Source organism: Chanos chanos, chromosome 16, assembly GCF_902362185.1.
Source record: "Chanos chanos chromosome 16, fChaCha1.1, whole genome shotgun sequence".
Lineage (NCBI taxonomy): Eukaryota > Metazoa > Chordata > Actinopteri > Gonorynchiformes > Chanidae > Chanos > Chanos chanos.
The window spans coordinates 3428941-3489888 of record NC_044510.1 but is presented as its reverse complement, the minus strand read 5'-3'; the positions used below and the strand labels follow the sequence as shown (position 1 = coordinate 3489888).

At 40.9% G+C, this 60948-nt stretch overlaps 4 protein-coding genes across 5 annotated transcripts; 3 read left to right on the top strand and 1 right to left on the bottom strand.

Annotated features, from left to right (window-relative positions):
* The first annotated feature begins 1297 nt into the window (after positions 1-1297).
* Positions 1298-5490, top strand: LOC115829449 (V-type proton ATPase subunit e 1-like). The gene is made up of 3 exons (XM_030793561.1): positions 1298-1452; positions 2364-2411; positions 4102-5490. The coding sequence occupies exons 1-3, from the start codon at positions 1349-1351 to the stop codon at positions 4193-4195; spliced, it is 246 nt and encodes an 81-aa protein (XP_030649421.1). The 5' UTR covers positions 1298-1348; the 3' UTR covers positions 4196-5490.
* A 6730-nt stretch (positions 5491-12220) lies between these two features.
* crebrf (creb3 regulatory factor) lies at positions 12221-17315 on the top strand. Its single transcript, XM_030793511.1, has 8 exons — positions 12221-12322; positions 12621-12746; positions 13193-14390; positions 14832-15026; positions 15438-15627; positions 15776-15849; positions 16095-16217; positions 16949-17315. Exons 1-8 carry the CDS (start codon positions 12314-12316, stop codon positions 17065-17067), a joined length of 2034 nt encoding a protein of 677 aa, XP_030649371.1. The 5' UTR covers positions 12221-12313; the 3' UTR covers positions 17068-17315.
* A 9979-nt stretch (positions 17316-27294) lies between these two features.
* bnip1b (BCL2 interacting protein 1b) lies at positions 27295-31028 on the top strand. 2 transcript variants are annotated; one of them, XM_030793735.1, is made up of 6 exons: positions 27295-27387; positions 27611-27703; positions 28535-28626; positions 29284-29388; positions 30231-30349; positions 30695-31028. In XM_030793735.1, exons 1-6 carry the CDS (start codon positions 27304-27306, stop codon positions 30889-30891), a joined length of 690 nt encoding a protein of 229 aa, XP_030649595.1. In that variant the 5' UTR covers positions 27295-27303; the 3' UTR covers positions 30892-31028. The 2 variants fall into 2 exon arrangements, with proteins under 2 accessions (XP_030649595.1, XP_030649594.1); XM_030793734.1 differs by lacking the exon at positions 29284-29388 and having other exon boundaries at positions 27304-27387.
* Positions 31029-34400: 3372 nt separating this feature from the next.
* On the bottom strand, positions 34401-51276 carry stc2b (stanniocalcin 2b). The gene is made up of 7 exons (XM_030793869.1): positions 50882-51276; positions 50444-50568; positions 50089-50291; positions 37102-37245; positions 36082-36224; positions 35528-35739; positions 34401-34812 (listed from the first exon to the last, which is right to left on the bottom strand). Exons 1-7 carry the CDS (start codon positions 51020-51022, stop codon positions 34401-34403), a joined length of 1380 nt encoding a protein of 459 aa, XP_030649729.1. The 5' UTR covers positions 51023-51276.
* Between the last annotated feature and the right edge of the window lie 9672 nt (positions 51277-60948).

The following is a 60948-nucleotide window of genomic DNA, read 5'->3' as shown; positions in this document are numbered from 1 at the left end:
AGCTGACGGGGGAGTGGAGGCCTACAGGCATGACAGGCATTTGGAAGACTGCTGTTCTTGTCTTTTCATTTACGGAATCACAGTCATCTTTTAATGAGATGAAAAGAATGACATACTGCATTCCAACAAGGCTTCAGAACTCTGGCTTAAAGATGATGTAAGGTGAAAAACACATCTAAAAACAAACAAACAAACAAACAAACCAAAATTTAATGTAAAAATGCAGTTCTGCTCTATTCAATTTCAGAGTACTTACTAATGAGCTACATAACAGTGCCATACCAGAGCTATTCGGTAGATCTTGTTGAAAAGAATTACATTTGATAAAGGAAAAGGAAACACGGAGCATTTTCATTTTAAGAGAGACAGTCTGTTCTTGAGTGGGTGTCTTGAGTAACAACAGATGTTCAATAAAAGTGGATTCTGCAGTGCTACTACGAACAGCCCTTTTCTCTGCCATGTTTTTGTTGATCACGACAGACTGCAAATGGCTTTTGTTTCTCTGACGTTAAAATCCTGGCTGATTTAATAGTCTAAACGTTATTTATACACAGTGAACTAAGAGCAATGAGAATCTCTTCTGCGTGTCTTTTTCCCCTTGTCAACCTTCAGTCTTGTGCAGAAGCGGTGGGTTGTAGTGTGTAGGCTATATGTATGTAACCCGTAATGCCACCTGCTGACTATGACAGCGCACGCGACCGCGGTTTCTGTAAATGTAATAATGCCATCTGATTAAAGCAACTCTTTGTACCGGTTGTGTTGGGGTGACTTCAGAAAGTTATCCGTCAATGTCTTCGTTTTTGGAGGATTTTTTTTTCTTTTTAAGTTAAATATGTCAGAGTTCGTCGATTTAGCGGTAATTTATAGTAATTTATATTTGAATATGCAAACATTTTCTTAAGATCAGCATTAACTGGCTATGGCCAGTTTTCCTTTCGTTTTCATTCATGTTTAACTCTTCGGAGAAGGAGAATATCCATACAGAATATTTGGTGTAAACCTTAAAAAACAACTTGTAGTGCAAATACACCCGAATCTTAACCTTAATAATGCAAAAGCCTACTTTAATATAGCCACTGAACTGGATGGGTTATATTTCCCATGCAATAATACTCCTGCACTGTTGTGTGTTTTGACTGACGTGAAAGTCTCCGTCGTCTCTGTAAATACCCCATTCAGGAATTCTTTTTTTCCCCCCTAGACTCAACAATATTGCGTCACTTAGCTCGCCTGGTGTGCACCACGTGATTCCGCTTCCTGGTACGTCACCTGGGTGTTTCGAAAGATTTTCTCAACTTCTTGAAAGTAACTTTTTTACACTTAAAAATATAGCCTGTACAAATTAGTAATGGCAGAACATAGTTTTGCCATCCCAATGACAGTAATGACCCTGTTTTGGGGGTTTATTGGAGGAGTTGTGCCGTGGTTCGTTCGCAAAGGACCGAACAGAGGGTGGGTAGCGTTTTCCTGATTTAAACCAGTATGACACAAGATAAAAATGAAAAATTTAACACGTTAATAACAACGTGTCGAAATAAGAATATTAAGAATAAGTCAAAGACAACTTAACACGTCAGTAAGAACTTTTCAGACTGTTTTAAATATAGTGTTAAGTGTCCGTAGGTGCTAAACTACGTAGTAGCACTCGAAGACGTTATAGAAGTCTAAAACAAACGATAGTCTTGAAAATCTCTGCGTGTCTGTTAAGAAACAGACTATCTCTGACAAATAACTGTATGAAATCAGTTATGAAGTCACTTTGTTGCCTTTCCTAAAATGATTGGAAGTCTAGGTTTAGAGATCTGAAACTAACACTAATAGCTCAGTGGTATTTGTCACCAACAAATCACTCATAACGCATAGTCTTGATATAGAAATTGTCGGATGGTTTATGCTGGAAAAACAACTTGTATCTCTAAGAAAAAATATTAACCTACTCCAAGTATTTTACACATTGCCAGTATTCTTGGTAGCATCATCTGAAGTTAAAACACGTAGTGAGAAACACTTCTGATAAAAACCATATATATATATATATATCACTTCAGCTGCACACCAGAGACTGAGTAGTTGACCGTTTAGAATTTCAGCGCATTACTTACTTTTCCCCTCTGATTTAATCTGTACTCTGAACTGAATCCAATCACTTTTTCTCTCTTTTTTCCTTATTTCATGACTATTTACTGTGGTAAATATTTTTGTCTTTAGAGACGTCTCTCGCAATGAAGCTTTAATAGCAAGCACTCTGACTCACAAATACTATGACACATAAATAATGAACGTCTGTTATGATGTTGCCAAAAATGCGTGTAAAATAAGTCTAATAGTGATCCACTTAACATGCATTATGTGTATCCCCACAGAGTCATAGTAACCATGTTGGTGTTAACCGCTGTTTGCTGCTACTTGTTGTAAGTATGATCAATAATAATAATAATAATAACAATTACAATAATACTCAGTACTATTTGTAAACTTCAGAAATGCATTTTATGTGCTCTCAGTCTATTTTGTGCAATTATTAATTTGAGACAGGTTATGGCAAGATAAGTCCAAGAGGAAAGGGTGGACTTCATTTTCTATAGTGCTGTTCCACTCTTTGGTTTTAATGTTTACATTGTTCCATCTTATGTTTTGTTATGACAACATCCCTATATCATTATGCATCATTATGTGCAGTACATATTAGAATATGAATGAGTATATAGTTTCATTGTGTTGTCTCGTTTTCCCATATTGACTATATATTGAGAGATGAAATAAGGCAAACTTTTATTTTAAATCCCTACTGATAACAGTGTTTGAAAACCAGACAAACCGTCCTCTGCAGTATGTCTTGGATGCACTGGGAGGGAGGGGAGAAGGATTATATGCAGATGTAGGGGGGGGGTTTATTCTCCCTCATTGCTCTGTCCTCTGCCAAGACTGCAAAGAAACATAAAGAGCTTTTTGTGCGGCAGTTTTGTGAGAAAAACAGCGTGATTCACAAGAGGATCAAGCCTGAGACCTTAGCCCCTGAGTCATAGTGCCTTTCAGATGTGCCTCTCCTGCCCTCAAAAAATAAATAAATAAAAGAAGAAGGAGAAGTGCCTATTCAGGCTCTGTGGAGATGTTTTCATCTACTCCTTTACACGTAATTGATGGTTCTCCTCTTTTAGCCATTATGTTGTAGCCGGTGATGCTTTTTTTTTTTTTATCTACTTCAGGTACTTTTTATGTTGCTACTCTTTATGACTGTTCTGTCCTAAGATTTGCTACCAGGACCTGCTACTACTCTCTTCTGTTTTGCAGCGTGGCGTTTTGTGCAACGTGATTCTGTTCCGTCACGTCCTTGTTTCATTTTGGTTAAAAAAAGCTGCCGGTTTGTACGTCTGATCTGTTATCAGCGCGTTCGTAATTTCCCTCCAAACTGGGGCGGATGCAGTGACCAGATTACATCCCGGTCCAAAGATATCGGATCCAAAAAACTCCAGAAGCAAACACCGTTGCCTCTCACCCCAGATTGTTTGCAGACTGTGTTTACATAGCAACACACTTGAAGATATTAAGATCTTTTTTTTTTTCCCCTTTGCGGGTGTATGTCTTTTGGCTGGAAAGTCACTGCGTGTGAACAGGACCAGCTGCAAACAACTGCATGCATGCAATACTTCCTCAGCCAACGAAAGGACTGATTGAAGTGATGAATGATCTATTTTCCAAAACTGTACAGATCAGACTGCTAATTAATCAGGTCTTCATGCATTATAAATAGGAACAATATTAGTCTGTGGTGGAATAGCCTCTCTGAAGTTTTGGCCAGTAACCATATAATGCTCCTGACTGTACAATCTGAAAGTCTCTAACAGTTGCCTCCCATGTCACTCTTTGCCCTGTTTCCTACCCCCCCCCCCCCCCCCCCCCCATCTTTCAGTCTCTGCACCCACCCATCACCAACATTTGTGTTGAGCCAAAGAGAAATGCTGAATACGTCAGCACTTCCATCATAGCGCATGTAGAAAGTTTATAACCAAAACAGAAAGTGGATAATGTGACCTTTTTGTGCACATGTTGTCCTTTTGACATTTATTGGGTTTTTTCTTTGTTGTTGTTCTTCCCTGACAGTTGGTTGATAGCCATCCTTTCCCAGCTGAATCCTCTGTTTGGACCGGCGCTAAGCAACGATACCATTTGGTATCTCCTCCAGCATGGGTCATAGCCTACGATACATCACAGGAAACAAGAACCAACTCACCGAGAACTACACAAGCGTGGAGAGGCGAACAGTGTTTTTAATCAGCCGTGATTACCAACGGGAACGTTAAAGCATTTCTGTTTTTCCTTTCTTTTCATGGGGTTCAGTGCCTCTATGTACTTTGTACTGTGGGTGGCTATGCTTGAAAGTTTGAATTCAGGAAATCTAAAGATGCCATTGTATAGTTTTAATTTATGTGTCTTAACCATAGTTAATATATCTGTCTCTCAAGCAGAGATGTTTGTTCATAACAAGGAGGACAAAGCCTCATTCAGCCATGTTTCATTTTTTTTTCTGCTGAGTAATAGATGCTATTATTTAGAAGGGGGGTTGGCACGGAGCCCAGTGCCACAAACTGGTCCGAACAGTCAGTGCAATGCAGAGTGGGCTACTGTAGACTGCCCAAGGCCTTGCACACGGCCCTGATTCCTTTTCCAGAACCTTCCCACCAGGGTAATCCTGAGCTTGTCTTCTACTTTTGGTCTGTCTTTTTTTTCTTTCTTTTTTTCTTTTTTTTAATTTCAATATGCTAGAATTTTCTTCATTATCTGGGACACTTAGACTGCATTTGCGGAATTTTCTAGAACATTAGAAGACCTCTGGTGTTTTCTTGAGTACTGTGAACATGTTATGACTTTTCTGAGCTATTTTTAGTACATCTCGGCTTTTTAGGGTATTTTTCAGGGTATTTTGAAACATCCCGGGTTTTTCTTAAAGAGGCTGAATGCATCTTACGCAAATGCAATGAAGTGTTACTTCATCAGAAAAAAAAAGAAAAAGAAATTGTACATTGATGTTGATGCTTTTAACTGCCTTTACAGTACATCTTAAGGTCTACTGTCTACTAATCTTTAAATTAATGTTTGGCCATTTAAAGCAGGGTGGATTTTAGTCTTTTTGATTGTGAGATGTTGTTATGATTGCATTGAACATACATGACAAAATTTCTCACTTTTTCAGAGGTGTGCCGACTTTGTTCTGTAAATACACTAAATGATATGAAAGGAAATTATATGTAACTTGTCACATGTTCGTGTAATATCTGACACATTCTCAACTCAGGGCAGTCAATGAAGAAGAACTGCTTTAGATGGTTGTTGAGCTAGTTCATAATTTTGTTGGCAAGATCCCGTTTCCCGTGAAGTTCAGACTTTTGTAATTTACTTTAAGCATTATGTTAAGATGTGAAGAACTAATTTTGGTCTCATCTTGAAATCTGTTTAGAATGTAGAGGGGTGTATTACAGTTACTAAACATAACGAAACAGTCTGTTTTAAAATGTGTACTTAAACTGGTGATATCATACATTTTAATTCATCATTTAATAAAATACCTTCGCACATCGTGGCTGACCAACATCTCAAAAAAACAAGATTAGCTTTTCATGACGCTGCGTAAATATTTAAGTCGTCAAATGCTTATCTCTTCACCCAAACTCCTGTTTCACTTTGATAATAGACAACGGTGATGGGGTATACTGCAGGTTGAATAGAGATGTCTTGTTTTGGGTCAGTCTCGTTAACGCACTCTGATTGGTCGCTCGAAAAGCACGTGAAAAGGGAGTCACGCGCTTTCCAGGAACCCGTCAGGAAGAAGATAAACAAAACAAACCAGGGAGGAAGACAGCGTGGAGTAAAGGAATACGATATAAAGTTACAATCAGTGCGGATAAAACGGATGTAATTCTTTATTTTTGCAACTAAATAGGATATTTAAAGGTGAGTCATCCGATGTTATACTACTTTGCAACAAACTCTATCGAAATACTTGTTCTTGTCAAATAAAAACATTGCCATCTCTACTTAGCTTGCAAGCTAAATTGTAGCTAGCAGCTGTTTAGAGAGGGGAGGGACGGAGGCCATAGTTATCAAGAAACAAGAATCAGTTCCTCATGAAAACACTGATCTGTTTTAACAGTGACAGGGCCTGCGATCACCATGGATATTTCCAAAACTAATTAATTCGGTAGCAGTTTAGCTTGTCACAAAGGAACTTTTTTCACTTTAGATAGATACATAACTTAGGTAGCGTAGCTATGACTTGGAGTTGCACTAGCTAACGCAGCTATACTGCAGACGGCATATTTATCGCTAGCTAGCAATTTCCTTATGCCATCGCCTGTATTTACCACCTGTTAGAAGAGGAGTGATATGACAACCGCAACCAGGACTACCTAACGACATTTGACTGAGTTCGTTACAGATGATGACAGCGGGATAGTCAGTAGTCAAGTATGTTAAATCAATCACACTGTGTTGGGTTAGTAAAGAATCGATTCATGTTTAACCTCAGCAGGCTCATATTATCTTGTTGAAGATTTAGTAGTGTTCGATCAGTTGTTGTGAAGTATTATATGGTGCAAGAGAATTATTTACAAGGTTGTGTAGTTGTTTAGGTTTGAGGTGTCGTTTTTAGTTTGACGGTAAAGGACCATATTTATGATTTAATTTTATTTCATTTAAGTAACATTAGAGGAAATTATCTGTTATCCTGCGCGTATTGTACAGCCTGCATGGGTGTCATTGGTATCAATTTATCAGGTTAACGGATGGTTTAAGGTCAGTTAAAACCGTTCTAGTTAAAAGCCCTGTTAGGGTACACGCCCCCTTCATCACAAGAACGGGAGACACGATAGATGGGGTTGTTTTGTTTACCATTCGTACGGTACATGGAATCAAAAGGATCATTTTCGGCTATTTTTATCACGATACATTGTGTGGTGACACAATCTACTGATAACGAGAATTACTGGATGTTTGGAGCGAACTGAGTAAGTTACAGAGGGGATTTGTGCTTTGTATTTTCATTCCACTAACGTAATGCGGGCCGAGCATATTCGTTGTGCTACAATTAATACGGCTGAAGGCAGGAATAAATCATTTGCTTAAGTTTAAGAGATCGCTAATGCATGCGTGTCAGCTCTTTTACGTAACGTGAATAGGCCATTTAATGTTGTTTGTTGGGTGTTGCCTCAACCAAGCTTGTAGCGGGAGGGACGTTTAAGTAAAATCTCTGTTGACGGGCATTAAGATGATCCAATCACACGTTTCCGAAGGCGGGCTCGGATAGTGCGTTCAACCAATGGATAGCCGTAAAAGCGTGGGCGTTGGCACTGCACATTAGTGCGTTTAGTTGACGCCATTTGTTTTCAAAAGGGGCCATGTTGAGTTCATGGTGTTATGGAGTGTTAGTGGGTCAGACTCAAAAGTGTTCTAAACCCGGGCCATAAGCGTGTTTAAACACTCTCAGTACCATCCAGTTATTGCAACCTAACAACTGATATTTATTTGACGGACGGCCTCTGGATTATAGAGGTGATTGTAACATTTACAGTGACGGTACGGTTTTACTGGTCACACTATCGTCATGTAAACCCTGCATGTCAGTCAGCGAATAATGAATACAGAAACTACGTTAGGTGGCATATATGACATAGCTTATCCTTTTTGAGCTAAAAAAAACAAAAAAACAACAACAACTAACGAGTCAAGTTGAGATATTTGACCGCAACTTCCCCCTAATAAAATGATGACACGTTTTCCCTTAGGGATATTAAGAGTACTGATTCCTACACGTGTACAACATATTTTCCGTGAGGCCACGTATTGATTTCTGTGCAGATCTTTGGAAGGAAAAAGAGGAAGGTGAAGAGGTAAAAATGACTCCATTGTTGGCCTGCCCACACACCTCTGTACACAATGGGTTGAATTATTACCCAGTTCCGCGTGTCATAAGACACATTAGAAAGGTAGTAGCCCTCAGCTGCAGGTTATGAACAGAACTTCATACTGTTACACCCTAGTTACTAACGACCACAGGTGAGAAACCACGGGTCTACGAGATGATGAAAGATCTCCCCTGCTTTAGTGGTAGCTTTTGGATACGCCGATGCAATTCAGAATCTTTGTCAGAACAGTCGCATTGTATAATGACCATAGAGTTTGTATATTGTGTATCAGAGTTGACTGTGATGTAAACATAAACATGTTAAACATTTACCATATCCATTCATGGAAAATACATGTTTTTCTGTCATGTCGTTCACTAACCTTATGTTCTATTAAATGAAAGTAGCTCCGAGCTACATTTTTTTTGACCCACCCATTCATTATGGTAATGAAATTTGAAGTCGTCCAAAGGGTAAACTCATCATCGAGAGCTGAGCACCAAGAGTTCATCTGTTTGAACCAGACAGGCTCTGGGAGCTGCTGTTTCAAGCACAGTGCACAAACATGTGCAGGACTAAAGCTTAGGTGAAGTCTTTCAGAGTTCATAATCTAGACAAAAATGAACAAAGTGAAATGTTTTCACCTTACTGGGTGCGGTTGGTTTTTTGTTTGTTTGTTTGTTTGTTTGTTTTTTTCTTTAAAAACTTTCAGCTTTTCTGTTTTTGAGGCAAATGTGAAGAAGCGCAAAGGACAGATCAGTATCGGTGTCAGCAGGAAGTTATCGAAGAGCAGGGTGTTTGCTGTTTGCTGTTTGCTGTGTGTGTGTGTGTGTGTGTGTTTGAAGCATGGACCTTACATTACAAGAGTTATCTTTTGGCAGAGCCGCAGTTTGGAGCACAAGGCTATGGTGACGGTGTATTGTGAGGGAATGCTTGGCTTGGAGGTGTTGAAATACTGCCCTGGATAAGACAGCTATTATAGGCCTAAACCTTAATTTCCGGAGGCTAGCCTCAGTTTGCTGTGACTAATCACGCTGGAAGCTTTGAGGGACAACAGAAAGTGCTCCTGTATTCTAATTTTAACGACGTTGAAGCCTGTGGTTCTAATATATGTATGAAAACGACATAAGCTGAATGTGGGAGACTAAAACTGTCACTGTATGCTTGATAGCCTTTGTAAAAGAAAAACTGTCTCCATATAGATCATGTTATGACCTAGAATCAAGGTTTAGCACCAGGGGTATTCCGTTCACTGATCAGTGATCGGTTTGGGAGCTTGTACATTCTACCCTTTAATCTTTTAATCGAAATGCTGTGCTTCCTTGGCGTTCGGAGTGGTGCTGGATATTTCCTGTGCTGTATCTCGGGCTAAGTCTCGGTACCACTGTCGCACTAGCGCGCTGAGGTCACCTGATCACAATACGCCCACGTCTCAGACTCCTCACTACGTGCACAGCCAAGTGGCGTCCTGCAAGCTTAGCGCTCTTTTCTGCAGAAAAACTGCAAAGCATAGCTGAGGCCTAGAGTTTGGCTCATGAATGCGCACAATTACCAGTATTTCTTTTAATATGTATGTTCAGATGGCTCGCTATTGCAGACAGTCATAGATTTGAGAACCAACCTTTATTTTGGTTCTTTTGTAATATCAGGAATACTTGTGTAAATGAGCGTGTATGGAGAACATCATATAATCAGTTGTGTCTGGACTTGGACTGCAAATAAAGTGCTTGGTGATGCTTGATTAGTACTCCTGCAGCAGTGTTGCTACCTTAGCACTGTCGTCGGTTAGTATGCTAGCGTATTGAGTGCCTAGACCTGAAGACATGACTGCCATAACCAGGTTTTACCTTGTGTCAGTGATCTGAGGCGCTCTTAACGCAGTATGCATTTTTGGACTTTATTTTTTTTTAGTAGAAAAAGCGTGGTGTGTGATTACGTAATGATTGGCAGACAGGATGATCACGGTGTAGGCCTATGCATTTCTTCGCAAGGTTTTATTTTTCCAGCGTTAGCACAGTCACTAACAACATCAATTTATGAAACAGAGCGGCTTTTTGTATCAAGGCGTAATTAAAAACAGACGAATTTTGTTTTAGTTCTTTAGCTAAGACCTTTTTTATGAGGTAACATTACAGGAATGGATGGGGGGGGTGGCCTCACTTGTTTCCTCGGCAAATTGATTGATTAGCGTTGACCTTAAAAGTGACACTGATGCTAAGTGCTGTTTGCTAAAACTCAACCATTAATCAACTCAGCATGCTCAAGAGGCTCAACTCCAAGCCTCCTAACTTTCAGACCTTCTGTTTTGTAACTTCTACTCATGAAAAAAGCGTGCATGTGAGCGTACTTTGGCATTATTGTTTGTTTTTGTTTTTTAAACCTTTGTTTCCTTTACAACATAATTTCCAATGCTGGTTTCAGATTACATCCAGTCCCTAGTAAGATGACTCCCAGTTTGTGAGGGCCGCAGTTTATGACAGGGCACCAGTATTTGTGTTAAGACTTTCCTGGACCACCGCGATGGTCACGTAGTACATTGCTTTTGTACCCAGGATGTTACATTGTGGTTACATCAAGGCTGAAACTCGTTTTGTTTTTAAATATTCAAATCACGTCAAGGCTAAGGAACTTAGTGTCACGGTCTTGGGTTGGAGAGCCAGCCTCAAGCTGCTTGTCTGGCAAAAGAATCTCTTGTTGACTGAGTGATGACCTAACCAGAAAAACCTGACCATCCAATCACAGAACACAGAGGTATCCAGTTTTAAAAAAAATAATTGGACATTTTTAGAAACGCGTGAACAAGAAATTGGGGAAAGATGTGTTAAGTTAGTTACCAGGGTCATGACGTTTCATGTGTATTTCATAGATATTGTGTTAGACTTGTGTTAGACTATTATGTTAGTAATGTTGTCTTAAGAGAATCCCGTTTCTGTGGCTAGTTCCATGGCAGTGTGTTTTGGTGAACTCTGTTGGCTGTCTAAGGCTTTTCCTCAGCGTTGCTTTAAGTTCAAGTCCAGTTTGAACTCTCACAACAGGTGGACTTTCTTTGGCATGACCGTACTCATCACATTTCCCCACTGCTTCAGTGGCATCTGTAAGCACCATAAGTCGCAAGTGAAAGCCAAAAAGGAAGAAGAAGAAGAAAAAAAAAAAAAACCCAAAGAAATGTTTGCGCATCCGAGACAAGGAAGAGAAAGAAAAGCAATAGCCTGGTTACCGTAAAAGTTATGCAGCTGTGGTGCTATGGATAGGTTTATATGCAAATGACCCCCCTAGCATGTTTAAACTGTTAGTGTGTCAGCAGCAGAGGTGTTGTGTACAAAATGTAAGTGTTGTTTGTGTGTGTGTGTGTGTGTTTTTTCACCTCTATGTGGTCTGTATGCAAACCCTGCTGCTTGCATGAGCCGAGGAGTGGTGTTAAGCCTCTTGTTTTAGTCTGTTGGCGGCGCAAGGAGGAAGTGATGTCATTTACCACAAGTGGAACTGGATTGTTTCTGCTCTGTGCGGCAGCTGGCTCGCTTCGGCCGGCCATCGGCTTCTCCCCAGCATATTTCTGCTGATTTGTTATGCAAAGGCCGTTCAGCGATTTTTGGGTCCCCTCTGCCAGTAACTCCACGAAGGAGGGGAGAGAAAGGTGCTGAAGGCATTTTAAAAACAGCAGCAGTGTCCGCTCTGTCGGAAAGTGTCTCCCTCCTCGCGGATTTTCAAAGTTCTCACATTGACAGTGTCCATAACCTTTGTGGGTCTTTTTTTTTTCTTTTTTTTTTTTGGCTTTGTTTTTTTGACCACATCTAGACCGCATGCATTGCCAAAAAAGGGAGAAAGCTCCTGTTTTTTTTTTGTTTTTTTTTCTTGCCCAGTGTTTTTGCAGCGTTGATGTTCCTGCGTTCCGAAAAGGGATGGCTCTCGGTTTGTGTCGAGAGAGAATGTTCTAATTTCAGCAAACAGCCGTTCTTGACAGGCCCTTTAGCTGCAGTGCGAGCTTTCTGAGCTGAATAGCAGTTTGTATGTGACATTTTGTTTACTGAAGTGTTCGCTGACTCACTGTGCTGGCTTGTTGTACTTTGTTGAGACACGTTTGTTGCACTCAGACATTTGCACAAATTGTGTTATCGTGTGTGTGTGTATGTGTGTTTTGTAAGTCACTTCTGATTCGCTATTGTTAATCTTCTCTTGTCTCACTTCTTGATTTCAGAAAACAGTCAGCAGAGAGGAACGACAAATCTAAGCTTTGATGAGCTGCTAGGGCGTCCTGATAAGAGGACTTCTTTCACATCACACAATATTATTTTCTTCTTGGAGACTGACCCCCCCCCCCCCCCCCCCCAAAAAAGTTAAAGACGACCTGAACGTGAGAGGAGGCCAAAACGAAAAGAAAAAAGTTTCCGTTAAGGAAGCGAGATCTGTGCTCGGCGATGCCTCAGGTAGGCGGGAGAAAAAACGTCCCCTGAAATGGAGACAAAATATGGCCCAAAATGCCCCAAATTTGACGTAGCTCTCCCAGTTGTTTATTGACCACTGCATTAAAAGCCAATCATATTCCCTAAATATCCACATACCCCCTGCTTATCAGATATGCCTACACTTCAGTCCACCGTTATCATCCAGAGATAAAGAGGATTTAAACGGATGTTATATGAGTTAATGTTAGTTGTTAGCCTATATATGTTGCATGAATGATAATGATTAAAAAAAAAAACCCTCTCAATTCATTCTGTTCAGCCCAGCATCAGTGGGATGGATCCTCCCTCTGGGGATGCCTTTCAGAACTACACTTTTGCTGACCAGGCTCTGACCAGCACCGACCTGTTGGCCAACAACTCTGACCCCGACTTCATGTATGAATTGGTAGGTGATCTCCGCCGTCTGGTGTCCTTAGGTTCTTTCTGACCGCAAACTGTCTTGTCAATGGTATCATCTGAGACAGCATCACGCGGACTCGACTTTAACCCCCTAAGGGATCTGTCGGTATTTCTTACAAACTTTCGTTGCCTGTGTTCCTGAAACATGGAAAAACTTGATCTTATTTTTGTACCGATATTTTAGAAATGTATTGTAACAGAAGTCGTGACCTCCCTTAAAAAAAAGATTTGCTCCACAACAGTGTTGTGATGGTTTTCTCTCTCACATAGATATATTTCTTTAGTTTAGACTCAACCTTTTAACTGTTGCCATGCCTCAAACTTCCTGGTAGCACAGTGATGAAGTTAAACTGAAAACTGACCAACCAACCAGAGCCCAAATCCGATTGTTCTTCGGCATTCTGGTGCTAAATTCATTTTCTGTTCCTCCAGGACAGGGACATGACTTGCCACCAGAGTCCCAGAGGAGACGTGTTCATGTCGGGAGACGGCAAGGAGCTTGAGGGGATGGATAATCTTCCGGAGCTGTTGGACAACGACCTGACCTACAGTTCCAATTTTGAGCAGTGGGACTCGTACTGGGAGGATTTAACCAAGTACACGCGGCTCACCAGCTGCGACATCTGGGGAACCAAGGAGGTGGACTTCCTGGGCCTGGATGACTTCTCCAGCCCGTACCAGGACGAGGAGGTCATAGGCCGCACTCCTACGCTGGCTCAGCTCAACAGTGAGGACTCGCAGCCCGTCTGCGACACACTGTACCACCCCGACCTGCTGCTGAGTCAGAAGCAGCCCGTTCCCATGCCTTCTTCAATGAGCAAGAAGACCGGTCGGTCCACGACCTCGTCAGCCGCTTGCGCTTCGTCCAGCCAGAACCCCCTGCCGGACTTTGCAGAGGGTACTCAGAAGGCCACTTGGCCTGTTGCCTCCAGCACTGAGACTATGTCCAAGGCTCAGTCGCATGTATTTGGCAAAACCACTTCCCAAAACCTTGATAACATGGATTATGTCCGCAAGGCCAAAGTTCGTATCAGTGCGTCGCACAGGCCCGTGATGGAGAGCACTGCCCAACAGCCCAGTGCCAGTTCTCCGCTGAGTGAGGGCCATGACTCAGCAGTTTCGTCCATCGGTGACGCCTCGGTGGTTGCTTCTGGCACCGCGGCGGCCTCCGTCAGTCCCTTAGCCAATGATAAAAGAGTGGATCCTCCAAGACACGAGGTCCCCGTCGGCCCTAGCCCAGAAGTGGGTACGTCCAGAGCAGTGCCTCATATACTTCACTTCTCCAGTGAAACTTCGCTCTCAAAGGGCGCCCTCGGGGCCGAGGTGGCGGCCGCAGAGAAGAAGAAAGAGGAAGAGCACAACTATTCGCTGTTCCTGACCCGGGCCAGGCTTGCGGGCAAAACCTTGGCCGACATGGACGAAGCGGAAGACGAGGACGAAGACGAGGAAGAGGAGGAGGCAGAGGAGGAAGAGGAAGAGGTGGAGGGAGTGGACATCGACGACGAAGACCACGACGAAGGGTTCGGCAGTGAGCACGAGCTCTCGGAGAACGAAGAAGAGGAGGAGGAAGAGGACGAGGACTACGAGGGGGATAAGGACGACGACATCAGCGACGCGTTCTCTGAACCAGGTGAGCAGACAGCGTTAACACTCAGATTTAACACGAACTTCGCGCGTGTTTGAAAAGCAAAACTTGTTTCCCGTGTTGAAAACCCACTTGTTCGGAAGGTTATCCGGATAGAACGTGTGTGGTTACTTGCTGTCTGTAGTTCTTTGGTTCATGTGTCCTGCGGTTTTCTCTCTCCACCTGGTGGCTCAGTGACGTTCATGTGTCGGTGAGTAGGTGTGCCCGGAGTCAAGGCGTGTTTGTACTGTTGGATGTCTGGGTTTCCAAGCGCTTTATTGAGACAACCTGGTATCCTTGACATTTATGCGTATGTGTCTACCAAGGATTGATCTTTGTGATCTACTGTGTATGCCTCTTGCTTCTCCTCCTGGTACCTGTCTTTTATTGATTCATCACTCTGTCTTCTCTTTTTTTCGTTCCTTTTTCTCCTCGTTCCCCGCACAGGTTGCGAGAATGACATGACAGAGAACGTGAAGGGACTGACGGCCGGGATTTCACGAAAGAGGGGCAAGCGCCGATACTTCTGGGAGTACAGCGAACAGCTGACGCCCTCCAAGCAAGAGCGAATGCTGAAGCCCTCCGAATGGGACAGAGACACTCTGCCCAGCAACATGTACCAGAAGAACGGCTTGCATCACGGTGAGACACAGTGGACAAGCAGCACTTGCAGGCCGTTCTTAGTTTCACACTGATCCTGGATCAGTGCTCACAGTGACACACACACACACACACACACACACAAACATAAATACGTAAACTGTTATTGCCTTCATGCTAACCCTAGATCAGTGCCCTGTAATTCACAGTGGGCAATGCTTACACAACTCCCATTAGCCTCCCGGTCAGTGTCCTGCAGCTGTATCTGTGCTGAATGTTGGTTTGTAGTGCTACCATAAACAAGGTGTTGTACTGGATTTTCAGATTAAAACGTCAAACACAGTGTTGTAATTCGGTGGCTGATAGAACTTGGAGACGTGGTATCGCCGTTGATCTTAGGGTTGACCCGTGTCTTTTTTTTTTTTTTTTCTTTTTTTTTTTTTATGGACGCAGGAAAATACACCTTGAAAAAGTCGCGAAGGACAGACGTCGAAGACCTGACGCCCAATCCCCGAAAGCTTCTGCAGATCGGGAACGAGCTACGCAAGCTCAACAAGGTGATCAGCGACCTGACGCCCGTCAGCGAGCTTCCGCTGACCGCTCGCCCTCGCTCCCGCAAAGAGAAAAACAAACTGGCGTCCAGGTGAGACTGTCCGCAGAGTTCCGTCACCGCGTACTCTTTAATCGGTAGAGAACTGGGGTCGAAGACTTTAGCGAAGACATTTTTTTTTGTTGTTGTTTTTTTTTTGGACAGGCTTTTGCGTTCTCACAGTTTCTGTTTTTCTCTCCAGGGCGTGCAGGCTGAAGAAGAAGGCCCAGTACGAGGCCAACAAGGTCAAGCTTTGGGGTCTTGGCACAGAATATGGTACATTTGTTTTTCATTTGGACACGAAACCACAAACACCCAATTCCTTATCGTTTTTTTTTCGTGTTCGGCGATGCAGTATGATTTGGCTCTAAACACTGAGCTAATTGTTTCGGTCATTTTTGGAGTAACAGTCTCTGACAAATAGAATTCATTTTACGATCCAGGCAAAATAATCTTGCGTAATCTTGTGGGGTTTTTTTGGGGTTTTTTTTTTTTTTTTTTTTTCTCCCTTCCACCTGCAGATCGTCTGCTGTTTGTGATCAATGCAATCAAGGAAGACATAATGAACAGAGTGCAGGACGTCTCCGATGACAAAGGAACGAGCATGGCTGACAAACTCAACAGGCTCATAGAGGAAACCCTTGGTAAATATTTCTTTATTCGTTTGTTTGTTCGTTTTTTACGAATGCATGTTATTATTCGCGTGGGGCGTTCAAAGCATGAGGCTATGTCAGTGGGGTGTTGCATTAGCTACATCGAAGGTTGTGACCTAGGTTTGATCGACCGAAAGAGGAAGACATCTGCTACGTTCAGCACACACGGACACAACTCTTAACTCAAATGTAACTGTCATGCCTACCCATAAAACTCCATTTACGTTAATGAAATACTGTGTGTGTGTGTGTGTGTGTGTGTGTGTGTGTGTGTGTGTGTGTGTGTGTGAAAGTCTGCCCTTCAGCTGAATGAAAAGCAACACCATGACAGATAATAATTAGTTATTCAGTTTGTTACATAATTTACAATTTACAGGCTGTCTACATGACCCAGCAGTTTATGATTTGTACTTAGAAAGGCTGTTGGTTTTGAACCTAGGAACCCTGTTGTAACGACAGCTTGTGCGAAACAAAACCAGGTCGTGAGCGCTCACCTTTCAAATGTGAATTCATTAAGCAAACTCCTGCAGTAATGGATGTTAGTTGTAGTTTTCTTGGTAAACAGTTTCATATCTGTAAAGTGAAGTCCTTGGTAATTTACTGAGTTATACTAGAGAGAGCAACAGTTAATTCTAAACTCCAGCGATGAATCAGTGGTAATGGATAAGCTTGAAAGAACAAAGAGGACTCAGACAACTCGTTTCGTTTTGATCCCCTTGCAGTGAAGTCACCCGTGGCTGGACAAACGTCAGACTTTGTGAACCAGATCCTGGAGAACACCAGCAAAGGGGACCCCACAGGAGGTCTGGTGGGACTTCGCGTCCCCACGTCGAAAGTGTAGAGGAAGACTTTGCCTGCCGAAGGCAAAAAAACAAAACAAAAAAAACAACAACAACAACAACCTGGAAGCACACACTCCAAGCCATCCAAATGTTATTCTCGTCCCACACTGTATAAGCCCACCTCCTGCATGCTCATGTGTTCTCACCTGGAAACTCATCTTCACCTTTAAGTGAATATACATGCATACGGGGCAAGCCCATCCGCTCCAGCATATGTATATCTTCACCCAATGTAAACCTTATTGGAAGTGAGTCTTGTATTGAGACCCCCCCTATGTGTTCTGGCAAGTTTTTTTGTTTTTTTTTTGTTTTTTTTTTTTTTAAAGTTTTTTTCTTATTTTTTTTATTTTTATCGTGCGTGCATGAGGCTGGCACAGAACTTCCTCCACAGATTCGCCAGATCGCGAATCGAAAAAGCCAATACACAAGAGATACCTCCTGGAATGTTTCGTTCTGTAGAGAGGAGAAAAAAAAAAAAAAAACGACAAAAAAAGAAAACAAAGAGCGTACGTTTTTTTTTTGTTTGTTTTTTTGCTGTAGCCATTTCCTCTTGCGTCCAGCAAAACCAGTGGCCCTTGACTAGTTCCAGAAAAGCGATACGTACCTTTTGCGTGTTAAAGGATGTCGAACGGAAAAGGGCAAAGTGACGTTGGATTCATCACGGGCAGTTGTCGTTTTCCTCGTGGAAGTTGGCGTATCTGGTTTCACTCCAGCTAGCTTCTTAGTCCTGTCATTTTCCAACCATTCATGTGAAGTTGTCAGAAAAATAACCATCTTGAGTGGCCTGCTCGGGCACTCGTTCTTAGCTGATCCTGTATGCTCAACGTTTTCCATCCAAATGTTATGGAATTGGCGTGAGTTTAAAAAAAAAAAAAAAAGCAAATATACCAGGGGCAACACAAAGAGCAAAAGCACTTGAAATAATGTGTTTGTATCATAGGAGAAGATAAATGGTATTGGTAACCAGGGGAAAAAAAATATTATATATATATATATAGTCCAAGGATGCAAAAACTGACGTTTTTGAAGAAATTTGGCTTTTCTGTAGGTTTTTTTTCCCTTTGTCGTGTAGTACGATTGAGTCTTTTTTTTTTTTCTTTTGTTTTTTCTCGTTTTTCATTTTCCAATTGACCTGAGCAGGTGTGTAATAAATGAATAGGTGCTCCATCAGGTTGGCAGAAACGTGACTAACTGAAAAACTGGATGATACCATGAGAAACCATTTCACATAAGCTTGACGCTTGATACTTTTGGTCAAAGTGGCCTCTTGTGAAAGCAACCCCTTTTTCTTTCTCTTTTTTTTCTTTCTTTTCTTTCTTTTCGTCTTTGGTGGAACATATAACTGAAACGGGGAGGAGGAGGAGGGGGAGGGGGGTGTCGGGGTGTTTTGGGGACTTGGTATGTTCATATTTATATTTAATGAAAGCCAGATTGATTGTGCCTTTCAGTGAGAAGAAAACAAAAGCCCCCAGAGGTTAAAGGACCATTTTTACACAGATACGAGAGAGAGCAGCAGGGTGTGTGCTGATGAGGTCATGTTTGTGTGTTTGCAATGTAGTCCAGCTCTCTAAGGATACTCTGAATGTACATAGGAACTTATAAATTATATAAAATCATAATATATGCCACAGAGTCTGTGCGTTGTATCATAAGATGGTTCTGACAAAAAAACAAAAAACAAAAAAAACAAAAAAAAAAAACAAAAACAAAAAAAGAGAAAAAAAGAAAACCGATAAAAAACACACCTTTGGTTTCGCGGTACCTGCTTAAGTAGGTGTGGGATGGGGTAGTTTATGTGGGTTGTGTTTGTTGTTTTAAGAAAACTGTTCATATGTTCATATATGGAAAAAAAACAAGCAAACAAACAAACAACAAAAAAAAATTTGCACACTATATTTTGATTGTTTTTTTTGTACCAAAGACACATGCAACGAAAACGGCGACTAGCCAGTTAAAGTAAGGGTTTTGCACAGCTTAACTGATACCGTGTTGAATGTAGGAAAAGTGATGGGGTCAGGGATTTTTTTTTTTTTCTCGACGAACTGTGAAATTCGCTTGGGTCCAATTATCTACAGAAAGAAGCATTCATTCGCATCCTTGTAGAAACTCTCTTTTTACCGTCAGATTCATTCTCAAGCAGTCGTGTTGCTATGGAAACGTTTGTGCTGAGTTGATTCATGCAACCACCCCCCCTCTGCCCCCCCGCCCCCCCAGCCCCCATTTACTTTTTGTTGTCTCGATGTCAGCCGAAAAGAGGTAGATATTAAATATGCTTTTTTTTTGTTTGTTTTAATTTTCACATTATGACATAATCGAAAGGTTTTATATAGTTTAGAGTTGTACAGTACAACACGCATATGAACATACATACTCTATACTTTCTTTTTTTGTTTATAGTATGTATATACATGAATTCATACAAACACACACATATACATGCACACACACACACCCCTAAATATCTATTACTAAAATGCCACCTTTGAATTGACATATTAGTAAGCATGATACATTTCTATTGTGTAGCTTAATATTCAGAAAATACTAGGAAAAGCAAGAGACAATATGTTATATATTTTTGTACTGACTGCCTTTATCTTTTCTGTTGTTGTTAAGCAATTACTTATAATAGAGTTATTTGAAAACAAATTCTATATATCTATATATATATATATATTTCATGCTAATGCTAGATGGGAACGTTTTGGCACTCCCTCACCAAACGACTTTAAAAGTGAAGCTGCCTTCTACAGAAGCGTCTCAGTCTTTCTGAAATGTCTCGGACAAAAATGACATTTAAAAAAACGACAACAACAACAACAACAAAATCCCAATCTGCCCAGTCTATACCCATAACTGTACTCACACTCAAAACAGGAAACCTATTCGCGAGGGATAGCTGTAGTTTGACCATGACACATTGCTGCTGTAACTTCTGTGTTTTGTCAGAAAGAAAGAAAGAAAGAAAGAAAAAAGCTACTGCTGTTCTTTGGACACACTTCGTCTCTTTAAAGCTTGTGGACAATGAACCCCTATAGATATTTCAAAGCTATTTTTTGATTAAATATTAAAAGGGAGAATTTTTTGTTTTCTCTAAGAAATACCAGAATGATATTTAAACGTACGTGTTTTGTAAACCATGAATTTTTTTTTTTTTTTCCTTTGACTTGTTTTAGTAGCAGAATCATGACTCTCTGTACACCCTCCATTTCCTTTACTCCCTCACTGTTATTTCACTTTTGTGGTTGTACATAGAAATGAAATGCAATTTACGATTTACCTTCTCAGTGTTGAGTATATATGTATATAGGATGTCCATAAAACATATATATTCAACATTTTACATACATACATACATACATATACATATATATATATATATGTGTGTGTGTGTGTGTTTGTATTTATATGAAATAGTAAGCTCTATTTGACATGTAAGAAAAGAAAGCACTTTGTCTATAAAAGGAAAAAAAGAGAAGTGTTTTTTTTTTTTTTTCTCTCCCTTCCATTTGCTGCTAAACCAGCCTGGTTGGAATGCTGCAGTAAGTTACTTGACCTTAATAATATGACCAGGATAGTGTGACGTAGAGGTCTTGAGTTGGAGAAAAGACTTTAAATCACAAGGCCCCAATGTTTCCAATGACTCTTAGCGTCATAACTTCATTTGCCTTCAGTAGACGTTTCCTATGGAAAAAAAAAACAAAACAAAACAAAAAAATTCTCCTTTTTTTTTTTCTCTTCAGGACGATGTACAGTGTAGACACACTTTCTCTGAGCGTTGTCAGAGAGGAATATTATTGTCTTTTTTTTTTTTTTTGTATAGAAAAGAGTAATTTGTACTTGTACTTAATGGGGGAAAACTGAGGTATTCGAGAAACCTTTGTCTTTTCCTGAGTGGCTCGGAAGAAAAAGAAATATCTCTGTACTGTAAGGCAAAGCTACTTTTGCCATGGGAATCAATCTGAATCCGTTTTTTGCCTTTCCAAACACCCATCCATACTCAGAAAACAGCTGAGCTTTGGCTAGAGAAAGCCATGTTTATTGGCCTTTATTCTGCTGTCCACAGTTACTACTTTTGTCTGACAATAGGCTCCATACGATTAGACGTGACATGGAAACCAGTGCTGGCAAGTGACAGCAAGTGCAGGGATGTAAAACTGTTTTTAGCGCATGCGCGTCACCTGTGCGTTTTGTCGGCAGCCTGTTGGATGAGATCAGGTGTTAAGACTTTTGAGTCTTACGTCGAATGTGGTATCGTGGCTGTTTTTTTTTTCTTTTCTTTTCTTTTCTTTTCTTTTCTTTTCTTTTCGTTTCAATTTTACTATATTGGACACTGTTTCTTTAACTACACATTTTTAAGCAGGCGACTCTGTGGCACTCAAACAGCTGTCTGTTGTAATTGAAAACCGTTTCGTTTGATTGTTTTTCTTTTTATACTATTGATTTTTGCGGTGAAAAATTACACACGGATATAACTGAGCTTAGGCAACTACATTGTTAGAATATGAAACTATTATTTTGATTAAAAGATGATGGACAGTGAGCATCTGCTGCAAATCAGGGTAATTTATCTAAAATTAGATTAAATGATGAAACTGAAATCTGAGTGTTCATGCTTTAGGTAAACCTTTTGGTCCTCTCAAATTTGTGCAATCATTAAATCTTGTCTTAATCTTTGTCCTTGTACAAAAATACAAATTGACATGCTTTTGATAGAATGCTTCACGTATTAAGAGTATATTCTTTATAGATTTTTTTTTTCATATTCAAATATTGAAACGGATATACTACTTTTTTCATAAGGGAAATGGCCTTGCTTTCTGGTTCACCCTGCAATTTTTTTTTTTTTTTTCAAATTTGCTTGTAATAATCTCTGTTATAATTCTGCCAAGCCATGACTTAGTCATCTTTACGGATATATACATGAAAAGATTAAGCTAGCTATTTTAATCCAAAATTGAATTTCTGCTTTATGCTGTTACCTGCACTATAATGATAAAAAAAAAAAATCAATGAATGTTGTGGTTTGGAGCTGCTCAATCATGAGTCTTTGTATATATGAAGCATTCCTTATGTTACATTCAGTTTATGTAGATAAATACTCCCACTTCTTAAGGGTTTAGCTACTACTTTTTTTTCTTCTTCTTTTTTTTTTTAAATAGTGAACGACGACTTCACCAAATGCAGTTGAATCTTGATGGGGTTTAAAAAAAAAAAAAAAGAGTTACTGAAAGTTTGAATTTTTAATTCCAAAATTTCCAAAACGGCTACCGCACGCAGTCAAGGCGATACAAAAGTTGTGTTTTATCCCGATTTCCTTTCCTTTTCTTTTTCTTTGTATTCTTTTTACCTTTCTGATTTAAGCATGCCTGTTTTGTTGTAGATATGTGTGATGTTTGTGTGAAAAACATTGCTCTTGAAGGTGCACTATGCAGGTCTTACTCACTGGAGTAAGACAGATGTTGCTTTAGTTTTAAGTTTTCTAAATAAAAAAAAAAGGCGCTTTTTTTTTCTTTTTCTTTTTGCTCATTTTGTACAAAAAATGACAATGAAAAAAAAAAGGCATAATGGATGTGTAACTGTGGTCCACTCTTAAATGACCAAGTGAAGTGTTTTTTCTTTGAAAGTGGTCATAAACCAGGTATGACCAAAGACAAAAAAAGATATAGATGATGGTCAGAAGCTAGGACGAAGTCCAAGATGTGGTGTCTCAGAAATGTTCACAAAGCATTTCATGGAATGTGGCTTGTTTTATCGTTGCTTAATAAACATGCTCTTTCCAGTGTATTTTACCTGTTGAATGCTGTAGTTTTATTTTATTTTTATTTTGTTTTACTATGGAGATGTCCTTTTGTACAGACCTCTAGTAACTGTTGAACTTTGTAGATTTCTCACAGTATATACACTTGTCCTTCAACTGTCCTGCTTCCAAATCACTGGTTCATAGCACTGTAGGAGAATTATGGACTGTAATTCCTACATATCGTCACGATTTCCCCCCTTCTCTGCTTGCGAAATGTCCACATACTTCAAGGTTCTATGCCGTATTTATGTAATGTTTTGATGAAGTTATCATCTTACAGAGACTATATATTGAGAATGATATACCATGCATGCAAATCCAACTCAGCTGATGTGTTCAAGTTACTGACCATGAACATGTTAAGTCTGAGTTAAGGACCATATGTGTGGAGGAAAATTGAAATTAATTTAACTTAAAAAAAAAAAGAAAAAAGAAAAAATATCGAGCACGATGAAAAAAGAAAAAAAGAATAGATTTATATTTTGGTGAGATATACTTTGTTCCTAGCACTCCGGGTGTTTTCATGAAAACAAATATTGAGACCAAGAAAATTACCCATATATTGCACTTGGTTTTTCCAAAATGTCCCATATTCTTTTCTTTTCTTTTCTTTTTTTTTTTTTTTTTTTTGAAATGAAGCCTGCTATATCAGGTGCCTTATTCAAACAGATGAGAATCCAAACTTAATGCGTCGACTCTTCAAGGTTGTTACGTAATTTCATTCTTTTTTTTCTTCTTTTTTTTTTTTTTCAATGAACACAAAATTTCTGCCCAGTATGCCAAGAATTTGATAACAATTCTGTTTGTTTGTTTGTTTTTTTTTTCCTTTTTTTCACCCCCTCCCCATAACTTTTGGGTGTCAATCTCTTGCAGATGAAACCCGTTTGCTGCTTTGCCTCCTAAAGTTTCCATTTAAAGATGAATGGCGTCTTCCTTCCGAGATATCAGTTCAATATGAAATTAAACTTATCGTTTCCTCAAAGATTATGTCCAGTGTAAATTTTGGAGAGACTATCCAAAGAGTGTTGCAATCAGATGAAGACTCGCTTTTTAGTGTGTTGTTTCTATGGTTTGTAAATCTGATTTCAAATTTCATTTTGTTTTTCTTTTCTATTTATGGTCAAATTAATACGTTGTTGCACATTTGTCAAAGATTATTGCCTTTTTATCTAATCCTCATTCTGTTCTTGCCAGGGCGTGTCTTCTGATTCTGTACACTCTGATTCTGTCATCCCAAGCTTACCTGCTAAGGGGACTTTAAACGATACGCGTCTGATTCCTCAGTAAGAGATGTTTTTTGCTAATCAGGAGACTCATAGTCCACAGAAGGTTCTGCTTCTGTAAGAACCCTCCAACAGTTGTGCTAATTGTCAAACCTTGAGAAATGGTCTGCTCTGTCCCCTCGTTGATACTGAAGATAACCGTGCCTCTTGGTTCCTCTGGTCTTTGGCGGTTTCTCAGATCGCTGGCTATCGCTATTCCTGGAGCAGTGTCTTTCACTCAGAAACTAAACAGAGATGGCCTTCAGTAGTCGTTCGTCTACAAGCAAACAAGGTTTTCCAAAAAAAGAAAAAGAAAAAAAAAAAAAAGACAACAAAAAGAAAATGCAAACAACACAGAGGGGTGCATATGGTTCTACCATGATTTTATCAACGACAGAAACCATGCATGGAGTGTAGAAGATGGAAGGGTGCCACGTTTTGCCCTTCCCTCCTGCAAATCGACCAGTTGGCAAACGATCCTCTGCTTTGGGAACCCTAATTTGGATACCATCAGCTCCTCCAAGCCTGAGACTGCTTTCATAGGTGATGTCACCTCTGGGGCACCTGAAAGAGAAAGCTCTTGTTTCAGTGGGTTGGATAAAAAAAAAAAAAATTAAAAAGAAAAAAAAAAGGAAAAAACAAAAAAAAAAAACATAACACACACACACACACACACACAAAAAAGACTTGGACTTTGGGTAGGAGTTTTGTCTCTCTGCCCATGGTGCTGAAAATCAAAAGAAGTACTTGAACATCCTCAGTGATTTGAAAGCCAAGACATCATCTGTTGTCTGGCTCATGGACTCTCCCTGTCCTCTCGAGAACTGTCTCAGACTGTGGTTTATCGTGGGACACCCGTTTGAAGCCACTATGACATCACCCGGCCCCCACCCCCCCACCCTACCCCGTGCCAAGGTGTGTACCTCAGCAACGCTCGACCGTGTAGGAATTGGGACTAAACCATTGATCAAGAGGGAATGGGTGTTCAAATGTAGCGGAGATAGTTCCCCCCCCCTCCTCTTTTTTTTTCCTTTTCCCTCTCTTTTCTTTTTTTATTCTTTTTTTTTTTTTTTTACTTTGAAAAAGACGTGTAGACGTAGTTGGGTCACCAGGACTGATCAGACCCAGATGGCTCCTAATCCTGCGCTAAAGTGCTGGGTTACCTTCTCCTGCACTGGACCCGTACCGGTTCACAGAACTACCAATGTTAACTGACAGTTTTGCCCCCTCTTCTCAACCCTGCAGCCCTGACATGTGCTCTTCCAAGCACCACATATATATACACCCCATCGCATTGCAATGATCTACATATCCTTCCAAAACGAAACCCAAATTTCATGGAGTGAGAGAGACCAATTGGCCCTTGGTATTTTGCTGTGGTTTGAGGAACAAAAAGAAAAAAAAAAAAATAGCAAAGAACCACAAAGAAAAGCATTTTCTTTTTTTGAAAATCCATACAACATTCAATTCAATTCAAGACCAATCAAAGAAAATTCTCACCCATTTGAAAAAAAAAAGACAAAAAAAAAGAGAGAAAAGCTACACAATTCATGACCTTGTCGTAACGCTTCTGATGTTGTATGGTAATTCTAGGTTATTTAGCATGAGATCTGTAAGTAGCTAGTACTGTGCGTGTACTCCCAAAGTGTAAGATCTTTTTTTGTCACGGTAGGAAGGCTGTATTTCATTGCTAAGTGCTCTGTCATAGACCTCTTGGTGATATTCTTAAGCAAAATCTGCAGAGTGTATCCTACTGAAACTAACAGTAACTTGATCCTATTAGCAGTGTCTATACTTGTAGTTCACATATATGCCTGTTCTATTTATGTTTTAAATGTTGTGCTGGGTTTATACTTTGACGTTCTTTCTCTCTATCTCTCTCTTTATCTCTCCCTTTTTTCCTCTTTCTGTTCTTTTTTTTTTGTTTGTTTTTTTTTTTGGAGGCACGGTTTATAGGAGAACAGCTTGCAATTTGGTGATGTAAAAGTTGTAAAGAAGGTGAAATCAGTTTTCGATTTTTCATAAACGACGAAAAAGCCTCTGCTTGTGCACTTGTGCCTCTCTGTTTTCCTTTTTTTTTTTTTTTTTTTTTTTTTATTATCCTTTATTCTGTCAAAACTTGTATCAGCCCGGAGTTGGTAACAGAGTTTTGCTTGTAACCATGATAGTCTAATTCTGTTATTGATTTTAATATTTAAAATAAACATTAGAAACTCCAAGCCTTCCTGTTTTTGGCATATCTCTCTCATCAAATCCACGTGCTGTTCGTCTGGTCTCTGAAACAGTTCTTACAGCAGCAGTCTCAGGCCATAGCAAATTTACTCACACCACTATCAAAGTCCATAGGCCTGTCACACAGAGATAAGAAATACTAGACAATCATTGGCATGGGATATTTATGTCAGAATGATTAAGAAGGAACCATGTAAGGGGGAAAAAAAAATATAAACTTTGAGACAGGCTTCAAAACAATACGGGAAACTGTTGGCTGTACTTCTGGAATTTTTCTTCTCTCTTTCCGTGTTCCTCCCATTCTCTTGACACCCCCCCCCCCCCACCTCCATTCATTTCCTCGTTTTTTTTTTTGTTTTTTGTTTTTTTCCCCTGGAAAGGATTACAGTGCTGCTCCCTCAGAAAGCATTTCAAGGTCGGCGTGACACGGCACATTTTGGCCAAGATTCCCCCCCTTGATGTGCTAACTTGCAAGGAATACTTGCAGACAAACTGTCGTAAAACACTCTAAAAATGTGTACTTCGAAACTGTGCTCTGTATTACTGAGTTCACAAATCTACTCAGATAGCCTCAGAATTTTTTTTTTTTGGGGGGGTATGGTTATGATGAAGCAGCACCAGAACTGCCTTGAACATATTTCAAATGTATTTTCTGTCGTTTATGACAGACAGTACACATAGCCTATATTTTTAGAGATATGTCTTAGAGGTTCGCAAATATGATATAATGTTAATAAATATGACAAATATTATATCACGCTATAATATAGAATATTATGGATAAATGCTGATTTATTACACAAGTTGATTTCCTGTGCTCCGCATAGAACAATTCTATATCAGTCCATCGTCACGTATATGTGTACATAACCTCAGCATTTCAGCGATAACCGAAGACAGCACAATTTGAACCAATCGCTCGCCGTACCAAAACAAAGATGGCGTCGTTTTCTGACGTCGACATCCGAATTTGTGGTCAAGAAATCATCAAATATGACTTAGAGATAAAAGCTCTTATTCAGGTAAGTGTTGGATTTATTTAGAATGTTTCTTACAGATCTGTATGAAGTTGCATCATTCTTTTTCAAATTAAATGTAAACACATGGCACTGTTTGCAAGACTCTTCAAACTTAGTTAACTTGTGCCAATTGGCACCTGTTCTGCCGGCCAAGTAACAGTATGTTTGTCTATAGGTTTTACCCCTGTATTCCGTTTAATATAATCAAGTTTGCTTTTCCAACCAGGACATTCGAGAATGCTCAGGACCACAAAGTGTGCTCATGGATTTGAATGCAAGTGTCAAGGAGAAGTTCGCTCAGCTTAGGCAACGTATTCAGGTTGTATATGTTTTTATTTATTTATTTAGCCAACGCTTTTCTCAGAAGGCTCTTCCAAGTGAGGCAAAATACAATCGAAGCGTGTAGTGTTAAGGAGCTGGCTGAGGTACCAGTGCCGCTCATTTCATTGACAGACCAGGTACAAGTGCAAGAAAAGTTTAGGAAAGTGAAGAGAACTACAGACATGCAAGTGTTAACAGTGCTAACGGGCAGGTAGCTCCTGTTTCGCTACACGAAAATCCATGAATTGTTCCTTCTGGATGAAAATCAAGTGAGCGCCCAACAGTAATTTCTCTTTTGAAAATCAAAACTGTACTTACAACATCCCTTAAGGTTTGTGGACCTTCACTGTGGCTCTGAAAGATGTGTCGCTTATAATAAAGGAGTGGGGGAGAGCTTTCTCCTGTCACAAAAGTGGACGCTGGCGGTGTTTTTCCTCTTTTCGATCACAGTTTTGAAGTCAGTACGTCAAAATTACGAATTAATGTCAACAATTACGAGTGAGTAACAAAACATTTTAGCAGTTTGGCGTCTTAAATCGTGATTTAACATAATAGGCTAATTCACACTCACAAATAACAAAAAAATGAATCGCACTGTACTTCTTAATACTAAACGTGTACATATTAGAGTATATGTTCAGCGACCCATTTATTAAATACGCAAGCCCACTAGGGGAGTGGGCTTGTGTATTTAATAAAAAATTGAGTGGAGTTACTGTTTCGATTCTGGGCTGATTGGGAACTAGAAGTGATGTAAACAACTCTGTCACGTGATCAGTGGTAAACGCTCTGTTAGCATTTCTTTCTGTTTGACTGTCTCCCATTGTAGAACATGGAACAAATGGGCAAGGAGCAAGACAGAGAGACAGACAAGCGGGAAATCTTAAACGACGTCGAGGGACATCGCAAACAGATGCTCAGGTGGGAAGTGTTTGTGTGTGTAAAAGAGAACGAAAAAGAGAGAGAGAGAGAGAATGAATATCATGTGCTCTGAGCGCATAGAACTGTATATTCCGACTCCACACATAAACACACGGCGCTTGTTTCATTCCAGCCTGGCACTGACATGACTGATGACACTGTTCAATGGCACGGTTGATGTAATGGGGATATTTAACGTGGTTGACCAGGTGCTCCGCTGATGCACCAGAGTGAAAATGTCTTATCGTCAAATATGAGTGAGAGAACTGATTCAGACAGCCAGTTATTGTTATGAATTATTATTATTTTTAATACTGCTCCTTATTCAAAGGCCGCTTCCCTCACAGGTCACATGGTCTAGAAGTGTCACTGTGTCTTGTGTCTTGTTAGTCGGGTTTTTTGTTTTCTTCATTTTTAATAGAGTTTCAAATACAATACATGTGATTAAACAATTAACGATGACAATGCCATGCATAATAGCTCACATGCATGTCTAGAGTGCAATATTTAAGTACGGGCTATGTGATATAGTCTATGTAGTATGGTACATTACCTCTGTGCAGGAAAACATTGAGTCAATTCACAAGACAAAGTTTTTACATCTACCATGACACTCATGTTCTGAATCGTTGTTATTTTTCGCCTGCTCTGCGACAGTAACCAGACAGCGTGGCGAAGGGCCAACCTGGCGTGTAAACAGTCCATCGACAACCTGGAGAAAGATGAGCTGCTTCAGGGAGGAGACTCGACCGTAAAGCTCAGGTCTGTCTGATCTCTCCAGCTTATCCTTCCATGACAAATAAAACCCTTATTCCTTAATTTGGCATCATGTAAGACAAGTTACAGGGAGCTGTCAAGGTTCCGAGGCGTTTGTATATATTTTGTTAAATTAGTTGTGTTTTTCCATTGTAAATAAACAAGACAATGGAGGGAAAGTCAGGATGAGTGGATGTTCAAACATGGGACTACACAGTGGTTTGTGAAGTGTGGCATATAACGCCATGTGAAAAGAACATCTTATTTGACGAACCCAGGTGTGAGTAACATCAGTTCCACAGGGCTGGTCCTGCTAGTTTTCGCCCTCCTCATTATTAGAGGTAAATTTTTTTTACCTGGGAAATAGGTGTGTACACTTTACAGCCAATCAGAGACCACGGTGTTAGGTTGATATGGTAACCAGCAGGGCTTTGGCCATCCAGGACTGGACTATAGATACATAATGGGTGTGTAGCAGCTATAGAATCACTACTAGAAAGTCACCAGACTTCAGCGGTCAGGCTCTCATGGACACAACAGCACTGATTTTACAAAACCCTCATATGTACATCATAAACTCTGATTCCACAGTGCATAATATTCAGGCAGTTTACTGATGTAAGTATGGAGTAAATCATCCTTTAATAAATAATACATGGTAATGTCATAACCGGTTAAAGTTGAGGTAGCAGTTAATGAGGACTTATAGCAGCATAATAGTGAACACATGCAGTATTCGTAAGACTGTATTTTGGTAGTGTTTATCACAGTTTCCTGGTCATGAAGTCAGACACTGCTAAAGAGTTCCTCTTTGTTTTTAGTCACGTTTTGATTTCTCTCTCTCTCAGGAAGTCGACTAAAGAGAACCTGGTCCAGACGTCCAGTGACATCACAGAGAGTCTGATGAGCATCAGCCGCATGATGGCCCAGCAGGTCAAACAGAGCGAGGAAACCATCGGAACTCTGGGTACCGTAGTCTTATCTGTGTTTCGCTGATTTTTCACCTAAAAGTCTAAAATGCGTGAAACTGAACATTTTTTAGCACCGTTAAAAAGAACAACATTACTGTTTATGAATTTTAAAAATACTTTGCATCGTTCAAAATTCAAACTGATTACACATTATTAATTTTGTTGACCAAAAGAAAAAAACACACCGCAAATATCTCACAGCATCGTGCTGAAACATTAACATTAACTGTAGGTGGACTGTAGTATCATATCTGAGGGGATTACAGATTAACTCGTCTTACCTCAGATTCCACACGTTTTGTCTTGAGATTAAATCATTTACACGTGATCTGGTTTTATAGCTGCGTCGTCACGGACGGTTCTGGAAACGAACGAAGAGTTTAAGTCAATGAACGGGACCATTCACTTAGGACGCAAGCTCATCCTGAAATACAACCGACGCGAGCTAACAGACAAACTGCTCATCTTCCTGGCTCTCGCTCTCTTCCTGGCCACTGTTCTGTACATCCTAAAGAAACGACTCCTCCCCTCCATTTAAAGGAGAATCGATATATATCGATTTTTTTCCACCTACCAGATGAAAGAAACCCCCAAACAATCGCACACTCTCCGAAGGTTTCAGACGAACCGTATCGTTTGTGAAGTACAAAATGAGACGTGTTTGTATGTCTATAATGAGTGGGGGGGGGGGGGATTTTTTTGTTCTGCGTGAAGTACATTTCAGTCGTGAAAGGATTCAGAGAAAGGCTGGAGAGTGGAAACACATCTCTTACCTTGTTCGTATGTCTCCAGGGGCAACTCAAGCTCTACGCAGTGTTAACGTTTGATTCTGTGAGTAGAAAGCTCTGATCAGCTCTAGAATTCTACCTCTTATTAACTCAACAGACTGATTAGCTGAGCCATCCTACATTTGCAAACTGATGTACTGTAATCTTTCTAGGGGTTCTTTTGTGATTCAGTCGCACTTGCAAAGCACATTGTTAATTTGGCACAGTGGAGCTTAGTTCCTGTTATCACACACTATCAGTTCATTAAAAATCTGTTTCAGGGGATAAACCCTTTTGATTATTTTTTTTTTCCCTCCATGAATGGTCTTAACAACAATGTTTGTGTGGAGTTACAGTTAATCTTATCAGTATGACGCCCCATTAAATACTGTTAGTGTCATTTTAAATAGAATTCCATGTCCTTTTGAGAAAGTCTCATTAGTGTCAGACGTCGTAAAAAGGGTGAGGATTCCCGGTTTTAAAACACGTGTCTTAGTAACATTGTTCTTCAACACTTGCATATGTGCCAGAGTTTTGTAACTGACTGAACAGACATTGTTTTGTCCTCAGCTGATGCTGGGCACTAAGCAGATCTGAGGGGGGCTCTTTGTGTGTGTCTGAAGGTAAACAATGTGTGTTAATTACATTTGAGAAATTTATGATTTTGAATAAAACGCTCACTGTCCTTCAGGTCTCGTTCACAGCCCAGGCACACCTCGCCATGGTATTCTATGAAAAAAAGCTGCGTTTTTCGAGTTGTATATTAAATATTCAACAAATCGTGTGTGCCGTGTTTTATTATTTTTTTTTATCTGTTCAGTAAAATGAAAGTCAGATTGAAAGAAGTGAAAGATCTAATTACTGTTACAAAGCTTTGTTTCCGTCTCACTGTAACCACCTCTCCCCCTCTGAAACACTCAGAGTGAACGACAGAGGACGCCCTAGACCCTAGCAGTGTCGTGCTGGTCCTGATGTGCTTCACACAAAGGTTAGGTCCCCGTTGTGGTCACTCAATCTGGTGAAATGGACTAGAAGAGTATAGGGATATTTCAAAGACAAGCCACATGGGTTGATACGGATATATCTGTACATTAACTCTGGAGGGGAGATTAGAAAGAATCACTTCTTATCCCCATCCTTGCTTTTCACATTCAGGCCACTGGAGGGCGCTGGTTCATATATATATATCATATATATATATATATATATGTGTATGTGTGTGTGTGTGTGTGTATATCTATATCTATATCTATCTATATATATATATATATATATATATATATATATATATATATATATATGTATGTATGTATGTATGTATGTATGTATATACACACACACACACATATGTATATATATGTGTGTGTGCATTACACGTTATGGCATTATTGGATATAGTTTGAATTTGTGTAATGCGCTGTATATTGTTTTTAAGTGCAAGGAGTGATTTGAGTTGACAGAGTGAAGCTCCTCTCTTATGACTGAGAACTGGTTCTTTGCTAATGAAGTCATTATCTCTAATCATGGTTTGTCTGTACAGTCTTGCTCAGGGCTGTTTATACCGCTGACATGCCATATGTGTCACCTCTGTGCAGAACTTCTTGTTTTGTTTTTGAATTTGTGGCATTTATCATCGGAGCAGTCACTGTCTTACATTCACAAACAAATCGCTGGGGCCTGATATTTATTTTGTCTTTGGAATAAAAAAAAAAAAAGGTAAGTTTAGTGGACTATGCTATTCAGATTTAAAAAAAAAAAACCAAATTGCAATATATTTATTTATTTATTTGAATTGTGTGTTTCACGCGAATGCCCACTGAGAACCAGGAACAATGACAGGAACAAAGAAGCATTTGTATAAAAACATTTTAATGCCAGCGCTTTACAGAGGCTGTTTTTGATAACCTGACTGTTACAAATGGTGGAATAGAAAGACAACAACAAAATAAATGTCATGCATAGCTTCAAAGGAACTGAAACAAAATAAATAAAAAAAAAAGAAGAGAGAACAGAATAACAACAACAACAACAACAACAAAAAAGATAAAATGTGAAAAATACACGCACTGCATTCGACAGGTTCAAACTTTTGAGCGAATAAAACACTCTTGTGAAAATAGGGGACTAAACAGTTTTTTTTGGTTGTTTTTTTTTTCTGCACAAAAATAATACACTGTACGTTATAGCGTGTGCATATTATGGGAAAATGAGGTAGGTCCGATAAGTAACACTGCATTGAGGAGTTTTTTGTTTGTTTGTTTGTTTTTTAACACAAGGAATAAGAGTTAAGCATAAAGCTTATAGAAAGTCCTGAAAACCCTGATAAGAGACAAAAACAAAAAAAAACCCAAAAAAGACGCTTACTCATCTCTACACTTCTGTCAGTTACTGCCGATGCTAAGCGTCGCGTTAAGTATGTTAGTCGTCTTGTGTTAAGTGAACAAAATACAATGAGGAGAGCTGCCGTTAGTGAAGGAAACTGCTCACAGTGTTGAGAACAGCAGAGACTGAACACAAGCACAGTTGTACACTGGTATTTCTATGGTTCTGTTTAGACGTTCCAGAGTTCTGTTACCGCGTCATTAGTTATTGTGACGTAACGATGTGCTCACCTTTCGGGGCACCGTGTGACCTTGCAAAGATATAGTGCTCTTTTTGGATGGGGAGATCCCTGCTCAACTGAGAATGCAAAGATTTGCATGAACAGACATTTTCTCGTAATTACAATGAGGGCAACAGTAAGCGCGTTCAAAGAAAGTACATTACATGTTCTACTCAGTTCTCCTTCTGCTGAATTCTCATTATGTTTCCTTTAGTCGTCCGAAGGTTGTAACCTGTGGATGTTGTGTGATGTTGTGTCAAATGGAATTACTAATATCAGTGTATCAAAGCTTAGTTTTCCTGCACCACTGGTGATCAAAGTTAAAAAAAAAAAAAATCAAAGAAAAACAGTATTTCAGAATGATGAGAGGTGATGGACAGAGAAAAAGACATAAGTGTAAAGCTACTTATTGAATACCCTGTGAGTGAGGATAAAGTGGAATTGACAGAACCAGCATGTCCCTGCTTTTTGAATTTTCTCCTGTCTGTTTTTGTGTGTCAATGTGCATTTTCCAGAGAGGACGAGAAGAAATAATGATTGTTTCACGTAGGAATTATAGACTAGTCTATTGTGAATGTGTACGTATGTGTATATGGGTGTGTGTGTGTATGTGTGTGTGTGTGTGTGTGTGTTTGTGTGTGCACGAGCACACGAGTGTGTGTGTGTGCGCGAGTGCATTTATAACCTGTTGGGCTGAATGTCTCCCTCTGTGTTATTGAGTGGTGCATTTGACTCTGTCATCTCTGCATTGGTTGCGTTCCTGTCCTGAGATGGAGAACTCAAATGGAACTGCCTCTCGTCTTTGCCGATCCAGGTCTCTTCTCCAATTGCCTCCCTGTCTAGCTTGGGTTGGGCCAGTGCCAAGTGGCCACCGGGAGGCAGGGCATTGCCTGCGTGGGAGGTTGGGTGGGCGGGGCCAATGGTGGCTCGGGGCGGGGCCGAGCTCTCCAGTTGGCTTATGGAGCACAGGCTGAGACTGGCACAAAGCGCGCCCCAGTTCTGCTCGCATTGCATGCGCACTCTCTGGGCAATGGCCACCCTCACCTCCTCCCCGCAGCCCAAGAGGATGTTCACCAGCTCCACATGAGGCCTAACCGGGGGAGTGCAGGTTAAACGCAAAGTGTTAATAATAAAATAAACTTTTCTGGGATCAGCAGCAACATCATGTTGCACTCTGAAATCTTCAATATTAAGATTACGTAATAACTTTATGGCATAACATTCCAGACCCTGTATTATTTTATATACCTTCCTAGAGGAGCTAACTGCTGTCCTTAAAGATCTGTACACAGTCTGTTATTCAAAATACTTTATAGCTGACTTTCACAACGTTACAAGAACGCAATACACAGCAGTAACTTTTTAAGATGATTAAGGAAGCTTCAATTAGTTGTTTAACTGAATGAGTGAGAAATGAATGATCATTTACTTATGCAATCTGCTCGCGGACCAATTTATAGGCTAAGCCTGCTGTTGTAACATTACAATACAGCCACTGAGGCTTTCATAAGCATTCATAAACAGTCATCAAAAACACCAAAAGTCATCAAAATTCAGAACAACTGAGGAAATGTATTAAATATCAGTTTAACCTCGGTTAATTTTGCTATCCTGGTTTGTGGTAAAATTATGAATAACCCAATTTTTAGTTAGCTATCATAAAAGTTTTTTTAGACGTCCAATAAGCAGCGATGCAAGAGGATCCAATAAGAGTGCTCTCAGGTTCGTTCTGTAACTGTTTTCATTATAAAACATCGCGGCGGTACAATGCGTTGTGTAAAATTGTAACTAATACGGTGCCTCACCCTTTGGGAAATAGGTCTTGAAAGTGGATCATTTCCACCATGACGTTGACGTTCTCTCTGACAGCGGCGCACAGATTGTGTTTCACGTAGCACTCGCGTTGCAGCTGAAACACCATCTCCTTTACTGCCCAGCATTTGCGGCTGACACAGCTGAACTTGTGACGCAGTCCGTGCGCCATGCACTTGAGCGCGTCTTTGATGAACGATTTTCCCTGTTATAACCGTAGAAGTCATGAGCGAACCCGCAATTAAAAAAGAATGTTGCATTCAATGTAACGGGCTGCTCAAAGCACAGTGATTCAATATACTGGAACCCTTGAAAATACTGTTCTCAGCTTTCGGACCAGCTTAACATTATATCCAAAGTGCATTTACTGTGTTTCTGAAACAAGTAGCAATGACCAAAGATGGATCAAACCAAACAACACGATTAAACGAATCCTCTTATTTGAAATGATTAGATCATTTTTTTTAAAAACCCTAGTTGTTTGAGCTCCTCCATTGGAGACGTTGGCAACTTCTAAGGCCTTTGTGTGAGCGCACGCACAGCTTACCTGAGAGTCAAATTTACCGGCGTTGTGAAGGAATGTCATACAGATCTCGTGCAGACCCCGAATCTCGCACGAATTGTTGTTGAAGCACTCGAACATACCACAGCCTACATCTCCCGCAGTCACCAGGCAATGCTGTATCTCGGCTGCAGTAAGTTAGAGAAAGAAGGAGTAATTTCGGCGACTGAAAATGATAACCGAGCAAGCTTTTGAGATATGCGTTTTTAGTCTGGAGTTGCTGAACTGAAGCTAAAGGAATTGTATTGATATTGCTGTCAAGGTCGTCGTAAATTCATAAATCATCATTACTGGGGAAAAAATGCCTCGACTAAAACATACAGGCATGTTAACTATCGATAAAGTTAGATTTCGGCTTTATAAAGCTCGATACTGAGCAGGTAACATTACGTAGCTTTGCGCTATGTCGTATAGCCTGCGTTCTTGTGGTACACCTTGAGTGCATCGATCAACATGAAAACCCAAAATAGATCAAATGTAGATCTAAGCAGTTTGTTTAGTCCACGACAGTTTACCCCATCTTTTTTGTATTTTTCGTAATGGCCATTGGCTATAATGAACCATGGATAACTCTTGATTGCTCGCACTGATATAACCAACTAATCATTCGTTGTCCAAAGGTTATGTTGTGAACCACAAAAAGGGATTATATCGTCCATGCAGTCTATAGACTATGCAATTTCTTAGTTCTCGAAAGATTTGTTCATTTATTTTACGTACTCCAAAAGAAATCGCGCATTTTCTTTAGACATGAGGAATGGGAGAAGCTGGTAGGAAACCGATCAACGCACAGTTCTTTTAAATTCTATTTCCCGAACGAACGCGTTACAGCAACGGTTCTCAAGTATGCAGGAACCGAGTGTTTAATCTCACCAGCAAAGTCTCTCTGCTTCATTTCAGTTAAGTCGTCCAAACATCCAAACAAGAAAAACTAAGCACATTTTATTCTTTGCAGTCCATCGAGGGTGATCATGAGAGAACCCAGCCCCAAAAAATTGCATTTACCTGTGTTCTGCAGAGACAGCCGTCTTTTCTGGATGGTAAGAAGTCTCTCTTGCGAGGTCTCTGGAACATCGCTTGTTTCCGTCGAGTCCACCTGCTTTACTGTCAATAATAAAAATACCCCTATCGAAAATTTGACGTACATGTCTAGTTGATACACCACCTAACGTACTGTAATAAAAACTCTAAGGATATAAATGTATTTGATAAGGATCCTTCAGATTCGTCTAGCATTACCCTAGAACGCATAGGTTGTGAGAACCGCATTAGATAAAGGCGTTGTGAGAATTTGACCGGAATGGATGCCGCCTATATTTCCGAAAACTCATATGTCAGTGTTGATGAAGGAGGTAAGCAGGTGCTGTCATTCGTGGCTTCCGACCAATCACAGGCACCGAGCCACACGTCCAAGTTTAAAGGACGTAGCCTGCGCGCATTCAAAGTTGATTACGGAGGTATACCGTAGGCAAACTGAGGTGCAACTACAGTGTAAACTTCAACGTCCGTGTTATATTTATTTTCTTGTCCATGAGCCGTGGTATCTTACTGTCCTCTATGTAAACCAGAGACTAGTGGAGAGGAATGCAAGGCACTTGGAAGCTTGTTTCATTGCGAACTCGACAGCAGATGTTAATGGTCATACGATCCTATAGCAGCGTTGCCTCTGGCTATCAGGTGGCGTAAAAATGTCCCGTACGCTCGTCGAGAGTACACATGGTAATTCTATTAGACGGAACCGACGGGATTATCACGTCTAGGCTCAATTAAAAGGAGACCCAAGGGAACCCAAGGAGAATGTCATACGAGCGGTTTAGACATTGCGTGTGACGTTACGCAGCTGCCGGTCCACAGAGTAACTTTGGTCCTTAACAGAAACCTCTTGGGTGAAAGATTTGGCCAGATTCTAAGATAAATAAATTACATTTCCGAATAAGAAAAAAATAGTTCCCCAACACATTTCAGTCTATAACGGGTCCATTTTCCTCTCAAGGAAACCGACACGACATAGACGTCACTTCAGATGTTTTGCCTGAGCGGGGGCTAGACTTTAACTGCTGATCTGTTTACCCGTTTTTTTCAGTCTACTGGGGACAGTGGATGAATATAAAGTGAGACGCGATCTAATGCTTTCACTACAAGTCCATGCCAAACCAAACACAACCCCTGGTATTCTTTTATCAGCGTCATCCATGGCCTACATCCATAAGAGTGAGGCGGCTTTAGGAATGCGGTCGAGACATAGCGAAGGTGATTGGCAGGTTCGCTACGGCAGAGAGTAGAGATCATCTTCATGACTTGGAAGAACCTCTGACAGCCATGTGACGATGTAGTACTAAAATGCCTCTTTGAGTCACACCGAAGGACCTGTGGTTGCAGTAAACAAACATAGCATGCCTTGAAAGGCCAAAAAGGCTTATAGTTTCCTGGAAATTATGTAACCAAAAGAACGTGCAAGTCATCAGATAAGTGTTTAATTATGTGCGTACAGTTATATTGGGAATGTACTGCAGATGTTATTAAAACAGTTGTTGGTTGTAACTTAAATATTTAATAAGGGGCTCAAGTGCAGAACTTTTCCTGCAGTAATTTTTAGACCGTTTTATCATAGTATGATTCTCTCAAATGCTGAATCTGAACCCCCATAACTAAAGCACCTTTTCATAGAAAAATGTCTTAACATAAACAGAGTTAAAGATGGTTCTCTCTCTCTCTCTCTCTCTCTCTCTCTGACACGCGCGCGTGCACACACACGCACACACAAATGTTTTTCTCTGACCGACCCTACTGTGACCTAACTGTTCCACCTCACAGCTCGCAAATGAGAACCCAGGCATGCCTTTTACATTCTCCTTTGAGGGTTTAATAATTGATTTGTGCTTTTAATGACTGTATATTCAGTACACATTTGTACATGTTTCTTGATTGTTGTCGGTGGTGGTGTTGGGGGTGTCGGGGGGAGGGGGGGGGCCTGTAGAAGACGAAGGGAGGACGACGGTTTCCCTCAGATCAGAGCAGGATTCAAAGCATACCCCCCTGCATTCCTGATTATGCACTGTAAAAAAAATGTCCACAGCTCATTGGTTCTCTAGGCCTCAGCCGAGTTTATTTAACATTGTATTAATGTGTTTACATGTTTAGGAGGGTTCCAATCATAGCAGAGAAAGAGAGGATACTTTTAAGTAAGAGTCATGCTACTCATCATCGATGCAGTAAAGAAGCTCAACGTTCATTTTTGCCCCAGCGACTATTGCAAACGTCGACGTTTGTCGTGTTCCCAGCCTTAATGCAAGACAGATATAGCCTATATACATAAACAGAACAGCCGGACACTTTAGGCCCTGTATTACTGGAGGTTTCCTGAGAATAACAGGGGACGTAACATGTGGTGAGCTCTAGTATACATTAGGTTATTTAGAATATGTAAATGTTTACCGCATTCGTTACTGCGTTTCGTTCATATGTTTATAAGGAAAGAACATACTGTCATCGGCCGCCCTCCTTACGCATCGGCTGGAACAAAGTGTTTGGTGCCCAAACAAGGTCACCGTTGGAGCTTGAAATGTGTTTTTAATGAAGGCGCATCAGCTAAAATTCAAAGCAACAGAGCCGCATCTCACCCTTGCGCCTTTGACAAATATGGATAGCGCGTTAGTGGATGTACTGTGAATTGTAGAGTACAACCGACCATCAATCCGGTAATGGTCAATTACTGTTCACTTTACAAAGACAAAGCAGATTTAAAAAAAAAAATTCAGTGAATTTCCAGTTAAAGAAAGATTTGATGTAGTAATGATTCCATTTTATGGAACAGTAAGTTAAAATTTTTGTTATAATTGGACACATCTTGGTCATAGATACAAACAAAACGACGGTAACTCTCTCGGGGTAATATCTGTAACCCTGACTGCGGAGTGCACTGGTTGCCTACACAAGATGGCATTCGGATCCCCTGACCGATGACCTTGGGGAAACCAGTGGTAGTAGTCACATGACCTGGTTGTCAAACAATTAATGTCAACCCTTCAACTTTGACCCAAAAATACATTGTGCTATTTCAAATCTGAAGTTTTTGCAGTTTTTGCTCTTTTTCTCTCCCAGCCACATAATATTTAGATTTTTTTTCTAAATTTTATTTTGAGAGAGAGCGAAAGATTGGCTGAGTGAGAATATGGAATGTTTATCAGCCTTTGTCTCCCCTGTGTGTCTGCTTTCAGGCAACTTCTCTGCTACTGTCTCAGTTTCATTGTTACAAAGGCAGGAAACTAGCTAGTGGCCCAGGTTTACGTCAATCGCACCTTCAGGTCAAAACACGTACGTTTATCAGCTTCCATGATGTGTCTCACGCATACTGGGAATATTGGTGTTGAATACAGTGTAATTTTACTCAGGGGTTGCTTTGGTCTCATAGCTGACACACAACCCTTGGGTGTTAACGGAAGCTCTGGGTTCAGTATTACTGGTTGCAGTTGCTTTTTGACTCTATGGTGAGCTGTTACAGACAAGTCACAACAGCTTGGGGTTTCTTCGTCAGGGCAGATTTAATAGACCTTAGCATGCTGCCAAAAAATGGCGCAAACTCCTCTTGAGGGCACTAGGCTGAGGTTTTTGGAGAAAGTTGCTATTCAAATAAACACTTTAGCAAACCTGAGGAAAGCCAGAACGCCGGAAACCCTGAAGCACAGAGGAATGCCTGCAGGAGAGAGAGAGAGAGAGAGAGAGAGAGAGAGCTCTTTCTGGCCCCAGGGCACACGGCGTTCCCTCAATGTTTGGGATGACTAAAATGCTTCTTTGATTGACCATTTGTTTCCTGTGTTGTGTCTGTTTGGATAAGATGAACTAGAGCAGTTATGCTGTTGTCCCCAATTTTTTTTTTCCATTCCTTTAGTGATTTCTAATGCAAAGTCCTTTTGTCAGTATATTCACTACCAGTCCGTGTATGCACATTCTTAAGCCATGACAACATTGTCATGATCTTTTGCAAAATACAACCCCAAAAAACAACAAATACTTTAAGTCAGGTGGGTTTAACAGGCCATCCTCAAGTTGTAGGAGGAGTAACGGCAGCACAATAATAATAATAACAATAATAATAATAATAATAATAATAATGATAATAATAATAATAATTACCCATTATTTAATTTACCCTATTGGAAAAGGTCCCCTGCTTGACTGGAGAAAGGATGTTAAGTTAGTTCCATTTTTACGTATAGCAAAACTTGTGCCTCTTTTAAAAGTTCTTGTGGGGAGCAACAAAATTCAGCTAGAATCCTTCAGATTAACGTCCAAATAGACGAACATTCACAACAAGTTATAGGGTGCAGCCAAGACAATGGGAGCCCCAGATTTAAAGAAGCTGTCATTTTGGAGTCGCTGAACCACAGTTTCAGACTAAATTAGGTATTGATTCAAGGGGTTGTAAAGAGGGATAAAAGAGTTTGGACAGTCAGCACTTACACTAACGTGTAAGCAATCTGTCCCACAGAGTGGAGAAAAACTTAGTGCTTGAGTTGCTTTAGTCACAAAACAACAACAACAAAAAAAAACCCCTGCAAATGTATTGACCGGTACTGGGAGACAGGAACATGGAAAACCTGCACTCAAAAAGAAGAACAGTAGTGTCAGCCGGCTAATAAGGACAGAGAAACACATAATGGGATAGGTGCAAAAAAACCCCGCATAAAACAACAGCATCAAGTAGGACCATAGAGCTAAATGGACAACTCTGCGAGTCAGTATCACTAAAAACTGCACAGGGGGAGCACAGGGTGATGGGGGGGGGGGGGGGGGACACGACAGCAGTACTTGTGAGAGTGTTCGTTCGGTACACAAACGCTTAATGTAGTATGATGAAAATGAAACCGGATTGCCCCAGGAATGGAAAAAAAATTATATCATTTGGTGGGTCAACTTCTAGTCTTTTGTTTACATATGAATGGGTTTGTGTTTTGAGAAAGTCAAGGGATGCCTTTAAATGCACATTGCCTGTTACCAACTGTTAAACATGGTGGTTTGCTATGATATGGGCTGCCATCTCATGGGTCCAGTGGTTGATCTGCATGGTAGAATGACAATCACTCAGGAGCACGCTATGATGCAAACATGTTTGTTTAAGATGTTCTAGGATAATGAAATCCCCATACTCACTGCTAAATGGATTCAAGAGTAGTTTAATCAACAGCAGGAAGAAGTCAAAAACACAATCCAGCGCCTCACCAATAACCAGATCCAAACATCATCGAGCTTTTATGGAAAGTTCTGGAGCACAAAGTGAAGAGTTGATTTCCTCCTTCATCACTTGAAAAACTGGAGGCTTTCCTTCTTTAAGAACAGTCCAATATGTCGCTGGAGACACTTCGGAATGTGTAAACAGCTCTCAAAGAAAGACTGTAGCCGCTCTGAAGACAAAACGTGCTTCAAGTCCATATCTACTACTAAGACACTCATATTCTCTCTGAGTGATTTCAGTGAAACATTCTGGGTCCGTTAGAGGAGCAGAGTTTGCCACTCAGGAACTGCACAGCAGCAACGACTGGGGAGCTCCTTTTACTTAGTAAGTTCTCAGCACACGGCCTTCAAAACTGATAGCCAATGTTAGCTGACGGATGTGAGAAACACTTACACGTCAAGGACCAAATCATCCACCGAACTGTTCTCGTTTACAACGAAACTTTGGTCGAAGACAGTTTTATTACAAAGAGCAATGCTAGCCTCCAAAAGGTTTGACCCACTGTGATGTCGAATGGACTAAAGCATTTAATCTCTTATGTAGCGTTCGGACCTGGTCCAACATTTGAGACCATAGCGAGGAATGAGGGGGCCCTGCCAGAAGGGGCATATGGTACATCTGGCCGAGGGCACAGACTGGCCAGGGTCCACACTCTTGCCAGACTGGACCTCTGAGGACTGTTAAGACGGATTTAGGGTTTTTCGCTCGACTTTCTTGCTCGTTGCTTCATCGATACGCATTTAGGTCATAGGTCACCCATTCAGAAGGCCTGAATTCAACATTGTATTCACTTTATGTGTTTTATATATATATATATACTGCCTTTTCAAAACTGCATGGAACTTTCATTTTGACCAAAAAATCTTAATGCCTTTGTGCTCTTGACAAATCTGAGAAACCAATCGTTTTGACAGATTAAGTAATGGATGTGAGATACATTTTATATTTACAACATGAAAAGAATATAAATTACGGAACAATTCTTGAAAATGCAAAGCTTGTATTGGTATCTGCATCTGAAAGAATGGAAATGACTGAAATTACTGAATGAAATTACTGAATGAACATTTTCATAAGAAGTCTTTTTTTCATATATATATATATATATATACGTGACAGGAAACAACCCCTGTGGAGGTGAACTTGGAAGTCACAGAAGCGCCGCGGTAGACGTTCAGACATGTACGCGTGTTTACAGTTATTTTCGTAAAAGTTCCTGACAACGCCTCCACCAGTAAATCAGAGGAAGAGAGAGCGCAGAGTAAACAGTTACCCGTTTCCTGTGTTGTACCGAACGTACGCGGGGGGTTGAAACGCGGCATGCATTCCACATCACGGAATGTCCTGAAGACACTTACAGTTACGTTGTCGTCACAGGTGCTTAACCCCCTGGTCACCTTTCACCGTCTTTGACCCAGAAAGGCGGAGGGGTGTGAGGGGGAGGGAGGTGGGGACTGGGGAAACTTGGGGTGGGGGGGTAGAGTGTTTTTGTGAATAACCCTGGGTCTTGTGAGAGTAGGCTCAGAACAATAAGTCCGTCGGGATCATGTGAATCCTTACGTCAGTCGCTCCGACGGGGGTGCAACATATACACGCCTGTCCCATAAATGCGTGCGTTAGGGTGATGAAGAGGTCTAACACATAGAGAGGTTTACATACCAATAGTTCCCCCCCTACCCTCTGTTGTTTGTATTATCAAATCTCTGTTCTGTCAACCATTCTCCTAACCTCAGAGAATTTACACAACCGATGTCTGAGTTAACCTCGGTTAACCTTGCAGTTGATTGCCGAGCTACCCCCGTGTCCCACAAACACATTCTCATAAATACAGCTACCCATGAACTCTTGTCCTCTCATGTGTTATGGTCAGCGCAGCTGTGCAAAACATTGAGTGGAAGATTGTTTGGGAATAAGGGGAGCTTAGATACATTATCTAGTTACATTACCCCAGCATTTGTGTATAGTACACACGTGTAGTCCGCCACTATTCTATCAAATAAATATTTCGTTTTATGAATGGCGCAAATGGTGAATAAGCACGTAGCACAAGAATGCAGTGAAAAGATAGGGAGGGATGGCTTGTTTGTTTCCAATTTATAAATAGTGTATTTTGGAATTTTATTTATTTTATACTTTTTATTTTTATTTGTGTATATATTTCACTTGTACAGTTTAATGTGATTTGAAGTACAGCTTTTACAGCCCACATTAACATTTGTGCAGAGATGAAAGCAGTCCAGTCATAATCTGATTCAGGAGCACCTTTCTATTCAACATTTGTTGGCAAATCCTGTACATTCTAATTAAAAAAGTAATCTTTTAAAGGCTTGTGAGGGCTTCTGATTGAATTGTGTTCTGTAGATTACGCCGGTGCCGGTGATGTCTTTGTTCATTTGATGATGCAGTGTTAGCTTTTCTATTCCATGACTTAACTCAACTGGGTTCATTTCTCTAGTTTGGCTCTAAACTGGTTTTCTGCATGAAAAGGGAAAAAATTGTTCAGTGTCGGTCTAGATCATAGATCATTCTAGATCATTCTTTGTTAAAGAAGTGTATTTCCTGTGGTGTTCCCCAAGGGTCAGTTTTTGGTCTACTTCTCTTCTCTCACATATTCCCCACGGGATAAAACCGTATATCAGCATCATGTGAATAACCACAGTCACATAACCAATACACATTTTACAGTGAGTCTTTGTTCTTCCTGCTCACACTGATGCTAGAATCCAATCCAACCCATTTTTTTTTATCTAAAATCAAACACGGAATTCAATTTGAAGCATTCTACCTGCCCTCAGTCTAGATTTAAGTACGTTTGATTCCTTACTGTGTATTGTGACACACTTTAGGCTGTTAAAATTGTATGAGAGTTGCATAACAGATAGTAACTCGAAATGACAGTCATAAGTCGATGCCATGCTGAATTGGAGCTTAAGAGTCGATGGAATAACGCAGATCATCCCAAAACATCCAAAGGTCATTTTCCTAACCCTATACTCCCAGAATTCCCTTGCCAAGTATTGACAGCGGCGTTCAAAAGAACGTAAACATTCTGTAAAATGTTTGAAGAGAAGACCAGGTCAAGGCCTTGTGTGTGTTCATGACCATATAATCAATAGGTAAAACTCAGCTCGCCGGTCCATATTCATCAGGTGTTAAGACTGGAGAGAGCTGGAGAACACAGAGCAGCTGGCTGGTGTCTCTCTCTCTCTCTCTCTCTCTATTATTCTTTAAAAGGTGTTATAAGAGAGACTAGAATGAGAATGATTTGGTTTTGGGTTGAAAAATGAAAAGATGACGAGAGTTCATCAAAAAATGTTTTAAACATAAGTTTCCAATGCGTACTTTACATTTTAGCATATAGCTGTATGTCAAATAGTGTATGATACAACTATATGGTTAAAAAAAAGTGTCTTGTCTCATTCTGTGAGTGCATTCTGTGAGTCTTGTCTCATTCTGTGAGTGACTGAATTCTCTCTATTACCTTTAAAAGGAAATAAAAAGAAAGAGAGATGAGATCCTCTCAGAAGGAGTAGCTCATTAGACAGACTTTATCCAATCCATGAAGTTGTTGTTGTCAATAAACTTGCATGTTAAGATCCAAAACTTATTAAAGCTACCAAAGTGTTGTCACAACGAATCAATTATCAACTACTTATCACAAATCTTAGACGCTGTCTCTCGTAAAGGTTTTAAAATATGGTGTCAACAACCTTTGGCAGTAACAACGTATAAAAAGGCCATGTTAACCACATGGTCTGGAAAACAAGCGAGCCATTTGGATACCCTCACATCTGGTGTCTGAGGTCAAAACAGGGGCTTGATAAACCAGTGGACACAACGAATCTCTCTCTGACGACAAGGGGAGGGGGGGGGGGGTTGCAATTAAGTGAAGCAGATGCAGACAGGCTTTGCTTTGGAATGGGGGGGTGGGGATGGGGGGGGGGGGGGGGGTTAATTGTCGTCGCTCAGAGACCTTGGAGGGCCAACTCAAGAGGAATCGGCAGCTGTTTCAGCAAAGGTGGGTGGGAGAGTGTTTTTGCTTCTCTCTCTCTCTCTCTCTCTGTCCACATTCAGTAATTACTCTGATGATTTATAATGTCCAGAAGATAAATGCAAGGTCAACTGAACTCTTTTTAATTCACTGAACATACAATTTCACACCACATTAGCGGGAACTCTCCAAGGGCGCCGGGATTTAGCTGCTGAGTATCTGCAGCCAAAAGTGCCGTGTCACTTGTTTGCTTACACAACACACTTTTCAACACTGAGGGGTTTTTTTTTTTTTAGCGTCGTCTTCACGGAGATGGCAGCACGGTCTGTGCTTAAGAATTATGCTTTCTGACAGGAGATGAAAGTGAACTGGTCTGACTCCGTTCTCAAAGGCAGCCCTCCCCCCTTATAAGGTCACACACATCCCATAATTATTGCACTTCATCCATGAGAATGACTCATAATCTCCCGGTCGGCAACGGCAACCACATTCAGAACTCATCTGTTAATCTGTGTTCTATGTACAATATACGTGCATTCATAATCTCAGGTGTCTTTTTTTTAAACATCTAATAACAAATATAAGTAGTAAAAACATGCCACCTAGTGGCTTTCTTTTTCAAAAACAAAAATCTGTCTAACTGTACTGTATATTTCAACACTTCCACTGGCAATAGAAGTATAACACAGATCCTTTTTGTCACCGACACAGATATGTGAGTAATTTTAATGGGAATCTTTTTGCTACCATTGCTAAAACAGACTATGGCATCAGCACCAGGGAGGTAGCGGGGGGAGGGTGTGTAGAGTGTGTGTGTGAGTGTGTGTGAGCTGGGGAGGAGGGGTGGGGGCAAAGAATTCTTCACTCTGACACCTGGTCGCTGGCCACAGACAGCTCTTCATTGTGCTTCTTAGACCATATTGTTCCTTTCCAGACTCGGGACGGATCAGGTTTCTGCAGATGGGAGGGGGGGGGGGTGGAGCGGGGGGGGAGTTGTGGAAAAGCATCTTAATTGGCAAGAGCAGACGGACATGGGTTCAGGGCACTGAAGAGTGTCACGTAGTCAGGACCGGTTCTGGAAACCCGAGCTGCCGCCCGCTCCACAGTCTACACTCTCCATGGTGAACGTTACGGTACCGAGCACAGATTCAGACCGCAGGTTAGCCAATACGCTGTATTTCATTACCTGCGACCGTGCATTGTTTAAGAAATCCCAAGCTTACGACCGATTCTTCGTCAGAGAACAAACCATTGCATTAGCTGCACATACTGTTACTTTGACACTAAACACGTCTTTCAAAGAGAATAAAGTTGGAGAGTTATTTGCTTGTACAGGGTTTGCCTTTATATATATATGTATGTATATATATATATATATATATATATATATATATATATATATATATGTGTGTGTGTGTGTGTGTGTGTGTGTGTGTGTGTGTATTACAATGTGCAAGAAATTCAGTATACTGCTCACTACACAACTAATCTCAATGAAAACATTTGTCACAACACAACAAAAGAGCGTGAGTATGTACTGTGTATCTGCACTTAGGCAGGGTTAAGAACCATGACACAAGAACCTTCTACATGTTGCTGCATGAGACTGGAGACTTCAGGTTGCCAGGTTTTTATAGCCTGAAGACTTCAGGTTGCCAGGTTTTGAGAGACTGAAGACTTCAGCTTGGTAGGTTTTTAGGGACCGTGGCAAAGTCTCCTGACGTGGAACTTGCCGCGAATTCTCAGTATGGTGGTGAAAGACAGAAGCAAGTCAGTGTGGCCATTTGACCTTTGTCTTCAAGGAGAACAAGTACACCCTGCCTCTCCGGTGTCATTTGTTACAAAAAATAACAAAAAAACAAAAACACCTCTTCTGGAATCCATTGCAATTTCATTGGATAACCGTGCCTAACTCAACATGCTCCAAAGAGCCTGAATTTTTTTTTTTCTCTAACCCCAAATGTTTCCCGTCACCTCACACCCTGGCTGCATTGTAAAGAGCGATCTGAACCAATGTGGCATACTCTCTATTACGTCCAGTTGGAGAATTTCTTCTACCAGAAAAATGTAATCACTGATTGGAATCCAGAAAGATGAGGTTTCAGGTCACGGGCCAAGCGAATTACGTGTGAGATTCCCACCGCAAATGTACTTTTCAGCGTGTTTTACATATTTCGTATGCAAAAAAAGAAACAGCAACAACTCAGATATTTCACTCCAAATGTTTATTCGAGGAGATACGCCTCCACAAAGTCTACAGCGTGACTCCCCCCCCACCCCCACCCAAAACAATTACAAGACAACATTTTGAAAGTTTACTGTACACATAAAGAATATAAGTTTTATTTGATTTTTTCTTTTCAGTCAAAACAGTGACATGGGATGGGTTCATATAAATATGAAATAAAAATTTTGGCTAGAAGCAAACCCCCCCCCCCCCCCCCCCCAAAAAACCCCAACACCTTCACCAAAAGCTGAACCAACTCTTAGTGATTTAGTGCACTTTGACCCGTTTTCCTCCCTCAGACGTGAGGCACTGCACACAAGTCAAACCAAAATCCGCCCGTCCTCTGAGCCCATGTGTCTTCTCAGTGGGGAAAAGTCCGGCGTGACCTCTTAAAACAGCGCGTCTTACAAGGTCGCTCCGCAGCCGTGGGTGACATCTGGACAGCATGTACTGTCTCTTTCACGCGCTACAAAGACGTCCACCTGCAGAAGCATCACCGTTTCCCATCACCTACTGTGAGACACGCATGAACATGTGTTAGTTATACATTAGAGGAGGAAAAAAAACAAAGCACTTGTCACGCTGTCCAAACGTACGTAAACAAACAGACTGTCCTCTCGGTCCTCACAAAGGCGTCCAACTTATTTCATGACATCTCTGATTGACAACTGGCTGGTCTTTCTCTAGGTGACACGGGTTTCCGACAGTTGATTCAAGGACGCCGGGGACGGTTCGATCAGTTCTTTTTCTCTGGTTTCATTTATCTTAATACTTTACTGTGATACTGGTGTGTACTCAAAGCTGTTCTTTGTTAGATTCTTGATAAAGGACCCACAGAAATGGATGTGAGATCCTTTAGTTTTCACCACCTGTTACTGATGGATGTACTGAAAGGACAGATGATGAAAAACTGACCCAGCCCTTTATTCAGCCCATTACCACAACGACTCGTCTTCTCACTTCACTCTATTACTCATTAATTTGAGACTTTCTTTTTGGTTTTGTTTTGGGGTTTTTTGCATTTTTATTCTTAAAAGGAAAGAAAGAAAGAGAGAAAGAAAGAAAGAAAGAAAGAAAGAAAGAACAGTCTTCGTCCACCTTTATTTGTCGGCTAAAAACTACTGAATCTTTGCTTTGTTGTAAAATCCTGTGTCTCATTAGATTCATCAATGAATGAATTGATCTAACTACAAGTATGAATACACAGTACAAAAAAACACACAGTGCAAGCCTAAGAGAGTCAGATTCACATTCTCTCTGTAGTCTTGCATTCTTCCCTTTATATGTTCTGTTTCTCTCTCACATATGATCTGCTAATGTAACTAGTAGTGTAAGATTATTGACATTGCACCTGAATGCTGTATCATGTCATTATCTCATTGCCTGCACTAATGCAGCCAATACAAGATATCATTTAGAGGGAAAATTCTCTCACACACACACACACACACAAAGAGCTGCATGTGAGTTACAGTCATTATAGTGTCACTGCTGTGCATCAACACTGATGACTAAGATTTCAGTTCTGGTCATTCATACCTTATGGGGTTTTTACTACATTGTTACTGGGGGCTTCTGGCTGCTCAGCGTCCAGATTGGTTGAGTTCGACGGCGCCTCCTCTTTCTTTTCTGAAGCCAGGAAGTCGTGGATGGCATCCTCTATGTGGGGTCTAAAGATGTGATTAAGTTTTGGGTCTACCACCTGCGATATGATACGGTCAACGCCTGACTCCAGCATCCCCGACCTGATCGCCAAAAGCACACACGATCACACGCGAGAAAGCACAGGTTACGGCTTCAATATTACACTAATGATTCTGGGTAAGACCATCGGCAAGGTAGCGTTTTTGTTTTATTTTTTTTTATTGACTGAATGAAACCATCTTATCCAACTTACTGGACCACACTCTGCCTCAGTCCATTCCGAACTTGATTCTTATTGATTGAAGGACTCCACTCTTGGGTGCTCAAATGATTGGCTACGAAGTTGTCAACCTTCTGTCGTAAATTCTGATAAGCGGGCTGTCGAGAAACAGATGTATTAGTAATACAACAGAATAATAAAATACTACGTGTGTTTACATTCCAGTATCGTATACATGCCAAATGTCTGTACGTGTCATTTGGTAAAACAGCGTAGTGCTCAAACATTAGTCTCTGCGGCTAACGTACCTTTTCGCTTAGTGAGACAAGCTATTTAGATTAGAGATATCTTAAATAAATGAAAGCAAGCAGTAAGCCAAAACTTTATTTTAAACCGACACAATGTTCACTTGCAGGCCTTAAGGGGCGCTTACGACCTAAACATAACACGGTTTCTCGAAAGTTCATTCACCTTTGTGTCCACGTCTGCAAGACAGTCTCTCCTAAACTCGTCAAACAGTCCTCGGTTTTTCAAATGCTCAACAATAAAGTTTATGAGCTGTGGATCTCCGGGAGGAAGATTCGCAATACTATTGTTTGTGCTCTCCGCCATGGTTAAGAGCTAATTAGCTCGCTAACTAACCTTACTGTAATCTAAGGCTTCTATTAGCGGGTCGCTAGCTCGCCAACTTGCTAGTTTCACAACAAGACTGGTTCGTTTTCCTATTTAAGAATTTCATGTAAATATTTAATATATATAATGTCGTGCAAAAGGCTTTAATATATTTATGCCACGAGAAAAAAATCATTAAAAGTTTTTGCACCAGAGGCTGAAATTTGCTAACGTTACTTATTTTGGTAGCAGACTGTTGACAAAATCACGGATATCACTATAGACTTCAACGCGCATGTCTATGACTCCTGTTGAATTCTGGGTAATGTAGGCACCTGCTATGTTGAGGGAGGGGGCGACCAAACCGTTACCACTCTGTGCGCGACAACTTCTCCCTATTCCTCCGGTATTCACGCGCTATCAGTACCATTACGCACACCACAATGCTTTATTCGCAGCTTAGACGGAGAATATTTTGAAATGTTTCGACCCTACCCCCATCCAGCAGTGGAACTGGAGCTCTAAGCTAAATCCTAAATCATTAATCGTTGCTTTCCCTGACAGGTTAGTTAGGTACTTTTTTAGTGAAAGCCATCGTGACAATGTTCAGAACACAATACAAAAATCAGTTGGGAAAACTGTGATGACACAAAAATCAAACATTTGCTCCTAAATCATTAAGGTTAAGATTAAGATATACTGTATGTAAACAGCTATTACTGAACTGTTCTGTTGGTTCAACATCATCCTTAAAAAAGCTATTCACACTGTTAAAAGAGGAGGGGCGGGGGAGGAAGAAGAGGGGGCCTGTCATGGTTGCATGTCAATCAGAAACATTCTAAAAATGATAGTACGTATGTCGATATTTTTAAGTAACGGTCCTGTGCTCATCTTTCCTTTGTCTCACATCCAGCAACCAAAGCGTGGTGACGCCTTCCTTTAGAGTCACCTTCTGATCGTCAGCTGGTTCCTGACCGAGGGGAACAGGCAACACAAGAGGAGCGCTGAAAAACACATCTGAGGCCTGAAATACCACACCAACACAGTAAATACATTAACCAACCCTAAAAGGACTAGGGGCACATGCACATATCTGGGGGTCTGTATGTGTGTTTGCATCCTTGAGCACATGCTTGAGTGTGAGTGTGTGTGTGTGTGTGTGTATGAGAGAGAGAGAGAGAGAGAGAGAGAGGAAGAATGACTGAGTGAGTCATGTGTGTACAAGCGTGTGTCGCTTTGTGTGTGAGGAAAATAGAGAGTGTAACTGAGTACTCATGTATATGTGTGTGTGTGTGTGTGTGTGTGCTACAGAGAGAGAGAGAGAGAGGGAGAGTGCTTGTGTGTGTATGAGTGTATGTGGCTGTGTGAGGAAAACAGTGTAATTGAGTACTCGTGTGTGTATGTGTGTGTGTGTGTGTGTGTGCATATGTGTGTGTGAGAGAGAGAGAGGGAGAGAGATGGAGTGTGTCAGTGAGTCATTGAGTGAGTATAGTGCACCAAATTTATATTTCATTCCTGTCATTTATCTCCTGTCTCATTACAGTAATGACGAAGAATCCTTTATAGCTGTTTACACAGTTATGTTTCTGTATAAATTACACAATGGGGAATTGTGGGATGTCCTTTAATCATGATGTGTTCGCCTCAGTTTGCAAGGAGAAGCAGTTGCCAGGCAACTAGGGGAGCAGAGCCATGGTGACATTGAGGAAGAAATGTAACAAATATATTTTTTATGTTTTCACGAGAGAGAGGACAGTGTGTCTGTGATTCTAAATTGCCAGGATGCAAAAAGAAAATAAATAAATAAAATAAAATGTCACTTCAAGCATTGAATGAACCCTGCTATAGCTTCAAAATCTGGGCAAAATATTGTGTTTATTCTGAAATACTGTATTAAAATATGTTGCTGTTGTGTGCCATATGAACCCTCAATCTGAATGGAATCTTAGGTTCATTTGGAGTTAATCCTACTTATTTGTGAATATTGATGTGTAATCTCTAAATCTGTATAATTCTTTGAAACTCTGTTGATGTCTCCCCTCAGAATGCTAATGCTTATCCTCTTGTTGTTATAGAAACCAACTGTGTCAGCACTTGAACTATAGCAAAAATATCACCTTTCTTTGTTATGAGCTAAGGTGACCCAGTTGGATAGATGGGACTCTCTCTACATTGACTTCATAGATGCACATATACTGAATGAATGCATCCATACCAACATTTTCTATCATGTTCAGCAGTAATAAAGAGCTTGATAATTTCAGAAGTTTTTTTTTTTGTTGTTCTACATCTAAAGGGCCAGGAAGTGACTCTAAACCCTTTAAACCAAATGTCACCTCATAACTGGCTTTCAACGCTAGAGTGGATGTCTGAATGAAGAAAGAAGCTTTAAATTTAGACAGTACACCTTCCCAGATTCACACAGCTTAACACGAAATCAGACGTCTGACCTCACCGTTAAACCTGTGTGCAGGGTCACATGTGGTCAATATAGCAGCTCTTAGCCTATGGAGCCACACTGACCATGCCTGACCGTGTCATTTGACAGAGAAGTAGAAAGGGCTCTTAGGTCACTGGTAGTCAGGATCGAGAGAACGCGGTTGGGTTTGGGATTCAGGGTTAATCACTGGGTTTTATAGACAATGGATTTTTAAAAAAAATTTTACCAGCAGCTGAACTGCTTCCAGTAAGGTCTGTATTTTCCCTTTGACTGTTTGAATCTGATTGTTTACTTATCCTACTCAAAAATAAGTCATGACAGATACTGGTCTTGACGTGGAAGACACGGTGAATTCTCATCCTGGGGTATCAACAGGATTTGTGTTATCCAAAGATGACCTAGCAATGGTGTAACAAATATGTATGCCTGACTGATTTACTGTACCTGGCTCAGAAAACAGCCGTAACTCCCCTCGTTACTACCATGCATGTTGAGGAGGACAATATTATGATTACGACAAGAACCAAGAATGTTCTGGCAAAATACACAGAGAGGAAACCATGAAACGAGCGGGCCCATTTCCAAACATTTTCCTCAAAAACATCTTGTGTTTTAAGAAAAAAAAAATTGGCAAAATGTGTCATTTTCACATCATTAATTTTCCCTCCAGAGGAAATTTCATTGTGGCGAATCTAAAATAAAACACTTATAAAATATAAAGCATTTCTCTCCCCCTATTAACCAAGACAAAAAAAAAGACCCACCCCAACCTTCCAGCATTGTGAATAAGAATAGAACAGATTTATGGTTGTATTTAATAATGACAAATAATAATAATATTCATAAATAAATACTTATAACTATAAATAATAATTAATAACTGGCACCACACGTCGTGGGAATGGCATACATGCTCCGTACATGCACAGAGTAACCATTTACCACAAGATGGAGTCATAACATCACTCTGCAAGTTCTCAACACAAAATCACCCCTTGATCCCCTGGCCTAAGTCAATCTGACAGATATGATTAGTTGAAGTGACATTGCGTCCACAACATTTCTTCGTACTGATGCTTGACTAGCGCTCGCAGATCTGTGAGAAGGGCCAGAGGGCCGAGAGTTAGGGGTCGGGGTTAAGGAAAAGCTGCCAGAGGGATCGATGCTTGGGGTATCGGAGTTTTAATTACACGCCATCTTTACACACGGCCCCTGATTTTGTTTGACAGTTTTCGGCAGGTGCTGCTGCAGTTTGTGTATCTTTGCTCTCATCATTAGCAGCTACCGTCCAACACTGTGAACAAACAGGACAGCACTCATACATAAATGCCTTCAGTCACCATTCATAAGTTGTTTTTTTTGGGGGGGGGGGGGGGCAAATCATCCAGGACTGAACTAATCCTCTTAAAGCGGGACTGTGTTCTGCGGTTTAGTTAGATCAACACGTCCTTGAGGTCCTGTTGGAATCTTTTTTTGTTGTTGTTTCTGTAAAATGGGGCGTCAGATCTCCGCCGCGGTTCGGATTAGGGAAGAAGGCCAGTGGCTGTTTTTTCGGGGACCTTTGGACTCATGAGTGTTGTGTAACCCGTCATGCAGATCAGGGTCTTTGCCATCTCTGACTCTCTGGATTCAGTTAATATCATTATGTAATAACCCCCCCCCCACCCCACACACACACACACACCCACCCCCAAAAAAGCATGGCACACAACCCTAAAGCTCTGCTCTGAATGAGCTTTCCACATATGTCAGTGACTGTAATAACACATGTCAAATCTTATTAACAAGAAATTGAACAGAGAATGAGTATCAATCAAATTGTTGGAGCTTAATTATATTGTCTGCTTTATATTCATTATGATAATTAGTAATAATAAATGATCCTTTTTCTCCCCCCATAGTACGTTTTCTCGCGTATGTCGGGATGCAAAACGAATTTCTCACGCACGTTCGCTCTGTATAGACGTCTGAAGGTGCATTAACCCCGCCCCCCCCCCGTCTTTAGCCCTTTCTGTACATCTCTTTCAGGTGTGTCTTTGTCAAATGGGTTGCAGTTGCGTTTAGGTACACAGTTCTAAATGGCTCTGAGAATAAAGCTCAGTAAACACACGACACACTCTGCTCTCTCCTCTTCTCATTTGATCTGTAAGCCCTTTCAAAAAGCCACGCTACGCTCACATTAGACTCTTGTTTAATATTCCACGAGATATTGAGCAAACAGTGAGGGGGGGGGGCAGTTAATGAGACAAAGTACTTTGTACAAACTAACCCAGTTGGCAAAAAGAACAGCCTAATTTGCCATACGGAACAGGCACGCAATTCTCCTGGTTGCCAAGGCAACCTGTTCCTACAGCTCTCCTTCTTTCAGCTTGCGAAACAAAGGCGTTGACCACTCATTTGGTTTCATACTCCTTTCAAGTAATCGGTTTTGAACAATACGCGCGGTCTGAAAACAATCTAGAGTACGAAAATCATTATCTTCGGCGGGTCTGCTCAAAACCTTGAATGGGCTGATGATGGGGTCAGATGCAGTTCTAAGGTTTTGGGGAAATGTGATTTATTTCTTAATAACTTCGCTCTCTAACGGTGTCCCGTGATCATTTCAGGGTCGTTAGCGTTTGAGTGATCATTTCACACTTTGCCCTCGGAGATCGTTTTATGTGCCGTCCTCTTAAACGAGGGTCAGTAATTACCGTTCGAATATATCACAGCCCAGATCACCAGCTTCACGTCACATGCTACAGCTCTGCCACACGGTGCTTTAGCCAGCGTTTCATTAACACTACTGACAGTGTTAAATTAACTCTGAGAGTGCATACACAAGCCCAAGTGGTGAATTTGCTGTGTGTATCACTTTTAGCCAAGAAAACTAAAGGAGTCCCCTCCATGAGATGTCGAGCTCCTGCTCTCATCGCTGTAAAGCAGGTTTGCATAGAGACTAAGGCTCTTATGTCCTACTCCGCTCCCTCTTGGCCATGCTCACAGAGCAAGTCCCTGGACCAGCTCGAGTTACTACAGCTCTTTTGTCAAGCACTTCAACGCCTACTGACCCAACTGGCCAAAACACATACCCGTAAGACACTACGTCAGTAAATAAATGCCAGACGTTTACACATGGATATTGTGTCATCAAATAGAGCATTAAAAACAGACTGTAAAAAAAAAATTGATGCCTGTAAAGTTCACACAGCTTCCGTACTCAAAAGCACACCTGTTCTTAAGCCTATCTGTTCTTACAGTCTATCTATCTATCTATCTATCTATCTATCTATCTATCTATCTATCTATCTATCTGTCTGTCTGTCTGTCTGTCTGTCTGTCCACAGTATTTACCCAACCATCTGTGAGTAACTCTATTAAGTCTAGATTAACCTCATACCAGTGATTTACAAGTAGCTGACATTAGATTTCATAACATTTCACTGGAACTTGGAACAGGAGGAGAGAGATGAGTTGGTACATTCTGTCTCTGGAAGACTCATCTTGGTGCCACTTAGTCAACCTTACTGCTACACGTACACACACATCCAAACATTTCTGCTTTTCTCCGTTACTCTGTCCTCTCAGACCTTCTTTCACCTCTTCACTGAGGACATTCAAATGCACCAGATTGTTAACCATGTCTTTTTTTTTGTCTTTAACTAGCTTTGGAGTGCCTGTGAGGTTAGCCTAAACTCTCTTCCTGTCCACCACGGAACTCTACTTTATTAAGGCCAAACTGTGATGTCATTTCTCATCGCCATAGTGACCGCTGGTAATGTGAAAGATTTATACGGCTTAAGGCTGCCGGCTATGAATAATTCCTCACTGCTGCCACGGCGACAATCAACATGAGTGGAGTGGATTGGACGGCCATCTGTGTGGTCGGCATGGTTACCTCTATGGAACAGAGGGGCAGACACACTCTCTCTTGGCCTGGCAGTGCCAGTGGGTTGGTGATATAAAGAGACTTTCGCCCTCTGTGCATCTGTGGGTGCATTTGATGTGCTGATCCAATGCTCATTGCAATATTTAAGAAAAGACCTTCTGATGCAGAGGGCAAAGGCAGTTATTTTAAGAGGCTTTACCCACAGAAAAGCTGTTTTAATGGTTGTGGATACCACTGCTGTCCAACATCAGAGAACTGTGTTCTATACTGCAGTATAAGACTATGGTGTAATTGCCAAGACAACGGGAGAGAAGCTGTACAATGTTAAGAGAGTGATATGAGAGAGAGAGGAGAAGACGAATATGAATTGCCAGTAGGGGAAGAGACAAAAGCTATACAATGTTAGGCCAGAGAGTGATATCAGGAAGAGACAGGCTTTGCATTACATGAAAAAGGTAGAGAGTCATTTGAGACAGCTCTGCCTACATGTAGGCCAATGACATTTTCACCAGTTTACTTCACATACAAATACACACACACACGCACGCACGCACACGCACACACGCACACACACACGCACGCACACACACACACATGCACACTCAGACTCAAAGGGGCGGTAATGTAAGGTAACCAACATGAAGGAGTCTGCCTGTTTGTGCAGGCGAGTGTGAGTACCTTCACTTCTAACAGCCTCTGTACGTGTGAATGGGCACAACTGATAAAAGCCTCCATTGGTTATTTTAGCTGAACCCTCTGTTTGTTGGTGTTTCACTGAAGCCAACAGAGATTTCCCAGAACACAGGGTGGTTTGAGGATCCTCAGAGCAGCAGTGTCCTGGGGAAGATATTTGTGTGAAACATGTGATGTACAAAAAAAAAAAGAAAGAAAGAAAGAAAGAAAGGGGAAAAAAAGACTTGCAAATTGCTTTGCAGGCCCCCCTATAAGAAGAATCGCACTTACTGAGAGAATCGTCCGTCATAGCTTTGATTTTAACAAGACTGCAAAGGCGGCACAGTGGAAATCATCACATACAGAAAACATATTAAATGCAGGAAACACACACGGAGTCCAGAGGTTTTGATGCTGGAACAATGGCATCCACATCAGCTCAGAGTGTTAGATTCAGTTTGGCGGCACTGTTTCTCTCTCTCTCTCTCTCTCTCTCTCTCTCCTCTAGAGACTCTTTCCTGTTTGTTTTCCTTTTGTGTGGAGTCTGCGTGTGTGAGAAACAGCCTCATGTGCTGTGTGGACAAAAGACCGTAAAGGTGGAGGTCATTTGTATTTCAAAGGAACCTGGCAAGAAAGCAAGGGAAATTTTACCCGACATGCACTTATCTTTTTCTTAAAAGAGCTGCGAATTGTTTCTCCTTTAGCTGAAGTGATAAATTGTGTCCAAGGGTCTTATGAAAATTCTCTTCTTCTTTTTCTTCTTCTTTTGCGAAAGGAATAAACCATCTTATGAGCATACAAACAGTCCACAGTCATGCATTTGTGTGTGTGTGTGTGTGTGTGTGTGTGTGTGTGTGTGTGCGTGTGCACATGCGTGTGTGTGTGTGCGTGCGTGCATGTGTTTGTGCAGTCATGGCTTGTGAATATTCCTGAGGAAAACACACAGAAGTCCTTTAAACTTTAACAGAAGTGGGGTTGGGGTTTGGGTGTAGGGGAGTGTGTGTATGTATGTGTGTGTGCGTGTGTGTGTGTGTGTCTGTGGGAGGTGCGGGGGGGGGGGGGGGGGGGGGTTGCCTCTGTTATTTGTCAGCCAAATTCATTCTATTTGATGCTTGTTACCTTCCAATTATGTAAATTTGCCCGGGCTGAAACCAATTTGGATTTGTCTGCTCTGATCCTTCCCGTATCCCTGCTAACAGTGTGTGCCAACTTGTGCTGATTCAATAAAAAGAAAAAAATAAAACACTGCCCTCATTATGAGTTCCTAAAGACAAGGAAAGACTACCCAGAATGTGCTGTGGACAGTGTCTATGGCGTAAATACCAGCACATATTTCACAGTGCGGTCTACACAGTAAACTAATATAGACGTTACAATGTCAGCGGTGAACATCAGTGATAAAAACAATAATATATAATAAAGTAATGAATAATTGTCCAATGTGTCAGTTACCTACAGGCAACCCTACATCTAATGAAAAAAACAAGAAACTGGTATGGACTGTGTTTTCTCTGTGAAAAGGCATTCAGGAGTATTAGTTGACCTAAGATAAAACTGCACTGTGTACATTGGCGTATGGTGGTTTGTAGATAGAAGAAGGAGGCCTCAGTTAAAGGGGTTGGTTCTGCTCAGGACTGATCTGGTACAGGGTGCTTTAGCGTTGTGCTACTGGCGGTAGAATGCTGTATACTATTGAGGAGAGGGGGGGTAGGGGATGGAAGGTGGTTGGCCACTAGAGGGCAATAATTCCCCAAAGTCCCGGGCCAGGTGCTTTCAAAACCTGCCATTCTCTACACACTGCAGTGGTTCTTAAATCATCAAACACAATTTACTCACTGACGCTGAGTCCACATCCTACTATGCAATGACCAGTTCAATAAACTATAGGTAGATAGGCAGGTAGGTAGAACAATCGACAGACAGACAGGCAGACAGATAGATAGATAGAAATATAGATAGATAGAAATATAGATAGATAGATAGATAGATAGATAGATAGATAGATAGACAGACACATAGACATTTAATGTAGACCAATGTGTCTGATGACGATGATGTGTGTATAATTATGCCAAATTTATGAGGTGCTGTGATGCATTGTGGGAACCAGGTCATGGAACGTGCCAGAAGCAGGACTATTCCACTTTGGAAGCCATGCGCATGCATTTTCAATGAAACACGGTTGCTCCTGATATCGCCGCAGCTGGCAAACTTTTTTATCTGAAGGACGTTCAAGAGGATGCAATTTCAATCTCTGATAAAAAAAAAAAAAAGGAAATAAATAAAATCCTGTTTATTATTCAGTGCAATGAGTGGGTCAACATTTCCATCTCATTTCCCTGACTGTTTGTTCAGTTTTCTCCTCTTCTCGTGTGGTCAAAGAGCACTAGGACTGCATGAAATATTTACAGAAGCTTTAGGTATCTGCCTCATTGATTCTCTCTCTCCCTCTCTCTCTTTCCCCCTCTCTCTCTCTCTCTCTGTGTCCCTGCTGCATATTCATTTCTCCTCTATCTCCCTCTCTCTCTCTTTCCCTCTCTCTCTTTCTCTCTCTCTCTCTCTCTCTCTGTCCCTGCTGCATATTCATTTCTCCTTTATCTCCCTCTCTCTCTTTCTCTCTCTCTCTCTCTGTCCCTGCTGCATATTCTTTTCTCCTCTCTCTCTTTCTCTCCCCCTCTCTCTCTCTCTCTCTCTGTGACAAAAAGAGCAGCGTTTCACGCCAGTGCCTCCCTGTCCTCCCGAGTGAGGCTGTGAAGGTTGCAGATGGAGAGACTGGATGAACGAGTCGCACCCCCTCCCCAGCCCCCCCTCCCCACCCAATCAGAGCGAGAGTGTGTTCTGGGTGAGACTATAAATAGCCATGCCAGCACGAGTACAAAAAAAAAAAAAAATGGAGAGCAAGGCTACGATCCAGAGCACAACACGTCCGAGAGGCGTTACTGACAC

Excerpts from the sequence above, each read along its gene's own strand:
- LOC115829449 (XM_030793561.1), top strand. The coding sequence starts at position 1,349 with ATGGCAGAACATAGTTTTGCCATCCCAATGACAGTAATGACCCTGTTT. Across the intron at positions 1,453-2,363 it reads CGCAAAGGACCGAACAGAGG|AGTCATAGTAACCATGTTGG; the intron begins GTGGGTAGCGTT and ends GTATCCCCACAG. Across the intron at positions 2,412-4,101 it reads GCTGTTTGCTGCTACTTGTT|TTGGTTGATAGCCATCCTTT; the intron begins GTAAGTATGATC and ends CTTCCCTGACAG.
- crebrf (XM_030793511.1), top strand. Across the intron at positions 12,747-13,192 it reads CCGACTTCATGTATGAATTG|GACAGGGACATGACTTGCCA; the intron begins GTAGGTGATCTC and ends CTGTTCCTCCAG. Across the intron at positions 15,850-16,094 it reads GGGTCTTGGCACAGAATATG|ATCGTCTGCTGTTTGTGATC; the intron begins GTACATTTGTTT and ends TTCCACCTGCAG.
- bnip1b (XM_030793735.1), top strand. The coding sequence starts at position 27,304 with ATGGCGTCGTTTTCTGACGTCGACATCCGAATTTGTGGTCAAGAAATC. Across the intron at positions 27,388-27,610 it reads AGATAAAAGCTCTTATTCAG|GACATTCGAGAATGCTCAGG; the intron begins GTAAGTGTTGGA and ends TTTTCCAACCAG. Across the intron at positions 29,389-30,230 it reads GACTCGACCGTAAAGCTCAG|GAAGTCGACTAAAGAGAACC; the intron begins GTCTGTCTGATC and ends TCTCTCTCTCAG.
- stc2b (XM_030793869.1), bottom strand. The coding sequence starts at position 51,022 with ATGGCGGAGAGCACAAACAATAGTATTGCGAATCTTCCTCCCGGAGAT. Across the intron at positions 37,246-50,088 it reads CAATGTAGTAAAAACCCCAT|ACATGTACGTCAAATTTTCG; the intron begins AAGGTATGAATG and ends TGTATCAACTAG. Across the intron at positions 34,813-35,527 it reads CAAGACCTATTTCCCAAAGG|GCCTCATGTGGAGCTGGTGA; the intron begins GTGAGGCACCGT and ends TCCCCCGGTTAG.